Below are 72,089 nucleotides of genomic sequence, written 5' to 3'. Positions count from 1 at the left end.
AGTTCTGCTCCCAGCTTATAAATTTGCACAACAGCCATGCTGGCAATGCTGTTCACCAAGACGGCTTGAATCCAGTGGCATCACAACTTCATAAATATCACACAGTGTCTACAACATAGACGTCTGTAGCTGAATCCAGAATGATTGCACGGGTAGGCAGACAGATAGCCAGACATAAGCAGCTCAAGAACAGAGTTCCAATAATGGAACCTTTGAGCTCCTTCAGAGTTCTTATCATACAAAAAGCTGTGAACAGCTAAATTTTCACTCACATCTCAGAAGTCTGGATATACTTCATACAAAGAGCCATATACAATAATCCACTGAATATTTTATATGCAAAAGAATGGACATAAGCAAAATCTGATATTGCCCTTCAGGGTTCAACTATTACTGTTACATATAAATTAACGGACTTTATATGTTAGAATATAATGTTCTTATTCCGCAACAAACCATACATCAAAAATACATCCTCTTCACATTTACTAAAAGAAACAGACCTCTTTCTCCAGTTAATACTATGCACGTATATNAAGTTATTTGTTTATTTGTTTCCTCATTTAGTGTGAATTGTAAATTTTTGTTTTGTTCATTGAATTGTTTGAGTATGTGTTGTGGTGTTATTTTAGTTTGATTATAAATCATAATTATGTCATCTACGTATCTATTGTAGTAGACGATGTTTTTGTCTTCAAGTAGGTGTTTTATTTTACATTGTTCGAAGTGTTGTAGGAAGATTTCTGCCATTATGCCTGATAAAGGCGAACCCATGGCTATGCCTGATCTTGGCTTGTAGAATTTATCGTTATATTGGAAATAATTCTGGTCTAATATCGTTTTAAGTATAAGTATGATTTCATTTTTAGTGTTTCTTTCTGTGTGGTTTAGTATGAGTAGGTTTTTGGCTATGTTGAGTGTTTCATTTGTTGGAATGTTGACATATAGGTCTTTAATGTCTTCATTCATGTCTTCTTNTTACAGGACACCGTCACCTCAAAGGACACCTTTTCAAACTGGGACTAAGTAACAGTCCAACTTGTGAGAGGTGTCCAGAAGAAAATGAAACAGCCACACACATCCTGTGCAAATGTGAGGCCTTCGCTTATTTAAGATTACGTCACTTGGGTCAATATTTTATGGAACCCAGTGACTATTTCGATATCCCCATGTACAAAATCCTACACTTCATTCAAGGTGCTGGATTGCTGAGGGGATAACCAGAAGAGGAGGCACAACAGACCACTGTGGTCATGGTGCAAGGGCCAAGAAGACCCACCCCTTATACATTCGTTCATTCATGATACGAGCCAAGGTCACTGCTAGCACAAAAAGATGGTGACATACAGGAAAGCTCGGCTGCTTGTGGAAATAAGATCTAAAAGTTTGTGATGGTGGTATATTAACACAATTATTGAGTTTCTGGATGGAATCCATCGTCTCATTTTTATTTAAAACGTTTCAGTGTCCACACTTTACCCTCAGACAAAAAGCCTATTCAATTGTCACAAATTACAGAGCTGGTCCAGTGATGTGGACAAACTATTCTGATTAGGCCCAACTGAGCATGGGCTTTTTACCTGAGGACAGTGGTAATTGTCTTAAATAAAAACAGGCTGAAGACTAACATCCAAAATCAACAGCTGCTTCTGCAAAGGTATATAAAATACGGTATAGCCATAGAAGTGAATGACTATACCCATTATCACTTCTGTAAGATGAGGAAGATCACACAGATTATTAGATCAAGAAAGCATTTGGCAATCACAGTGGCAGTCACAGTCACAGTCACAGTCACAATTCAGAGACTATACTGTAAGCCAAAAACTGCAATCAAGATATATAAAGTTAGGTTATCAGCCATTATACACCTACAATAAGAATGTGTGTATGGTGAAGGAATAATACTTAACACATCAGATGTTATACCTACTCACAGGACTATATGATGGGTTTGGGGGAGGAGTTGTGTTGAAAAGGAAGTCATAAAATATTCACAAGACAATTGCTTTACTTGGTTACTTTATGATACTGTATCAACTACTAGAGCTATGTAGCATCAAATGTAATTGAAAATAACATTACAAACTGGATACAAGTAGTTTTAACCTACTTTATTGGACTGAGGAAAACCACAAACAATCTCAACCAGGAGGAAGAGAAGATGTTGTAATATGGGAAGGCTGCTGTGACTTAAACTGAGAAAACAGACCCACTTCAAATAACTTACAAGAAGGCAGTGAGTGCTCTTTCTACAGTGCTATCATCTGATCATAGCAAGATGGAAAGAACAAAGACATTCTCCAGTTTAAAGTACACATTTTCAAATTGTGGTCTTTCAGATACTGAACGACTTTCTGGTCTTGATGTACACCTTTTGCAGATATATGTCTATTATCAGATAAAATCTACTACTGGTAATATAATTACACTGCACACACTACACAGCACAGAGCCATACATTACCTTTTCTTTATTTTATTAAATATAAACCACATTAAAAATTAGTTCACCCTGAGGATGGACACTACAATGCATGTCAAAGTGTTTTAACAGCTTAATATATGACATGGCTTAACCCCAAGAGCCTAAGTTATAAAGAATGAAAAATGTTCGGTGAGTTCAGTATTTTATAATATGACCAAACTTTTGCATGATGTGTAATTTTTGTGAATATATCCTTTTGTGATGCCATATGGATAGTACCAGACTGATGTGGGCCAAAACTAAATATGATCACTATTACTGTATATTCACACTAAAAATATCCATCAAAAAAGTGTTCAGAAATTTCAAAGATAGCACATGCAGGTTATCAGATTCGGTCTCTCATTATGTACGAGTACTTTACGCAAAGATGAAAAGAAGAATTATCATCCTGCGATTGGTAGTTCAGATGTCTCAGTATATGCCCGGACATTAACAGATTGTACATTTACCTCAAGATCTAAAAACATGTTTTCTGGTACTCTAAGGTTCTATCAGATAGTTGTGTTTGAAACTAGATACCTGTTCGTTTCACTGACGAGGGCTAACTCGTGTATTTAACACAGAAATGTTCACAGCACCACATGGCTGCTTCAGACTTGCTCAATTAGTGTGGTTCCAGCCTTAGAGTATACACTGTTAAAGTTTACTGTGGCTCAGAGTTGGATGTACTGTTGTCACTTGGTATAAATCCCTAGGAGTATACATGACAATCCATACTTTGTCCATCACATAATAAGCTGCACCTGCCTGACATGGGAATAAACACTTTCAGTGTTTTCACATGACATGCAGTATTATCAAGGTTGATAATTATCTGTGTTAGGCTTTGAATCTAGAGTACATGTTTCCAAAAAAGCTGTCTTTCCATGGCTTCTGATCCCTATCTGTAGCCATGTTATTGTCTTAACCTCTCTCATCTACAGATTACACGGATGGGAAATGTACTCTTCTGTGAAACTGGAATTACCAAGACTTCCAAACAACACTGATATGTTAACCCAATATAAGATATGAGAAGTTATGCCTGAATATATGCTCTGATTCCTTTGAAACAGACTGAAGGAGTGTCAATCTGGATTAATGGGATTAAGGCCTAGTGCAGATTTTATACTCACTCTGCTCTTTCAAAATCACCATAATTCTGCTGTTCCTCTATACTGGGTTCATCTGCTGTCTCATCTTTATCTTCTTCAATATCCTGATGGGAAAATAAAAGGTAGTTAAGTTATGAAGAAGACAAATTTTATAATTTTCAATGTATGAAACTATTTATTTATATGAGTCATACATCAATCATTCAGGACAAGAATCAGAGAGAAACCACAGAAAATGCAGTGCAATAAAGCTTTTAATCACATGACTGATATTATGGTTGTGTTACTACTCCTGAATCACATGGGCCATTCCATGTCAAAACAACACAGCAGTTGACATGACCACTTCGATTTCAATGAAATTCTGTATGCCTACAGAGTCTGATGAATAAGTGAAAAATGTCAGGTTCTTCCTTCCTTCCCATGTCAGTTATTTTCAAAGTTACTGAATTTTGAAGTTTTAAAGTTCTCCTTAATTCTTCCCACAATCTGATCCAAATTAAGATCTCAAACTCATTCTTGAGCCATCTGAAAGCTCCTAGGTGGGGCTTTCACCTGATATGCCATATAATTTCAGGGTACATTAATATACTGACCATGACCTTTGACCTTAATTTATGAAAAATGTATTGATAGGCTCTCATAAATTTTTTTCCTCATGTTTTGTGCATTCCACACATTCTCTTTGAGGTTTAACCTTGTTTCTGGTGGCAGGAATACATTCTAGGCAACATCATTCTGAGTCTTGTGTTACTTGGAGTGACTAATACATAACCACTACTACACTGAGTACTCCCTCATATAATTTCAGACATCCTGTGGTACTTCAGTCTGGCTGTGGCATCTAATCTTAAGATCCACCACTCCCATGCTGGCATTGCAATCGCAAACAACCACAGGTTTCATTTCTTCTTCGTTTGCTTTACTTGCAGCCATACGCATTTTATCTGTTTGGTACATAAATATCACTGTCACTCTCTTCTTGTCTTGGTGCACAAGAACTGCCACATCTCACTGCAGGTGAAACATTGTTCCTGTTAGCATATAATTTCCAACATACTCTGTTGTTTTGCACTTCATGAACTCTGGTGAACTATAAAAATTGTCCATTCACGCAGTGTGTCCATGAGCAAGATGGTGTTATAACAGCTTTAATATAACTGCTGCAGTGTTGTTTGTTTCTGCAGTCACAGAGTTATTCATTAGTTCCATGCCTCATCCAGTGTAAATAAGAGAAGGCCAAACACAGCCAGAGCTATACTCACAGAATTCATATGCTTCAATGCCAAATTTGGCACCCCTGAGGGATATCTATCGTCCGAAAGACCAATGATATTTTTCAGAGTCAAGACTCCTCTATTGCTATGCTGTTCAGAAGATCCAGATATTATAACTTTTTATTTAGATGCTTAATGAATGGACAATTTCTGAAAATTCTGGAAAATCCATGAAATTCATTTTGCTTACTGTTATCAGAAAATGAATAAATCTGATTACTTATTACCTCTAGTCTTTCCAGACGTCTCAGGAAATAAGAGTGAGTAGTAGCTGGTTCTTTGAGCAGTATGATCTAAGTGCAGGCTTCTGTAAAATGCCCGTCAACATAAACACAGCCAAAACCATATACATTTTGTCCACAGAAACATCTTCCAGCTTCCTAATCCTACAGTGAAACGTGAAAGGGTTGACACTTTTCAGATTCTCACTGAGCATACCAGCTGGTTTCATCTACGAGTTGCATAAATGTATATCAAAAATGTTTTCAAATGCACTCACAACATACAGTTCAGCAGTGTTGAATGAGGGACCATACAAACCACAAACTGCATTTTGCCATACAAACTTATCTGACATCCCTCCCAATCCTTTGTTGATGTTTTCATGTTGTTCATCACTACCACTATTACACTATCACTATCAGTAATTACATGGGTTCCCTGAGTCACCAATTGTGTATCATCACACTCATAATAAATGCAGTCACCTCCAAAATTAAAAACTCGCCAATATTTTCATCACCTAAAAGTTCAGTCAAAACTTGTACTTGAAGAATGCCATCTTTTGGGATGTGGCACTGTGTAGATCTTGCATGAGCTGATGTTTCAGAGGAACATATTACGTCCATCTTCAGGGTAGAAGAATCCATCTAACCTGAAGATGGAGGTGATACGTTCTTCTGAAATGTCGCTTCACACAAAATCTACATGGCACCACATTCCAGAAAACGGCATTCTTCATAGTCAAAGCCAAGAAAACCTCAACTCTTACAAAACTTATACTTGTTCAAGCTCCCAGAGCGCACAACTCCTTGTTGCCATGACCACTATGAGGTTGAATGTTTATATTTAGAATGACATGCTCAGCTGCAGAAAATATAAAGTTATTGATTCATGAACAGAGAGTTTACTCATTTCACAACAGGATACTGCAAACCTCACCATACTTAAATTTTTTGTTCCTTATTTACAGACCACAGAAATTAAGCCCATAGCTGATCACAGGATATACCTTTAATTGCAGAAATAGTAATTAAATGTCACATGCAACATACACTGAACCACACAAGGAATAAGAAACTCTATTTTCACTTTGTTAAAACAGGCGCTGGAAATTGCCTCCATGTTCAAGGACACACAAATTAGCTCTGGGCAAAAAAGGAACTTGCAAGCATTTGAAGATGCTGGGCATATTCTTTATTTCGCTTGCAAACTGTGGAATTCAGTGCCATAATTCCTCTCTGGTATCAACTGCATTGGGACAGAACTTGGTCTTCAAACAACCCAAGAGGGGAAAAAAATGTGAGGATTCAAGTCAGGTGAGCATGCAGGCCAGGAAACTGCAGCTTCACATATGCGACCAATCCAGTATCTAGGATAATGATGCACTTCATGACTGTAATGCAATGGAGCACCATCATGTTGAAACCGCCTGTGAAGATGTGTACTGCAGGACATGCTTTCCAACAATCCATTTAATTCTGTTTTTGTAAAATGTAATGGCTTATCAGGCAGTTACCTAAAACTCCAGCCCATAGGTTCTCAGAAAACCATCACTGATGATGGTGAGATTTAACCACATGATTTTTATCTGACCACACACATATTTATTGCAGATGTTGTGATTCCAGTGCTAGTGTGGTACAATTTGTCTGTGAATAAAACCAGCAAAGGTTTTATTCATGGGCGGATTGTGTTTCAAAACTAGATTATCTCATAAACGAGTAGCTGCATGATACCTGGTACTGATGGTAGGCCATCTTTCAACAACTTCTAGGATCTGTGGTCTTCCATCTGTACATTATGTATGGAATGTAGACAGCCAACATCCCATCGCATTCCATAAAATTCTCTCTCTTGGAGCCGGAGGTCAACAGAACGGAAATTATTTGGCACTCTTTAATTAGGATATTTTTCTCTGCATTGTTTAACATCATATGTAGCATTTCCACAATATTCTTTAACACAAGATGCATGTGTGCTAATTTAATATATGAACAGGTGCTTTAAATGTTGGATTGGAATGCAATGAGCTTTGCCAAGCTTAGAATGCTTCAGACTGACTTGGAATGTACTATGTATTACTATCTGCCTACATTACAATGCTAAGCATTCAAAGTAAGACAAGTTTGGCATTAAATGGATCACTAAAAGAACAATGTAATATAAAAAAATGCCCACAGAAAGTCTGCTTTTGAGAAAGCAACAGCAGGAGCTGACATTTTCTAATAGTTGTAACTCTTTAAGGAAGGCCCTCATTGTACACATTCATACAAACTCTTTTTACTTATTCTGATGTCCAGAAAACATCCTGCAAGATATGATATGAAATACTGACACACCTTAACTAGTACAATAAATTTTGTTCTTCAAAACTGGATTAGGTGAAAAACGAGTAGTTTAACTCACCTTAATTTCACATTTCACTTCAGGGAAAACATATGAAACTTCTGACTCTTCATTGTCTGTACCAGGGGCCTCATCAGCCTGAGGGGACGAGGCATCTGACTCACTGCCTGATGTAGGCTCCATTTTAATGTCCATACTGTCCTGTTACATAAATGAAAAGCTTAAAAGTTTCCTCGTTATTTTAATTCAGCAAAATTTCATTGACTTCCCTATTCTACGATTGTGCAGAACTCACAATGAAGAAGTTGCTGGATGGTTCATAGTTTATTTAGGGAACTTTACTAATTGTGGAGGCTAATTGCTATCAAATGACTGGAGAGTGAGATTAGAAACAGCAAACAGTAAACAAATATACAAAAAGCAGTGGCCAAATTTAAGACACTATAACAGCCATTTGCCAAGAAAAGGACAAATGAAACCATGAAAAACTTCGGTGTGGACAGCTGGTGTTGCAACTGAAACTTTAAATACCCCCTCAACATGTTACAATTTGAGCTAATCTGCTCAGTATGAAGAAAGGTGACATCTACTTTTATCAAAACAAATTACATTTCAGTTCATTTTCAACTTCCATTAATTATAGCTAACAGACATTTCATATCTCTTATTAATTTAGATAATTTATCAATACCTTGCTGATTACTAGAAGCAGTCCATGTATGTAAGAACACCCAAAACAAGGTAGCTCAGCTGGTAATGTTTCTGACTTGTATTTCATGGAGTGTCTGGTCCAAATTTTGGTTACACACATATTATGCTGTAAGTTTTCATGGCTTTATTCAGTTCATCCAGGCAAATGGCAGGATAGAACCCTACAACAGGCTATGCCCACTTCCTTGTATTTTCTATCCAATTCAGTGTTCATTAATCATTCTACCATTTAACACCATATAATGACCCAGTGATAGTGCTCTTACACAAACCATAAATACAAGAACTTCTGAACTTCTGGTAAAAGTAAAAAGTAAAGTTATCCCTGTAACAGGCCGTGAATGCCCATAGGGTTGTGAGGCATTGAAGGTCCCACATTCCCTAGACAATTGGCTCAAAGATGGCGGTAAGGTTGTCAGCCTTATGTGCCGGCCGCGTTTTACTCCACAGGAAAATTATTTAATTAATTCCTGGTACTCATTTCTGTTAGAGGCTGAGTCGGCCCCAGGGCCATAGTGCAGCTGCAAGGATTAGGTCAACTAAAAAAAAGTCCAATGACCTCATTGGGACTTGAACCCACGACCTTCCAGCTTGTAGCATAGCTCCTCAACCAACTACAGATCTTAAAATTCCTTTTATAAAAACCACATTGTTTCTTTCAGGCACAGCATGTTAATTAAAAATGTTTTGTGTGTGTATGTATATAAATATACATAAAGGTCATTTTTATGTCTCAGATTCGAGACTCCCCCAACCTAGAAGACCAGGTCCTCATACTTATATCCCTCAGGAACAGGGAGGCCAAGTTATACCTCTAGGCACTGGGTTCCTACGACTCTCAGGGCTATGGTGGAGGTAATCAGCCCCACCTTCACATAGACAGTATTCTCTGAATGCTGCTTGTGTTGAACGTCTACATAATACATGAGATCCTACCAAGGAGAGAACACTAAGTGTAACACCCAAAAGAATACTGTTCTCTCCTAGACATCCATGTGTTTCAGAAATGACGTCTCCTCTTCGATGACAGGAGGGTTTGGCCTTGTGGAAGTAGGGCTGAATACCTCCATCATAGCCCTGTGTGTAACATGAGGTGACAAAAGGAGAACCCAGTGCCTGGGGGTATAACTGGGCCATGCTGTTCCTGGGGGATATAAATTTGGGGACCTGGCCCTCCAGATTGGGGAGAATCTGAAAAAATACAATGTGGTCATGACTCCCACAGGATTCAGACCTGAAAATTACTGGTCATAAGTCTCAAGAGGCTTGATGCCAGGACAAACTGACTGGCGGTAAACCACCAATCACAAAGTGACTCTGACTCTGACTTGCTTCATCTGCCACTGGAACAACTGCTTATTAATGAATGGCATATTTTACAGCAGTCCTAGAATTTCAATGAAGGAAGTGAACAGAGGCATTCCGAGGATCACAATACTCAGGATACAGAACTAGTCACTGTACAACAACATTTGAAAAATACCTAGAACACTACATGCCTACTACATATTTACACTACACATGAAGTAAATAAATAAATACTACAAACAATATAAACAAAAGATCTTAATATTATATACATACAATCTATACTTAAACACATTACGGATTAATAAAGAAACAATTAAAATAAACGTTACGTAAATATACAGGCCCACGATTAAACCTACAAATCTCGCAAATTATCAACGTTGAACAAGCTTCTTGCTACCTACTGTCACACCCAACAGAATATTGGTCGTCCATTTTGGTGAACAGCCAATGAAGTAAATGTCCCAGTATTTATTTAGACCAATTAAACACGAGTATCAACTTAAATATAAATGTTAAAATACTCCATATATATTACACACAGCCTAGAAGGATTTAGCAACTAACATTTACCTTCAAAATCACCCTAAAACCAAATTAACTATAAAGAACATTTCCTTTGGGCAAAAAAAAAAAAAAATTCTTACCTTACGTACGCAGGATCAACCGCTTACACATAAATGAAAACATCCATACTTATAGACTCATAAGGCTTCTTTAATCAATACAAAGAAAATGTATTTTTAAAATAACGAAACAAAGGGTTTTCCAAGAAATCCAACAATCCTCCTCAGGTCATTCAGGCACCATAATACACCTATCCATCTACTTGTGCCCTATGTCTACCACGGATTACTTAATAGTGCATTACACTCAACGAGGACAGCGTGCGTATAAATGTGGTACTAAATTCTGACAACGTAGCTGCCATCTATTCATGCTACTGAAACTATTACAAAATGGATACAGCCTCGACGGCCTCGACAATGTTTTCTATTGTTAAGAAAGATAATTAGTATTCTGCTAATGAAACCACTCACCCCTCGATTCGTAGCACGGCAGTGAATAGTAGTGAATAGTTTTTAGAAATATGTGTAAGTGAATTAATTTAATCAACATTGCGTCACTCACGTCCATTGGGTGTTAAGTTTTTCAGTAAAAAAGTAAAAAAAGTAAAGGTATCCCTGTAACAGGCTGTGGAGGCCCATAGGGTTATGAGATGTTGAGGTTCCCACATTTTCTAGACAATCGGCTCATAAATTTTTCAGTAGTTACTGTAAATAAATACAAACATTTCAACCATATAAATCCACCATCCCCGTTCTAATTGAAACTGACTGTTCCACATGATATCACACAGAGAGCCAAAATATTCATTAAATCAACTGAAGCTGTGTAATGAAAATATGTCTGTCATAACTTTGTTCACAATTTACACTTCGAAGTTACATAAAACATAGTTTTTCAGTTACTTTAATGTATTATAAATTATGTGCAGCAAGCAATAATACTCAGGTTTCCAGATAATATTTACATACATTCTAGGGCGGAAGTGATGTTAAAGAACCGGGTAGATGATCCAGGCTAGTAGAAAATCATGTGGGAATGATTAACACACTAAAAAGAAATAATTGCAGTATAGCCCTGTCAATTCATTTACACATGTGTTGATTTTGGGAACTATCTGTGCTGATCTTCATTTCCAGTCGTACATAGTTATCAAAATAAAAATGATAATTCTAATAAGCCAGAGAATTTTAATTCCTCAGACAAGAATACCAATGTCTCAGAGTAATCTGAGTAATCTGAAGTGGGTTGTCATTGAAGTAACGACACAGACAAAAACCCGACACATGAAATAATCACAACTGGAGTTCACGGAATCCACATCTAACCCATGAAGCCCCACTCTTTCCAGTGAAAGTTGGTGTTTAGTGTGCTTTATGTGCAAGAAGGATCGTTGGACCTGTGTTTTTTAATAAAAAAATTAATTTGTTCCTAAATATAAATATTTATAGTTATAATACAAGAATAAACAAGGATTTTCATGTTCAATTCTGCAGAACTACATTATTTAAAAAAAAAAAATTGGTAAATATGGGGATAGACTTGTATAGTAAGGTGACAAACAAAATAAAAAACTTGGTGGGTTTTTCAGCTTTTAAAAAAGACTTAAAATCCTTTTTATATGATAAAAGAATTTGTTAGTTTTAATAAAAAAGTGGATGGTGCAAGTATTTATGTTTGGATGTCATAGCCATTCATGAGCTGTATATATTAGTTTGTGTATTTTTTTAAATGTAGTATTTATATACTGTTTATGATTGTAACAAATGTTGGTAGTGTGCTTGTAACTTTGTAGATTTGTTTTGTTAACTTGTATTGCCGCACTACTTGTCCAAGTGTTACTATGTAGCAAAACGGATGAAAATATAATACAATACAACGAGTTTGTGGAAATTCTGACACAGGTATCCCTTTCTGCTCTCTCTCTGCTATTGTTTTCCACAGGGAATATTTTTACTTAGTTGATGAGTTCATGGCTATGCGTTTCACAGTAACTGGTACACTGCCGGCTGAGAGGCGCATGCGAATTTTGCCAATGAATCAGTATGCCTGATAATATTCAGAATGAAAGGAAGTTCCCACTTTTGTTTACAGATCACAGGAGGTGTTGAAAATGCTGTCCCTCTACATGTAGACATTACTCACACCAGTGGAAGAGGTTCTGATTTACTTTTTGAAGGTGTTGTACAGAAATATTTGCAATCTCCCTATCAATATTTTCTTTTAGTTCTTCTTCTGTTCGGGAGTTACTGTTGTACATTTTGTCCTTCAAAAACTACAGAAGAAAAAAACACAAAGGGTAAGATAAGGTGAATGTGCTGGCCAAATACCACTGCTGACAATTCTGTTCCCCGAGACATCGGACAAAGCCTGTATAGACATACATGCAGTAGCTGAGTCTTACTGAAACCAGCCATAGAGTCTTTCTTCTTCTGTTAATTCTGAGAAGAACTGTCTTAGAATGACCTGTATATATCTTTTGCAATTAATTTTTTCAATAAAAAACGCAGGTCCAACAACCCTTCTTGCACATAGGGCACACCAAACACCAACTTTCACTGGAAAGAGTGGGGCTTCATGGGTTAGGGTTAGATGTGGATTCTGTGAACTCCAGTAGTGATTATTTTGTGTATTTATGTATCCCTGCAAGGGAAACCACTCTTCATCAGTAAAGAATGTCAATTGCGGATCAATCTCAGATGACAGACTGCAGAAACCAACTTCAAAAGTTAACCCTTCTAACTAAATTGCGTGGCTGCAAGGCGTGGATTACTGTTGTTTTATAGGGTCTAATCTTGAACAACTGCGTTGCCACTCTTGCACTAGACACTGACATTCCGTTTTCTTGAGCTAGACGTTTCAGTGATTTTCTAGGAGTATGTTCAAGTATGCCTCTCATCTCATAGAACTTCTCAGTAAGCACCCAGTGCTCATGTTTTTTTCTTCTTGCATGTCAAGAGTCCCGTTGGTCTAAGTTTATTCACTAAATTATGACTTGTTTGTCTGCTGGGAACTCTTTCATCATGAAATTTATGTAGAAAATTTCGCCGACACTTTCCAGCAGATCCGTATTTCACACAGGTGTCATACAGAAATGCTCATTGCTCTAAAGTATATGGCACCATGACACACCGCACCGCTCACTAACTGCAACTGAGAACAAGAGGCTAATGGAGTCAATAACTGCTGACAACTTGTAGACAAACTCCCAAATATGAGCCGCGCTGCTCGTTGTGAAACATAATGCCATGAAGCGGTCTACAAGTTAATTACTTCCCTTCATTCCAAATGTTGCCTGATTCATCAACAAAATTCATATGCTCCTCACAGCAGGTGGTTCACCAGCCGCCGTGAGTATATATATATATATATATAGTATGTACATATATTTCTCAATTCATAGTTCAAATAATATTATTTTTAGTATAGAGGTTATATCAGTTGATAAGAAGTGACAGATGATGATGAATCTGGAAATTGGAAGGATTTGGTAGAAAGAAGCTGTGGTCTATGTTATGGTAAAAAGATATGTAGTTTCTTTATTGAATATATTCTGACATTCATATTAATATATCTGTTTAATTAAAATAAGCTGTACACATAAGAGAGAAATGAATTGTATTGTTTTCTGTGTATAAACTGTACATAACAGGAAGAGAATGTTTCCTTGGAAGTACTAGATACTATTAATGTGTACACACACAGTCACAGATCCATCTCTCGCATACCCCTCTGTTGCGCTACAACTGTTTTTCCTGTTTGATGAATACATAATTCCCAGTACAGGCCATAACTTTTGCTATTGTTCACAATGTACCATTAATACACAAATAAAGATAGCAAAGATGGGTAAATTAAGTAGTCAGCCCTGTCTTCTGCATCTAATTCACACCAATCTGTTCCTTATCACCTCATATAATGATTTCTGTTTAAGTGATGTTATTGTTGGATTCAGCTAGTGTATTAGCAGCTTCCTCCTCATCATCTGCAGACTGCTGGCTTGTCTCAGTTGCCTCGCCCATCAGTGCCCGATACTTCTTGGCAATGGAGTCCCAATCAGTAACATTCTCAATACGAGTCAAACTGTTGCTAAAACTAAGCTGAGAGCCTAATGGACTCAGGTGGACCACACTAAGTCCTGTAGAATCTGCAAACAGATACATTCAGACTTAATACCAACATTTCAAATAATACTTTTATAATATACTATAATGAAAATAATATTTTAAATGTAACAAAATTTCTTACATGATTGTAACAAACGTTGGTAGTATGCTTGTAATTTTGTAGATTTATTTTGTTAATTTGTATTACTGAATTATGTGTCCAAATGTTACTATGTAGCAAAACGGATGAAATAAAATAAAATACAATACAATACATGTTCAGTCACAAATATGGCAAACAAGGCTGGAACAGAACACAGTAGAGTTGAATATGAGAAAAATATAATTATTACAAATGGTATACAGAAGTGATTATGAATACTGACGTTATACAAGTGGAGATCTTCACTAAAATCCAATGGGGAATGATTTGTTTCATATCTTCACCCTTCATCCTTTTTGCTTTTCTTTAACACTTCCATAACTTTCTTTATTGAAGCAGTGAATTAAGTTCTGAGTCCAGAGAATGAATTAACATACACACATGATCATATAATGTTGATATGTAGTCATAAATAGTCTCCTAATATAAACTGCATATATACTGTATATGATAGATATTGTAGTATTGTAGTCCATTCAGGGTGCTAATACTAGTTAGCAAGGTTCTGGCAAGAGGGAAGAAAAATAATGATTCTGTTCCAGAGATTCTAAATCTCAACATCAATAATGTCATAAGTTTGAGTAAAATATAATAGGCATTCTGCATGGAACTTGGTAATTCATGTGGTCAATATTATAAATTCCTTCTCTATGTGCATATAACTCTGCACAGATGCAGGTTTATGGTTGGTTGTGTAATATGAGAAATGCAATATTTATATTTATTCCAGTAAAGTAGAATAAATATCATAGTGTTTTGAAATGGAGAATCTGTGGAACCGGGACTACATATTTTCCACATTATTAATTAACAATTAACAATAATTAATTGTTGCATGTATGTTAAGCATGGCATTTCATTTTACCATATTCTATATCAGGACTGACACATTACAGCACCAGATGCTGTGGTCAAGTGATCAGCACTCTTACTTCCAAGTTCCAGTTCCAATCTTGAACCAGAGACCAACTATTCTGAGTGGGCTATTCTGTGGTTTATCTCAGTCCCTCCGGCCAAATTTCAGGGTAATATCTCAAAATTACGTCAAGACCATTTCCTTCCACATCATTTCCAATTCACTAATCAGTCTGCCTTTCAAAATTATATGAGTACAATCTCAGCAATTTCCAGCATTTTTAAATAAATTAGTAATAAGGTAAATAAACAATAAACATTATGGAACACAGATGGTGATTATCACACTGAAAGAGTTGGACCTAAAATTTAACAGCAGCCATCCATTTTTGAAAATACAGTCACTCAAATGTAACAACTGACTGAAAGGTTTTAATTTCATAACATTTCTCATCATATGGCAATCCTTGCTACTGCATTATTAAGAGAAAATAACAGCATTTTGTGCAGTTACCAGAAAACTATATACTGTTTAGTGTTTAACACTGCCTGTCTGAATTCTTAATAAGGATAATTATTCATAGCCAAATGCATTCATCTTGTGAGAACTGAGATTCTCAGAGCATTGACCAAGAAGATTATGGTATTCTGGAATGTGAACCACACAGTCTAGTAGAGAGTAACCAGTGTTCTGGAGGAACCTAGTACCTCCATCCTCTACCCTTAAGATGGACACAGCAGATTCCTGTAAACCATTTATAATTATCTCACAGACTACATAATATCATACACCAGAGCACAGTAATCTTCATGTGCACAATCTGATGGCATCTTCACTCAAGAATGGTGCACTTTCATATTAGATTGCTTCTATTATAACCTAATCAATTTATAAGACACTGTATCATGGTGTAACAATAGTAATTAAATATTAATATATGATGCATCAGAGGGATACCGATAAAATGCAATCAGAGAATAATTAGTGCAAATGTGAGAATGTGAACCTCAGAAGTACACAATATAAGAGGAACATTCTCCATATCTATTATCTCTTACCATTTTTCAAGGAAGGCTCTGGCCGATGAGGCTAGTTATGTAAAATAATTACTCAAATAATTCCCTATACAAAGTGTTATTAATGGTAAGTACAGTAATTTCTTTGAAGGTGATAATTATTTCAGCATTAAACCAAAATAAAATATGACTACCATTTACACGCTCTAAGTTTTCCAATACATTTCAGACACAATCCAACCATCTTACTGCGAAGCTCAGTCAATAGCAGTTAGCCATTACAAGCATTAACAGATATAGTTCCAAATTGAAAGACACTTCTAAATTCTAGGTGGTACAAGAGACAATAATATTTTAATTTCATCCTTTTATTTCATTAGTTAAGAAATGTGAGACAGTATAAAATTTGGAGATAGTACGGCAATATGGCATTCAGTACATAAGAGATCCTCATTTGATTTTTTGTGGGGGAACACAAAAAACATGTAACTACCTTAAAATATATGAAATAGATCTGTAACAGGAAAATTATTAATACGTTAGAGAGAAGATGACAAAAGCTGTAGAGTAGTGAGAATATTTTCTACATTATCACCTATGAATATGGTATATCTTCTATGTTTCGAAGTTTACATATCAGATATACACTTCACAAAGAAACTATATATATAGATACATACACAGACATATACTGTATATGTGTGTTTCTTGTTTTATAAAGTTAATGACAATTACATAGTTGACCACCTACAACTACAGGTATGACAGTCAATATAAAATGTGAATTTTACACATTTTTGTGTCCACTGCTGATGCCTTATTAACTTCTTACTGAAATAGACAAATTGCGGTTAACCTATACCAGAGTAAAGGAAAACTGGACATTTTTTGAATTCCATGTGACATTTGAAGAGTTGCAGACAATTCTCTAGCAAGACCAGGAAGCATGAAAGTTGTAGATGCTAGAATATAAAATGCAGCAAAGATTAGAAGAAATAAGAAGATAAAGTTATTGAAAAGAATAACAATGGAGAGAGAACGATTTTGCCAAAGACAGAATTAGCAGTGAAAGAAGAAAAAGAAATTGAAGACAAAGGTGAAGAAGAATATTGTGCTTCTGAAGAAGACAAAGGATTAGAAGTAGTAGAGCAGAAATAAGAATATTCAGCTGCTGCCACAATTAGGTCAGAGTCAAGAAGTAGTGAGATATTGAGAAGGGGAACCTGAGGCATTACCCCACCATTATTTAAGTGTGTCTGCAGAAAATCACTAGAAACCTCAGTCAGAGTCTCCCCTCAGTGTTCGATACTTCTTTGAAGTGGCCTCCCAGTCGGCCACATTCTCAATGCGAGTTGCATTGTTGCTGAAACTGAGTTGCGAGCCTAGAGGACTCAGACGAACCACACTAAGAGTCATAGGGTCTGTGGAGAGAAATATTTTACATTATTTCCTTCTTTCACTCCCCATAACTTCAATGTTTTGGCCAACATACTTCTGAAATGCATACACTCATTCCAGCATTCTCTCTATACTAACATCAATGCTATTGACATTTTCCAGTCAGGCATAAGAAAAATGGAAGTGATCATGTAAATTAATTTTGGTCCAAACAATTTTATGAAAGTCTTTTAGCCAATACAAATTTTATTAACTTGCAAAATCCTTCAGCAATTCCCCTTTCACCATAGTATGGCATGTCCTTAGGTTGCAGATGGGGATAGATGCCTCCAGGTATGGAGTTGCAGTTGTCAATGTACTGGATAAGCTTTTGCAGTCATGACCCTCCACCTTAGAGGTTGGAAAATTAATTAACAAACCTTTGCTATAAAATAAATGTTATGAAACAACCGAAAGAAGCTTGGACACTTATGGGGCAGGATTTAACAGCAGACTTTAGTGAACACAGTAACAGACCTTTAGATCTCATAAAAGTACAGAAATTTGACTATCTGAATAACTATCAACTGTTCAAGGAAGACCCTGCTTATGAAGTTAGAACTTGAAGAAACTGAAGCACCAAACTTAAGGGCCCCATACAAGCTGATATATAAGATGGCACCATGCATCACAATATGTTTCAGTGCAGCACACACATATGTTGATACATGTTTCATATTACAGACAAATATTTGTTGTTAAGATTCTGTCATGTCTACTAAGCTTGTCACACTTGACCTGAATTAGGACTTTATTCTGTGTAATCCTGTTACTTATGATCAAAAATTCTGAAAATTGGTATGTATTTAGCTGCAATAATTAAACTCTTGTATGAAATTGCAACAAAATATGGGTAATTGAAAATTAATTTGTGCCTAAAGTAATATGATGAAATTTAATTATAATGATAAAAGAAGCAAGTATATTAAAACTCCTGATGCTCTTGATTACATAAAAGGATAAGGTAATGTTATCCCTACATATCATTCATATAAGACCTGGGAAATAAATGGAAGTGAGTGGTCAGTTTCACTCTCGAGGATCTTTAACTCACGGGGGCGGGGTGTTCAAATTTGTTTGCTGGATGAGATGGAAAATGTTACATATATTTCAATATTTGTACTAGGCCATAGTCAGTAAATATTCAAGTATTTATAAAATGTATGTCAGGACTTTGGTTCTTAGCCTTGACTGGTAAGGATTAATGACATTGAAGTTAGAAGTTTTAAGGAGGAATGACAGAGAGCCTTTAAACACATATTTATTACTTTCAGAGAATTGAAATTGAACGCTAATTTCGCCTTAGTCAGTGTGTAGACTTTAGTGTTAGTCCCTATACTGAAGTCATACCTCTTTCATGGGAAAACCTAAAAAACTGGAAACATTAGGAATTCCATTCTATATTTCATTACAATTCATTACAATAATGCACATTGTCTTGTGGCTACAATATAAAATAAAAATCTTAATATGTCCTGTTTAGAGAAGTCAAATTTGTGAGGTGCTGTCTATTATTCCTCCTCCAACAAAGAAGATTAAGAGTAAAAATGTTGAATGTGAGAAAGACTGAGAGGTTAGAACTCCATGTCCCAGCAAAAAGTGTATCAAACAAAATAAGAAAGGGCTTATAAGAACATGGTGATAAACTACAACAGAAAGAAGTTGAAGATATTCCGGCATATATACCTGTTGCTAGGCAACGATCATGAAATAAGCAACTATAAGATAGCCGTTGCTAAGTAACGGCTTCTCAAACCGGCATGTTTCCACGACAACAATTGCACCGTAACAGAGGAACAGTGTTTTTTATGCTATCTGTGCCGAGATGTTATAAGCAGGGCCAGTTAGCTACTGAAGTTATCCCCACATGGAGGCGGGTACGAACACCTCCACTGTAGTCCTGCGAGTCATAGGAGGCAACAAAAAGTAAACCCAATGCCTAGGGGTATAACTGGGGAAACCTGTTCCTGGGGGATATAAATATGGAGACCTGGCACTCCAGGTTAGGGGAGTCTCCAATCTAAGACAGTAAATTATGGTCAAAAGACCTGTGGGACTCAGACTCAAGGATGACTGTGCTGGTGCAGGCCAGCGGCAACCGTAAATAACAGACCCATCCTCTCATCAGAGAGGGTGTCCAACATCTACAAACCCACAACTGTCTGACAGTAATAACAACCTGGTCTCGGACTCCAGACTGGGGCTTGATACCAAGACAGACTGGTTGACTGACCATCTGTCATAACATAACTTTGACTTTGACTTGCTGCAGTCAGTCAGGTAGTACTTAGTTAGAGGACTGCTGCGGTTCAGCTGTCATGAGCTATTGCTGTTAGATGCTAGTAAATGAAACTGGGAAGATTTCAAGAACACAGAGGAAGGGGAATGTCCACCATTGGAAGCTGCTACCAAGCAATGGCAATAAAAAAGGTTGACTGTGGACACTGGAGTGTGTAACAGTGTACTATAAAGTGTAGACACATGCTGTATCCAAGAGTCCAGTTAATCCAATCATCAATCCGAAAGCTGTCACTCTAACATGTGACAATATTAAAGCAAAGTTTGAAAAGAAATAAATAGAAGAGGAAGAAGAAAAAGAGATCATTTTGAAAGTGTAGTCTTTGGAATTAAAACTTATCAGCAAACCATGACATTGATGTAGTATATTATTTCATGTGTAAAATTTTTCACTCTGAAAAACTACTGGAGCAAGCATATCCTGAAATATAAAAACCTTCTATTAAAACATAGATTTTAATATCTAAACGCAACTGTTGTTCAGAGTTGTTATTCTGTGGTTACATTAACTTATAATTATTTTAAAGCTAGAGTGTAAGATAAGATCCACTAATAAAGAGATATTTAAATTATACTTTAAACGATTTATAATTACTTATCATTATGAAATTAATATTTTTTAACATAATGTCATCTACTTTTATAAATATTTAAGAACAAATTTAATATTTAATTTATTTTATATTTTACTTTGATGTTTTTTTATTTAATATAATGTAATAAACTGAAACATTGCAGGTACTAGAGAATAATTACATCTGAGTTCCAACATATTTTCTTGAAAGAAACTATAGCTATAGTGAGTTTTCTAGACAGTGCCTCCATGAAGTATACTTATGCATCATGGGATGGCCCGACTTCATGGGAGGAGTGTCTGACTCTTCTACCTGAGTGTGTCTCACATAAGAATCACTGTGTAATGCAAATTTATTTAAAATAGTTTGTGATTAAATTTCCTCACCTGATTCTGGCGGTTTCCTGTACTTTTCCGCTCTCTCCCCAACTGTGATGAAAGATTACAGCATTTGATAATGTGTCAGTAAGTTGAGAGTTTTACAAATAACAATGCAAATATTTTAAATGATGTAAATTTACAATTTTCAAATGCATGTCAATGGAACTATAGTATACATACAATTCCACTTCTATATAGCCTCTTACTCATTCATACCAAAACCTGCTTTATTTACACCCAGACACCAAACTTAAAAGAAACTGGCTCAGTGTCATATCCCACGGTCAGCTTTCATGTATTCTCCATGACATGTTTAAAATAAACATTTTAGAATATTACATACTGGTAACAAGAAAACAAATGTTCACATACTTATTCTGTAATTAAAGCCATTTCTTATCAAGATCTCAGAGCTGTGGCCTATTGTAGATCAAAAGCCTTCAGCCACTCTAGAGGTTAAGGTCAATCATACTGTCATATCTTTAGTTGTGATATTTAGCAGTCAGATTAATTTCATACCAAGACCGCAAAACTGTGGCTCAGTGTGAGTACATAGGCCAGCATTATGTCAAGAGGTTAGTGTGAACCATTCATTCATTCATTCATTCATTCATTTATTGTATATTCCATAAATCCATATACGTACATAGATAAGAATCATTCTGATATGCTGCCTCTGCGCAGTTGTGATATTCTGTATTTAGACCTGTTTCATAACAAACCCTCAGGACCGTGGCCTAGTTTGGATACATACCCCGGTTTTCGCCCAAAGGTCTGTAAAGTGGGACGAATGGCTACTGACATGCAAGACAGAACATGCTACATGCAGTGCTATTATTTGTAGTTGGAACTGTTTACTGAAATTATCCATACAATGATATGAAGATGCATCATGAATATANGACATAAATAATAAAGAACTGAATTGAATTATTAGCAACTCAGATTTGTGTTAATGAAATTATTATTATTATTATAATTATTGTTATTACTTTGTTTGTTTGTTTGCTTACTTCTTGGCATTAATGTGTTTTTCTTCCAGTGCTTACCTTTAATTAGTCTTTGATTTTATGTTGTGTTTGTCCATAATGTAATTACTTGTATCTACACTGTGCTGTGTCTGTAATTGGACTTGCAGCTGTTGACTCGGCACATAAATAATAAAGAACTGAAGTGAGGAAAATATTTATTGTTATTGTTATATTATTATTATTATTATTATTATTATGTACAAGAATGTTACTTACTATCTTCATCATTTAGTGATTTTTATAATTGTGTTTATTGCTGCTATTATTTCTGTTGCTCTTTTACTTTTATCAAATAAATGAGGTTTACAAATAACATAACCACATAACCATCTTGATCTAGAGATATTTCAGTTAACAGTACAGTCTCATTTGTATAGGAATGTTACTAAAAACTCATTTACATAAATTATAATGATTTTGAAACATGAAACAATTCTTTTAAGTAGTTGTTATCCATGTCCATGGAGTTAGTGAGACAATAACAGATTATTCATTGAGTGTAGGCCGCACCATAGCTCAAGCAGTTAGTCGCTGGCTTCCCACCGTGGCGGCCCGGGTTCGATCCCGGGTCTGGTGAAGTGGGATTTGTGGTGGACAAAGTGGCCCTGGGGCAGGTTTTCTCCGAGTACTTCGGTTTCCCCTGCCAATCTTCATTCCTCCAATTGCTCCACAATCACCCTCACCTATCATCTGGGGCTGGTACAATAGGCCAGAAGTGGCCGCAGTACAAGGGACTTTGTCCCACCCCACTAGCATTAAAAAAATTCACTGAGGGTTGTGAGACGTTGAGGCTCCAACATTTTCTCTAGACAACCTGCGAACACATGGCAGTAAGGTTGTCAGCCTTACTCCCCGGCCGCCCTTTACCACCAGGAAGATTCCTGGCACTCATTTCTGTAGAGGCTGAGTCGACCCCAGGACCATAGTGCGGCTGGAGGGATTGGGTAAATTGAGGTTTGAGTTATGCTACATATAAAATTATTTTTTTTTTTCACTGAAGGCTAATATCTGCTTGTCAAACTGTGACTAACTTGGAATAGAAATTAATTGACAAATATCATGTTACATTAACATTATAGCTGCCACAGTAGGACGAGAACGCAAAATAATAAAATAAAGAATAAAACAAGAAGAGTCAATTCCAGAAAACTAAGATTATCACCCTAACTGCATTTAGAAACTGTTTCCAGACATTTTTGAACAATCATTTCAAAGCGTGAACAAATTATTAATTACAGCCTTAGTAACCACAAGTTTAGCACATGAACAAAATGCAAGCACACTTGAAATAGGTCTCTCTGCTCATAGTCTCATTTGAAGAAATGTAAAAACATATTTTTGTTTGTAAAATCTATTGCAGACATTATCGCTTCCACTGAAACTGAACCTCCCAACATTACTTCCAGTAGAGTGAAACATATTCAAAACTATTTGTTGTTCACAGCTTAGAAGTACTTGTCCATCTGTATGATTTATGAAATCAGTGTCAGCAATGCACACTTTGCAGCATCATGATAGAGCAGAAGGCACAAAAGTATTACAAACTTTTTGGAATATATTAGTCTGAGCACATGAGAAGATGGGGTCATAAAGGGAGGCTGTTACATGGGATTGAACAAGGCAAAGATAATCTATATAAGAAAGGTGTCTACTAGGAAGCATAATTAAGAACATTTTTTTTCCAAATGAATAAATTATGAATTACTTTCACTATTATAAGTACAATGAATACTGATATCAGAGACTTTGTATGGTAAGTGGTGTTCCAAATAGAAGTCCATAAGACAACAAGCTTTGTTCTTGACAGTTGATATACTACAGAAATCCAGTCTCATTATTATAGTGTCATATCAAAGAGGTAATTTTCTGATAAATGCATTCATTGTCACAGTTTGCATTGAAATAGCTATCAGTGTTGATACATTATACACTGTTTAAAATAAAATTTTGAGAATACTAAATTATAACTAACCTTTGGGTGCTACTTGCCCTTTCTTAACCTTTTGAAGCCATTTGGCTCCCATCTTGGTTCTTGCACTCATTCGCTGTCTCTGCAGGCCCATCATTTGCACAAGACTTGGTCTCTTCCTCTGAGCCACTGCAATCACAATAATGAAAGCATTACTGTCACATTTAACAAAATAATAACAGCAATAGCAAAAAATAATGAATGTAGCAAAAGCAGCGGTAATAATAATTTAATTAAATTCAATACTAATAATAATAATAATAGTAATAATAATAATAATAATAATAATAATAATTCAATTCAATTCGTGTTTATTTACGTGCAAACTTAACAGCACAGAGGCCAATAACAAAGTTTTCGAGAGTACATGGAAATACAGATATAACTAAAAGACAAAATACAAATAAGACAGTCTATATAATGGCATTAAATTACTATTAATTCCAAGAATAATTAAAGTTAGCATTAACAGGTGAGAAAATAAAATAAGTACATTTCAAATGGTTCTTCCATTATGTGGTGAGAAAGGACAATACACACACATACACACATAGAAGTTAATTACAATAATAATAATGACAATGATGATGATGATGATGATGATATATCGCTTATTTATCAATGTCACACTTGAATTTGTTACTGTCTAAAATGATCCTTTTACAATTATTGATGTGTCTAGATGTGGAACTGCAATTTCTCTCTCTGACAAAGAAAAATTTTGACAAATGCCTCTTCGAACTTCTTATCATCATAAAGGAGGATGAATGAGTTTTAAATTTTTCCTAAATAACACAAATTATGTTTTTATAATACTTACTTTTACATAGAAGTAATATGGAAAACACCTTGAAAGCTTTTAAAATAATTAGTTGTTTTAATGCAAATGTGTGAAAAGAAAAATCAGGAGCCAGTCATCTATGTCTATGAAAACTACGTGAATACTTGCAAGTTGTCAGTTGTAGCTGCAACTGTGAGCCTGTATACATACAAACGTTCACTCAGGCACCATTTCTGTACTATCACATTTTAGAAGGTTACTGTAAGAAATATTGTACAGGGCAGTTTCCGACTTCTTCGACATATGTAACAGTTAAAGCTACACCACATATGCTACAACACATCATTATTGATCAGTAATTTAGTATTTTACCAGTATTACTTACTTAAGTTTTGTCCTACAACTGATCAAGTTCCAAGTATCTACTTTAACTAAACTGTAAAAATAGAACTAAAATTGCCATATAAAATATGGTTTCGTGGGACACAAATTTATGTAACAATTTTTTAATTTTAAATAATGCTAGATACTTCTGCCACATGTTCAGAAGTTCAGTGAGTGCTTTTGTTTCTTCCTGAGGAACAGCTGATTGGAATTTTTGAGCTTATCACTATATAGTTCTCTGCAATCTTGCTACTGTTTTGCAATACGTCTCTATGTAAGTTATGTAAATGATATATTTTTGAGATATGACCTCTAGATCAACTAAATATTTGTTGAGATATGTGCATTTCATAAACATACTATACTTTGGTAACAGTAAGAAAGAAGTATGATGGGGAAGATAGCAAACATTGTAATTTTTATGATGCTATTGTCTGAAAGAGTTTCCCTGTAGTATCTTAACTGCATGAAAGACAATATTGCATAACATGGAAATATTAACATTTTATTCTGACTTCAAATAACTTGAATTATGTTTAAAAATCAATGAAAATTTAAAAATAAATGACTTTATATTTGTTTAATTAGGTTCTGACACTGGTGGCTGAGATGTGGTGGTGTGTAGTCTAGTAGAAGTTCATTGATATTCCTCTGAAATGTCAGTGAACTACCAAACTGCATGTCATCGCATTCCAGAACATAATACTCTATGTACTTGAAAATGTTCTGGCCAACATTAAGAAAAGTTCCTTGTGACCAAAAATAAAAAAAGACAAATCAATAATGTCATCTGTATTGAAGATTGTGAATTTTCTACACTATAAACTGCTGTGCTTGAACTGTGTAACATGTGTAACATGCTATGTTCATGAAGCAAAGTATTCGTTCCAAGCGTCAAATACCAGGATACTACAAGGAGTGAACACATTGCTATAGTGCAAAGAATATACCAAAATAAATAATTCCAGTACTTCTTTTTTATTCAGCCATCATGTATGACAGCAAGCTTGTCTACAGTCATACCTCACACATCTGCCACCACACTGCATGTTTCAAGCTGGTGCCTAAAATCAAGTGTGAAGGTACTGGCAAACACGATGTTAGGAGAAAGGCACTGACAATATGAAATAAGATATTTTTTACAGTTGACAGTTATTTAATTGATCAAGAATCCTCTGTTATTATAGGCCCTGGATGTTAATCACTAGTATAAACAGTCCTAACAATGGTTCTGTTCTAAGTCCGTTCAATGCTGGTCATATATTCACAACTACCATTTTAACATTACTTTCCCATCTGCATTTATGTCTCAGACATCACTTTTTCCTTCCAGATTTTCCAACTAAAATTCTGTATGCACTTCTTAGTGACACACATGAGCTAAGTGCTCAGCCTATAATAACCTTGATTTTATTAATTTGATGATGCCTGGTTAACTGAATAAACAATAAAGTTCCTCATTATGTAATACAACATATTCCTAAACTTACAGTTCTTTAATTACAAATGTATATATTTTTCCTCCTCTCTCATTCTCTTTCAACTCCTCTCTTCCTCCCATACTCATATCAATTTGCTCTATCCTAGGTTTAACTATAATACTTGGTACAACAGCTGTCTATCCATATAGGTCTTCTTGACCTGCAGGAATTGCTGTGCTGTGTGTTTGATCTCGGATGGTCAATGAAAACAGATATCAGAGCTTCTCTTGACTAACTAACTTTCTTTCCTCCCATCTTCTTCTCAGACTTTCAGATAGACATATTCTAAATGAGTCTTCCCACAAAATTTTGAATATGTTCCTTTTCTCTCCCATCCTAGCCACATGCCCAGTCCACAAAAGCCTCCTAGATTTCATTATCCTAACAATACTAGTTGATCTATACAGATGCAAAATTTTCTAGTTATGTAATATCTTAATCTGTTGCTTATTACATATTTCTTATATCCAAACAGGGGGCATGCGGTAATGTAGTTGGTTGAGGCATTATGCAACAAGCTGAAAGGTCATGAGTTTGAATCCTGATGAAGTAACTGGATTTTTCAATTGATATAAACCTTCCAGCCGCACTATGGCCCTGGAGTCGACTCAGCCTCTAACAGAAATGAGTGCCAGGAATCTTCCTGTGGGGTAAAGGGCAGTCGGCACGCAGGCTGACAAACTCACCACCATCTGTGAAACAATTGTCTAGAAAATATGGAAGACTCGATGTCTCACAACCTTATGGGCCTACATGGCCTGTTACAGGGATGGGCTTACCTTTTACTTTTTTTGTTCGAACACATTTCAGTACATTATTATTAACTTTTTTGGGCATACTGGAACAGTTTGTGAAGCTATACAGGAGCTATACTGAGGAGCAATACAGAAGACTGTTGCATTTAACAAGCAGGGCAATGAAAATATATAAAAAGATGAAGTACAGTGAAATCGTCATAGTTCCTAATTATGCACTATGTTACAAAGACCATAAGGTGGTGGAGGTATAGCTCCATGCATTCTTATCCTGACCATTAAATGGTGGTCGAATTGCTCCCAAGGAAATAGCCCCCAGAACACACTGGATAGGGGGCTGGGTGGGACCTAGACCCTCTGGATGCTCCGGCAAAGAGAAAAATAATTTGCCCCATCAGGAATTGAACCCTGATTCCTTGGTATTCCACTCTGTAGCCCGTTGGCTATACTGGCCTATCTATTCCAGCACTAGAAACATTGAATATGTACAGATTAAAAGCTGTATAAAATGGGAAAATGCTGGAAGAAGTTGACAGCATAAGGTGAGAAAATAGAGGCAGAAAATTTGATTTTATACGAGTGATGCTACAGGAAGTTAAAGTCTGTAAGAAGTAGAGTCCTTTTTATGTCAGATAGACCATAGTAATAGACAGCATCCAACAATCCTCTAAAATATCCTCCTTGTGGTCTACCATGAAGTTTGATGAGGAGTTTCTCATTTTGAATTAAACCAAACTCTGAAAAGATTCAAATTTTGAAAAGGAAAAAGGAAAAAAAAAAAAAAAAGCAGACAAGTATGGCATGCCCATAAGTCTTTCTTAATTATTTCACTTCATATAAAGAAGCCAAAATTTTGGGCAGCTTGTCATAGCAGAATAATGCATTAGTCTTAAAAACAGCTGGAATTATCGCATGAAACTCACCCTTCTGTTTGCAGAGCTGTAGCAGGTACATGAACCAAGAAGTCATGAGATTGAGGGGAGAAGGGGTAGTGGTGGTGCGATGCATGTTGCGGATCAGTTTGGCCAGACCATACTTCCATTCGATATCTGACTGTGCCTGGATTCGCTGGTAAGTATCGCTCATCATGGCAATCAGTAGATTAATAAGGACAACCACTGACACTGACATGTATACCATAAACATGATTTTGAAAAGGTATTCTGTCCACTGCGGTCTTGAGCCTGATTTCTGCACATCTTTCACACTTGACATACCAAACACAGCAAAGAACAGGTGTTCAAATGCCTCCAATGGTGTGTAAAGTACTGTAACATTTTTAAAAAGAGAAACTGCATTACAACATGTACAAAACCAAACTAATTCTTGAACTTAGGCTTTTAGAGCTGACGTCTGCTGCATCAAACTGGTTTTAGGGCAAGAGCCTGCCATTTTCACCCACTTGTTGGTAACTGCATTTTATTATGCAAAATGTTAGATACTGTTGCTATATTTTCTAGAACCTACTTACAGGTATAATGTATAATGTGTGGTAGAATGCCTCATTAAGTTCTGGAGAAGTTAATTACTCATATCTTCAGATTTCTTTCTAAAGTCAAAAAATTCATTAAAAAGTAAAACTGCAATAGAACTAGAAAATGAAATTATAATGTAAGCACATTTATAGCAGTTACAGTAATTAAATATAAAGTGGGTTCAATTAATAGAGTAGGTATGAAGTGTGAAGAAGTTAATGATGTGTGAGCAGTGATATTCAGCATCTGGTACTACATTTTACAACTAATTTGTAGTTATCTGTTGAGTTTGTGCCCTGCTTGCAAGACGTTCAGAGAGGATCAATAGATTACAGTGACAGCAACTCACTGCTTTCTATTGATCCAATCAGAGGCAAAATAAGAAATTTATTAATGTGAAATGGAAATGTATAAGAAAGAGTTACAAAGTTGACATTCATAGATTCCTTCCAGCCAGTTCCCTGATTAAATATGAGGTTTCATGTTTTGCCAGTGATTAGTGACATATATAATATAACTCAAACCTTTAAGCAAGTACCAAATATAAGACAGAATTGGGGCTCCTTCCTAATAGGTACATTTCAGAAATTGCATAAATATACTTTTGATTTTACCTCAAATTGTGACACATGTTAACATATTTGTATCAGTCTGCCCCGCTTAAATGGCTTGCTCCATAAGTTTTTCAGGTGGAAGAGCCTTGCCCACATGTTACACAACTGCTGGCATAAGGCAGTGTGATCTCTAGCAGGTAAATACATATTCTGAAATATTAATCTCTCTTAAGAGTGACTATATCTTTTTCATACAAAACTATTCCCTTAGTGTTTTGTATTCAAATGCCTCTTAGCATTGTTCCACATTCATTTCAATTAAATTACAATGAAGCAAAGTTATAATTGATTTATCTTTTTGTACATATTCTAAAAAAATGGAGCAGCAGTACTAGACCCCTATTACATCAGAGATTTAACAGTATTTAAAAGAAAAGGAAAGAACAGTATACTACACGATACCTTTCCTTTCTCTTCTTGTGATAGTTATCACAAATATGTAAGCATAGGTCAGACCTCTCAAATCTAGCATTCCATGGTGTGGCATGCGTTAGCTTGATGGACAACTTCAAGAAGTGCAAGAATTCTACTATATTCATTGTACCAGTACCTTAAAATTGTGTAACAAAGCTAACATATTATATTATGATGGCTTATTTGGGTGTTTTGATACTGAAATGTATTGACTACTTGTGGTCTGGAAAATTCTCTGGTCCAGGTATAGTCTTATATCAAGAGTGCCAGATTTGAGATGTCCAACCTGTACTCTACTATTTATAATGGGCTGCAGTTTACCTACAACATGGGCAATCCATAATCCATAATAATCTGTCAGCATAGAATATTTTTAAAAACTGAAAGCGGAAAGAGACTGAAATGTAATATAGGAACACACTGTGACACACACCATGGCTGGAAAACACATGCACACTTATGTCAAACCATGCAATCTGCGACCTAATCAGCAGCATTAAGCTAAGCTTTTCACTCCTACGGACATATGATTATTGTCTTTCTATTCTATGGAGCCAGGATAGCTCAGTCAGTGTAGCAACTCAGGTACTGGCTGGACAACCAAGCAATCAGGGCTCAATTTCCAGCAGGAGTAAAGATTTTTTCCTCCATAGCAACCAGAGACCGCCTCTGTGGTATAGTGGTTAGAGTTCCTGGCTACAGAGAGGTCTTGGGTTAGATTCCCAGTGCTAGCAGATTTTCTGAGAAGTAGTGGGTCTGGAACGGGATCCACTCAGTATCATGGTGATAACTGCAGAGCTATTTAAAAGAAATAGCGGCTCTGGGGATCCGTTGCCCTGACCACGCGACACCTTCTATCTGCAAAAGGTGGCACTAACTTCGCCGATAAGAGGCAGTCGCTCAGTTGGTATATTTCGCTTGCGGACTACAGGCTACAGAGTTTGTTTGTTTGTTCATAGCAACCCGACTCACTCTAGGGCCTACCCAGCCTCATACCCAATGGGTACTGGGGTTTTGGATGAAGCAGCAGGGATTTGAATCTGACCACTCACCTCCATCAAGTACTGAGTTTAAAAATGATGGAGCTATATTTCAACCTCCCCACATATCTTCATGGAGTGATGCTTAATATTTAAGCAGAGGAACAACTTTACTTTTACCTGTTACTTTATGGTAGCCTCTGGCTTGCATAAGAGAAGAGTGAAGGCAAGGACAGTTGGTGAAAGCAACACAGTGAGCTCTGATATTGGGAACAGGTGGAAAGGAACTGTTGGAAATAATAATATTATGCAGCTCATTGTTACTGTGTTTGATTGCAAACAGTTTTGCTTGTAGTTTACCTAATATGTGTCATCTTCAAATTGAATGGTTTTAACCTGCTGCACTAGAACACCTAGTCTGGCTCATGAAGCAAGATGGCGTCTGTTTTGAGCAGCATGACAGTAACTTCATGATTATTTTCAAATAACTCGTTCTTTATATTTCACGCTGTCTCTAATAGAGGGAACAAAAGTGTTAGTCTCAACTTTTAAACATCTAGGTTTTGGACCTCATATCTTAAGTTTTGGTAAACAAATATAAACAAACATGAATATGAACAAACGCCAGAGAAATATCATGACTGCAAATATAAACAGCTGGTGCAGATAAAGCAGCATGCAGTTTAAATACTCATACAAGAGGATAAGCTGATTATTATCACCATGCTAAAATCTTAACATTCGATCATTCTCACACACATTTCTTATCAAACTGATCCCCATATATTTGATCAGACAAGATAGTGAGAGCTAAAATTCAGCAGATTCCATACAATAATACTGGAGGAATGTAGCATCAAATAGAGAAGAATGGCGAGCAATCCTGAGGAAGGCCAGGGCTCACAAAGGGCTGTCATGCCAGTGATGGTGATGACACAATAATAGGAGAATAAAAAGAGATGAAACAACTCAAGTAAGCAAACACTGCTGTAAGTCTTATACACCATTAGCATACTTCATGACATTGTGAATAAAAGACTTGATTCTAAGTGGTTCATTTACAAAACTAAATTTCTGTAAAAGGAAAAGTGTTAATATAGCAGCTAATAACTCTTCTCTCATACAGTCTAGCTCCTGAATGCCTTCAGGGAAGTTCTCTATAGTACCAATGTCTCAATAACATTAAAAATAACAATATTTTTATGAAATAATTGGGTAAAATCGTGGGCTACACTTTGTAAGAATAGGGCCAGAGGTGGTTAAATGGAAAATCTCACGTGCCGTAACATTAAAACGTTTGTGTCGAATCTCTGAGATAAGGCACTGCATCCCTGTTACAAAGATCAACTGGTTAACGTTTAGGAGAGCTCTCACCGTTTGCTATTAGAACATAAAACCCATGAACATATACGGAGTTTGAAATAGTAAAGCATTTACCTCTAAACTTCACACTTCAAAGCAATAGCATAGATAGGCACACACCAATTTACTATCAGAGTATTCAGATCCATGTGTGATGTATATTTGTGTAATTGAAATCCAACCAGTGCTCACTCTGGTGACACAAGTCACAGATGCAGACACACATGTGGCATAGGACTACCTTCACTGAAGAGCCCTGAATACGAATAATTAAATTCTTGTGTTATAACTGGACCAGAATCATCTGAAATAATAGTTCCTGGAGGTCTTCCAGGAAATGGACTCCTTTTATCCCGTCTTATATAAGGAAGAGGATGGATAGGCACAGTGTTCTTTATTTCAAATTCAACGGTGGTGGTTTCAGTGCTGTTCTCTTCATCAAGATAAGCCAGTAGAGTATTGTAGATGACCATATCTGATTCAGTTGCAACTGGGAAATACCATTCAAAGAAATCAAACAGATATTCAAATTTGCAATAGATACGGGTGATATCTGTAAGAAATAATACTTCAGATATTAAGATATGCTAAATATTTGCTGCCATGGTAACACAAATTATACTTAATTTAATTTGACATGTAAAGAGCCTTTCCATATCCTCTACTATCCTTCACACTGCTGTAGTTGTATTTTTCACAGTAGCATGGTTTCAACTGAGGTGCCTTGGGGCAAAAATGGTGTGGTTCTAAAAGAGTAAAATCAATCATTTACAACACTTGTAAATGCAGCTTTAATACTATTCTAGTTTCACTTGCTTCCTGAAACTTTATAAACTGGAGCTACATCTTCTTTTGTACCATGCACTGCAATTCATTCAAGAATATTAGATTTTTACTTCAAATTGGACAATGAACAAGTTGATCTAGAAGTAATGTTCTTAACCTTGTATTCAGGATATGTGTGGTTCATGTCTTGGCTGAGACACCCATTTTCCTGACTGAGGATTTTTCTAGTTATCCTCAGTCCTACCAGGCCAATGCCAGGTTAGTACCTGGCCATGACCACTTCCTTCCGAATCATTTTCAATTAACCACTTATCTCTAATTCAGTGCTGTGCCTAATCCTGATCCTGAAAACATCTTTAAACAACCCACATCTTTGAAAATGGGATTCAAGAGTCAACATCATGAAAATTTAATTAGGTTATTACAATTCACTATTATTCTTGTGATTAAGTGAGGTATATTTATTATTTTGATTTCCACCAACAGCAGCCATATATAAATGTACCATACATTAAAGATTATACGTTTCAGTCTTTTGACCACAATGAGGTATTGTACATGTACCTTTAACTTATCTCCTCTTTCTCTACATTGGACAGTGCTTACATATGTGTATAATATTTACATATTATTGCAATGCCTTTGTACTCATCTTAATTACAACACTAAAGCACTAAAATGTCAAATATATGGTTATAATGTTTCTTATTAGTTAAAATGCCTTCACTATAATAGACAAATACAAAATTGTTGAATTGGTTGTGATGTCCTTTTTTGCATCACATTGTAGTGCAGGCAGTTGACATGATGCCATGATGTAACATTTCTAAGCGAGTTATACGCATTTCTGCACTATTATAAGGACAAACTTCCCAGGAAAAAGAAGGCAGGCAGAAAGACTGTGAAGCACATCTCCATATGCATGGTAACATTTTCTTCTTATATAGTTCCAGCAACAATATGGTATAAAGGTGTGTAAAATTCCTGCTGATCCATGACCCTATATTATTTCTTGTTCCTAAATATAAACAACTATATCTTCATTATACACTGATGTAAGAGATCTATGCATCTTTGGTTGCACTGTGGTTTAAAGGTTTAAGCCATTAGAATTACTGTCTCCAGAACCAATCATAAATCATTTTTCTGTATCAGTTATATTTTCTGAACCCTTTCACAGTTCTGGATGGAACAGTTATAACATGCAGGAAAGCTTTATGAATGGAACTATTACACAAGCTTTACATGGCATTGGAAGATAAAATTTAATTTTAGAGAAATTTTATGGTACAAAAAGGAGCCAATAACAGCAAATTCGACATTTCAAATATGTGAAATTAATATTTATGTATTCAGCAGGGAAATAGCACGGGCATGGTAAAATACTGACTGTCTGGTGAACAGTGGCTACTGCACAATTCAATGATGTTATTCATATTTATTCAAATATGACTAACTCAAAAACATCTTAATGCTCTTCATACTATGAATAAGATATCTCAGATATACTGATCCGCTGCTCTAAAGAATTTTAATATTTAATAATACGTACCAAAAACATTTCTTTTATCATTAGCTATATTTTTTCCTGTTCCACAACTGAAAATATGCCTAAGTTATTGTGAAAATATCCAGACAATAGAAGGTAATTCAGATAAATTAAATTTAGTGTGCAAAGGTGGAACAAATCATTATGAAAGCAATTTTTATTTTCTGTTGAAGAACTCTTAGTGACAAGTATATGTCAGTGTTAGAGAGATAGACTGATTATTATTTTCACAGAACTTACCTTCACTGAAGGTTGCTGAGACCCTTGACTTGTCTACTTTTGGTCCAACTTTTGAGGGTGGTTGAAATGGCTGATTCAGTGAGACCATGTTCATGGAGAAGCCAAACACAAAGATGGCAAGGACAGCCAAAAATCGTGCCAGGTCCTTTAGAATAAAAGTAAGAAATTTCAAATTTACTATCAGCTTAAAAGAACACAGTGTTGATAGAAATATCAAGTGAGGACAAGTTCTGTATCCACCTTGTGGATGTCTGGAATACTGAATAAATACTAATACTAATTAAGGCAAACATCCTGCGCCCCTTATATTGCAGTCCTATTTTGAATGTTTCATTTATTTCTTTACTTCTTTCATTTATTGTTGCTATTTCAACTGCAGATGTTATCTGATGCCAGATGAGATGAGAAGATGGCCATGAAGGGTGAGTAGGAACAGATTAAGAAAATGATGGTCATGACCTCTTTTAAGGCACTATCCATTCATTGTCTGGAAGACTGATGAATATTACAAAAAGACTTCAAATGATAATCAGGCCTAGAATCAAATGAAGTACTTCCAAAACATGAGTCTAGAGTGTTGTCACTACAGCAATCTGCAAAATTGTTTCTGATGTGAATTCCTTGATTTGGTCCTATAATATTTTATTATCACACTATTTATTCTGTTCTTCTTTATTTTACCATGAAAATGATGATGATACAGTGTGAACCATCAATTGTGTTCCCTTGGCTTTCCTTGTTCAAATGTACAGTTGATGAATAACAAATCTTAGCTTTAGAGCTGCTTTGGTGTCGCTCTTGATCTTCCTCCTTTCATCCTGCTACTCTCTCTCTTTCTCAGCTATGGTACCAGATCATGTGACATCACTATTCCAATAATTTTGCAAAGGGACTAGATCAGCTGCCCTAACCATATATGGTCAAGCCCATGTATAGTATATACTTGTGTGTGTCTCTAACAACAGATTTTCATTAATCTACCCAAGTATCAAACTACTTGACAACTATCTTATTAGCGATGTACTCATTGACACCGTTCCTGCTAACAGTCTCAAATTGAAGGACATTTAACTTATATTTATGTAATTTGTATTCTTATTAATTTTTTGATTAGATTGTTATTGTGCAGAATCACTGTATTTGACTTGTTCCATATCCTATGGTGTCTACCTGTATCTGGATTTTACGGAATGTAAATAAATTGAATTGAATCCTACTATCAAAAGAACAAATATGGTGGACATGACATCTTCAAAGGTAGAATGAGAGTAGGAGAGTGAAATTATATACTTAGAAGGATAATAAATATGCCTAAAATATTGTATGACACATTTGTTGCACAGGTACACATAAAATCTGTTATTTTACTGCAATGCTGCTCATGAACAGAAAGGCACAGTAATGAAAACTATACCATCTGAGGAGGTTATATATTCAAGTTTATAATCCATGTTACTTGAGTTCAAATAGTTCCACCTAAAGCACTACACCCTCAGTTGCAAAGTGACATCTGAAATAGAAAGAGCTAAATGTGTATTGTGGTTTCACAAGTCTAGATCTGTGGTTACAGTTCAAAGGAGATTTTGTATGGTGTTCAGAAGGGACATACCAACAAAAAGGTTGATTTATAAACGGTATATTGTTTGGCCAGACCAGTCACTGATGTTCAGATGACTGAAGTTTTAGAAGTTTTTGTCCACAGTAAAAAAATTAATCAACCAAACAATTAAGCATGCCACAGACAACAGTGCACAAAATTATGTAATTTTTTTTTTAATTTAAAAGTTATAGGTATCAAATTTTTCAACATGCAACTGCCAAAGACAAAGAACTTTGCTACACTTTCTTTCAAGGCTTGAAGATGATAAATTTTTACAGCCAAAATTATCTCCAGTGATGAAGCCACACTCCATTTACTGGGGAATATTACCCAACATAACCTGAGAAGGTGTGAGGGGGCAACAGTTCTCATGAAGTAACTGAACATGTGAGAGAGTTCAAAGTTGATGTGTTTTGTGCGTTGTCCAAACAAAAAGTGTTTGAGCCCTTTCTTGTCTTTCCTGTAGATACTGTAACATACTGTTTCTAGACATACTGGAGAAATTCCTCATGCCTATTTTGGAAGAGGTATGTCCCAATGACATTATGTTCCAACAAGACAGGTGCCTCTGTATTTCCATGTGAAAGTTATGGACTTCTTAGATCCCAAGTTTCCAGGGAGATTCAATAGTAGGAGCACATCCATCACTTGATCACCTGGTTTGCATGACATTATTCCCCCACTCCTTTTTTTGAGTGAATATTAAAGATGCTGCAAATGTGCCATCATTGACTAACATTTTGGAGGACCTTGCTGGGAGGATAAGGGTTGCAGTGGCCACAGCTGCCCTCAACTAACTTAACATGTGAACTGAAACTAAATAGGCCTACAGATATGATACCTACGGGGCCACATTAATGGTAGTGTTGTGATAATACTGCATGTTTGTCATGGGAACATCTACAGATCTTTAGGCCATTCTACATTTTCCTTATTATGTTCTGTGTTGTCATGGAAGATAAAATCTTCTGGCAGAAAAAGTTTAATTTTTATATTAACAAAGAACAATGTCATGAATATTAAATCTCAGTAATTGTGGATATCAATACATTCAAAAATAAGAATAAAAGGAGAAATATCATCACAGAAGCGGAAATAAAGTGTAGAGAAATGGATCACTCAAATGGATTCAACTGGCACTGAATAGATTTCAGTGGCAGTCTGTTGTGTTGCGGTCACTAGTTTTTTCTAGAACTTCTTCTTTACAGTATGTACCCAGACTTATGATAAATTTACACATGAATGAATACAACACAAAATATTCATACCTTCATCAGGTTGCCAATGATGATGGCCCATGGACCAAACAAATGATGAAATGAGAGAAAGTCAAGGATCTGCACACAGGCAAATAGGAACGACATGGAAAACATTTGGTTGCGCACATACATCACTGTAGGCCAATATTTTTTTTCCAGAATACCAGTCATTGCAAAGCTATGGATACCAACTCCAAACACCCCAAAGAGAAGTACACACAGTTTGATCCAGCCAAGACCTGTCTTGTCACTAGGATTTGTCAGTTCAAACAGTAGCAAGCCTGACAACCATATGAGGAGCACATATTCATACCTGTAAACGAAATATCTGAAATGTATAACAATATTCTTTCTGATCAACTCAAGGCTGAGATGGATGGGACCTGAGCACATGTAAAAAAGTATGTAATTTACATAAACTTAATGACCTGGTGTTTCAAGGAAAGAAGTCATGTGCGAAATATTGTCGCTAATGTGAAAGTAATATTAAAACATATTTCTAGAGAATAAGATCTAAAAGTGGGAACTGGACTGGCTCAGGACAGGGTCCAATGTCAGACTTTTGTGAACAGAGTTTTAGAAAATTTTAGATTCCTTGAACACAGAAAGGTAGAGTCAAGGGCTCAGGAAAGCTCTGTATCATGAAGTTAGATCCAAATGTTCACTGTCAGGCTGACTAATTTCAGGCACAGGATCATCTTGATTTAGTAATATTTATTTATCTGATCAAGAAGCAAACACAAAGTAGCTGATTTTGATGGGGCTAGAAGCCAGAATAATGAGAAGTAATGTTATAGAGTTTGAATGATCATCACCTTCTTTACAAAATCGTGTTCTTGGACCCTGTCTTTGGATAGTCAAAACCAAAATATGTATGGGGTTTATTTTTAACATAAATATTCCTATGATATTTCAGAAACTAATTTGGACCACAAAAATTGTACACCATTGGCATCATACTCAATTTTGTCTATTCAAAATACATACATAAAATTAATTCAGAGGTTTAAAAATATGGCCAATTTCTGAATATTGTTACGAAAAATTCCATACAAAATAAACTATATCTGCTGCCCTGCAAGTACTATTGGTATTATGATTATCATTTGGTCATGTTTTACAGCTAGAAAAGTAACTTCAATCATGAGAATCAGCAAACATCATACAGCAGTCAAAGTACATATATACTAGGATTACATAAACATTCTAAAGAAAAATTTGCAAAGCGAGTTGTTACATACCAGTAAGGCAGCAGCTTTGGCCGTACGGTGGGGTAGACAGGAGTGACACCAGTGAGCATGAGGAACACCATGAGGTATATGTGTGAAGTGAGGTATGACATAAACTTTATGATGGGAACCTTGTAGTACTTGTGACCAAGTGGAAGCGTAAATGTCACCCACACTGGGGGACAGAAGATGAATGCAAAGAAGAGAAGCATTGTCCGCCACGCAGCCCAATTCAAGTTACCTTGCCAAAGTTCCTAGTTAGCAAACAGAAAAACTTGTCACAAAGAAAATTCTTTACTAACTCTTAAAGACAATATTATGGCAGTAGGAGGGACTTCAAAACAAGTTAAACCAGCCAATTTGATTAGGTTAACTGGTTGAAAGACTATTCGATGCATAGATCCTTCATTATCTACCAGCATATTAAAGAGTAATTAACCTTTATTGTCTATGTAGTGTACAACTGCATTGGTGCACATGAGGGTGCAGCAGGCTCTAGCAGACCTATAAATGTCATTACCACCAAACAAAATCTAGCCACAAGCAGCATAGCAGTTGATATCTAAATTCGCTATTCCTGAATGATAAAGTATAAAAACTCCATTTAGAACAAAAATGGAAATATATATGTTTACTTTGATGTTTATTTATTGCATAAACAAATCTAATATTACAAAGCCAATACATTACAAACTTCACACTGCAGACAGTAATAAATTAAATTTTTTGCACTTCATTTAAAATAATTAAACATTAAAAATGACAATCTTAATGCACCCATATTAAGCAAATCACTTTTAATGTGGGTCTTCATTCTAAACTCCATCAGATTTTGTCAAAGGCTTAAAGTAAAAGAAGAAAGTCATCAACCAACACACACATAAAGAATTTGTTTTTTACACATACCCAAAAACATACAATTAAACTGCAATACAATACTACTAATACACCCCTGACACTGACTGATCAAAGAATTAATTGGCAACTGACCAATTTCAAGAATGTAACACAAAGTATCTGCAAGTTCATATTCAAGAGCAACAGAACTGCAGTCTATCATTAAAAGTTAACACTATTATTGCATATCGCCAATGGAGAGTATTTATTGGCATAATTCTCAAAACAAATGTTATTTTCTTAAACCATAATAAGCAGTTGGTCTTTGTAATGAATATACAGTGAGTGTTATCTGCAATGCAGGAGCTGAGTATTCAATTTTTTTAACTCAAGCTTCAAGCGGGGCAACTAATGAAACAAGTATTTCAATCTACTACAATAAGAAATACTTCAATTATGAAATTTATATATTTATTTATGTTATTAATTTTTAGCTTGGTCTGAATGTGCCAGTTCCTGGTTAAGTTGTAAAGATAGCATATCCTGTTTTGAAAATATTATAGAATCACATAGAATACCAGTAAGTATTAGCAATAAATATTTAAATAATTGAAGTAATCAAAATTATCCAGATTTCATATCATTAGAATAAGTTACACTTAATACATGGAAAATCCATTTCTTTCTCTTGTCTTGCATTTGGTTAACACAGATTTGGCATTATTTCATCCAAAATGTCTTTGTTCCTTCTGCAGTCTTCCTCAGCAAATTCTGAGTCCATCTCATGAATTTTATCATAGTATGTGCTTCTGGATTCATCTGTGACCTTCGTTGCCAAGGATTCAATAGCACAGGAATTTGGAAGAGCTAGTTTATATATTTCTGACCTTCTTATGATATAAGCATGTTGTAGCTCTGTACTTTTAGAAATCTGGTGGGTTTCTTTTTTAATCTATGTCACTTTCTTTTTCATAAGACGATGAGCATGCAAAATAACTGAAAGGATTGATTTGTTTTATTATTTTGTTTTGTATCATGATTTTACTTCTGATCAAACCTTGTCTTTGAGTGACAGTTTTTTGTCTGTCTTTTGAAACCGCTCTCTCTCATATTAATTAATATAGGCTAGAGTGGGCCAACAAATGGCCCACGTTCTTCCAGCTTAACAATGATGGTACATATCATTTGAAATTCTATGCAGGTTCACAGTGGAATGCTCTTCCTTCATCTTCTCTGTTGATAAATCACATCATCTTATTCATGATGGGTGTTTCTGCTGCCTTAATTTGCCCTTAAGTTTTGCAAATAACTCCTTGAAGAAGGAGTCTTCTGATATTTTAGTCACCCCTGATGTTTGTTCCTGCAATGGCAACCAAACTGTTGGCACTCCTTTTTCGAAAACATATTACCACTCATGAAAGATTAAGCTTATCGACTGTTGGTGTTTGTGACAGAAAGTAATCCACAAACTTCAGAACAGGCTACAACAAGAATTTTAATTATGAATGGTTTGATTACTCAAAGGAACATCATCACAGAACAGAGGTGGCTGAATTGTAATGGAAGAACAATCCAGAGATCAAATTTTTTTCAGATTAAACCATTATGTGAATTCATCTCTTAATCAGCATGTTACATAGTGAAATAATAAATAGTTCTACAAGGTTTAACTACATNTTCTTCATAGTCACCGCCGTGAAAGCCTCAAATCTTACAAGGTTTAAATACAAATCTTCTCTAAAAGTACACTTGGTTAATCATGAAATTCAGATCATGATGTTGAAGGCCACATGAATGATATATGTTTCTTGATTCTTTACCATGACATTTAACTTCACTGCATCCTGGTACTTCTGATGCGCCTGGTCATAGCCATTATAACGTTCAGGCATGTGAAATATTATGCATGTATCTTTTATATTACCCATTTTCTTCCTTCACATTCAACTTGTTGAGGTAGTGCATTTGTTTGTTGTAATACCTAACATTTCAGCTGTCCATAGAATCATAAGCTATTGGTATCTATTAACAAATAAATTACATACAAGCTTTCAAATCTAGTACGGCAAAATAATCCTAGTGTGAAAGCAACATGAAACTGCCTTCCTACCTTTTAAGCGTTCAGCAACAAATATTACTTACCTGTAAGTATCTCTGCACCACAGTGTGTGCAATGACCTCCTTCTGCTCATTCTCAATGAGAATGTCCAAGAATTCTACATTTCTACGATCTGTGGCCGTGAGGATTCGCCCTGCTGAGTCAGCACCTGCTGCTAGAGCCAGCAATTCTGTTGCCATTGTCTCACATTGCTTCCCTGCAGCTATGAGATCTTTGGCTCGTTCCTTCTCCTGAACTCATGAAATGGAGAAAATCAGAGTTAATTATCTCTATCAGGCCTCTGGAAAATAGAACGGCTAGTTACTTTACAGCTATGAAAAATTTAAAACGTAGTCAAATGTGAAAGTAAATGGTAAATATGTTCTGGTACTTATGCAGCATGCTATGGAGACATATGGGTTAGTTAAGGGAAAATTCATGCAACTTTAACTTTATGATTAGATCAAGATGACCGAAGTCTTACCATATTACCCAAAGTACTCACTGGAGAACAGGACACATGGGCCTCAAAACCAGCTGGAACATCATAATGAAGAGAAAAAATCGCTGCTTCTACCAAGAATTAAATTCTTATTATGCAGCCTGTAGTCAGTCACTTTTTTTGACTGAGCTACACTGGCTCATAAATTTTAAGCAAAAGTTGTCAGCCTCCTTTCCAGTATATGCTACAGAAAATGTGTTCATAACATTTTCATTCCCATCAATAAACAAGTATGGTGTATCATATGAGAAAACGCCACACTGAGAATCAGATAATGGAATTTGATTGTGAAAGAGCTCATTCATTTTCTAGGCAGGTCAGACAGCCTATAACTTTGAACAATTCATTTTTGATATCTTAACTGTCAGAAAGATGAAGAAAATCATACAACAAGGAACCTTATAACCTGTAATCTTCAACAGATGTTACTGTTGTTAGTCAAGGAGTATGATGGATATGTAGGTGTATATGTAGGGGAGAGATGATAAGTACTCGTATGTTAACAGATTTTAGCTGCAAAATGTGAAAGGAAAAAAAAAAAATCAACTGGGAGAGCTTATGAGAAAATGGCACTAAACTGGATAAGAAATGGGGTTTAAGAGAGTAGTTTGCATTCTACTGGCTTAGTCAATGTTTCAGTACTGGCCTACTAGAAATACTGAAATGAACCTTCGGTTTCCACAGAAAATGGAGAGTTTCTTGGCCATGGAAGTGACTGCCAGCTACTCAAAGATCCATGGAGTTGGTGAAGTATAACTTACTTTTGTTGAGAGGACCATATATATGTTGGACAGCTTTGCTGCAGTATCCACAGGTGCAGGAGAAACAAGAATGAAGTCCTCAATTGGCCTGTTATTGTGTGCCTTGCTGACCACCATCAGGTTGTAAACAAACTGCACAAAAATGGTGTAAGAGTAACCGAGTGGCACCCCCAGACGAAAAAAAATGACAGAATGAGAAGCATGCTACTTAGCATTCCAATGATAGATATGGATATGCAGACAAGTATAATTTAAAACTCTTTGTGACTAAATGTGTGTTCACTTCTGATCAAATTGAAGATTCAAATACGAATAAAGGCACCTATTTCTATGTATGCATATCATGTTTCTCAGCAAAATGGCTCTTTAAACTATAATCTTTATTGTATTATCAACTGAAGTTACTGCACTGTAAGATATGAATCTAATGTTCCAATTCATAAAGCCACCAGAAACTGTTCACCACCAGTGATGACAGTTTACTCTCAAGCAGGCACACTGTCCACTGCTTCACAATTCAATCACTGAAATATTTAGTCTTTTCTCCAGAAAAAAAAAACCTCTTCATACATTGCAGTAAAAGAGTCAATGAATCAATCTTTTATTTTGTGGTTATATATTGTGACATGTCAAACCGTTGCTGGGCAACAGGATGCTAAACTATGTTTTTATTGCAATTTCTGGAGGTATATGTGGCCTTTCAAAAAGTGCTAGTGTCTAGCTGGTCAAAGCATGATTTATGAAAGACAGACTGATCGAAATGAAGAATATGAAGTAGAAAAATGGTCTGAAATGAAATCAGAAATACAGAATAAACAATAAAATGTAATAAACCTTGTTTTACAATGAATAATAAAGTAAAGTAATATATGTAACTCAAAATGAATAAACTTTGTATGTACATTTCTTCATTTGATTATATTAAAAACTAAAGTGGAGTACACATCCATAATACCATTTTTAATAAAAAAAGGCAAATCTGATTTTTCCTAAATTAAAATTTAGTTTTACTTGTATACAGCCTGCATAACAAAAAGTGGTACAATGCAAAAGGGGCGAAAAATGGAAAGCTCTGATTTAGAGTCGTACCCTCTTGTCTTCCATAAGGCTATAGGTATCATGCTCCTTTCCCATGAGGTACTTGAGTACTTCATTATGGCCCTCAGAAGCAGCAAACCAAATTGGGGCACTGCCAAAGTTGGTTTCTGCTTTAGGAGATGCTCCAGATTCCACCAATAACTTCACCACATCTAAAAAACCTGCTCTTGCAGCACAATGCAGTGATGTCCAACCATTCTGTAACACCAGCAGCTCGATACAACACTTGTGGCTCCAGGAACTTGGACTTTCAGTAATTGACCATGCATCCTTGTTCCAGTTAGCTATTTTGATAGATGTGTTTAATATTACAATAAATTCCATAAGCATTTCCACAAGGATTATGTATTTTGGTTCCAATGAGCTATCTTTAGAACATTTTCTATTACACATCTTAACTGCAATAAGCAGTCAACAGCAATAACAATGAAAAATAGTAACGTAAGTACTCAAGAAATCTTTGAAGATAAGTCAAGCCACATGTCCTTTATTTATAGACAAGTTTATTATGTAGTTACTATAGGATTCTGACGATGGTGTATAACACACAGAGATATTGGGTTTTTGGACTTTATCCATCCTGGTTTTAAGATAAATAAGTGATTGGGGCTAGCTATTTCTAAGGGACCCAACAGAATAGGTTTCTTTCCTTCACCTGAGGACGGAAACAGATCCATTTTCCAAAACATCATGATGTTCTTAGTTATCTTAAAACCAGGACAATGGATAAAGTCCGAAAACTCAATATATCTGAAGTTTATTATGGAATATGGTTAAATGAAGATGATGTGAACTCCTTTTAAACAAAGAAGCACTTTTCAGTAGTTATAGTACCTCTCTGATTAAGAATTATAACATACACTTGGTCATCGACTTACAACCAACTTCCATTCTGATTGATCGATTTGGTCATATGTTGGCCATATATTTATTTACAGTATTTTTTAACCTTTTCAATCTGTTTATCATCTTTATAGTTTATTTTTAAAAACTTTTACATTTTAATCATCTTTTATTTTTCATTTTTTTTGTGGTCGTAAGTACATAGGTCGACGACTAAGGGTATTCTAAAGATATTAATATGTAATTATGAAGTGTACATGATGCCTATGTGAGAAATTTGTATAATATAAGGGAAAACGCTTTGAAGGTGGCTCAACAGTTCCAAAGCAAATTAACAATGTGATTAAAGTTTTGACACAATTTAATGGAATATTATATACAGGCAACAGATGGCAAAGAAGTTTTACTATTTTAGACAGTGACAACACTTGATCAGGAAACTGCTGATTACAACACATATACCACTTTAAGTTTCTATATAATATTTATTACAAATTATGAAATAATAATTTTAATCATTATATTCCACTTACATATAACATCTGCATTTCACGCAATAATCACAAAAGTCTAAATATTCAGTTCAATGAAAAAACAAATGAAAAGTGGGTTGGGAATGTGTTTCCTGTTAACAGTTGTAGGATACAGAATTGTGGGTCATAAATGAAATTGAGGCATTAGTGAAGTAGGATTAACAGATATCAACGTAAGAATAAACATAAAAAGTATATCAAATCAAACAAGACATCTGGAAACTGTAAAACTACATCCAAACACCGCTATATCAATATAAACTGAAAGGCAGAGATGCTTGGAGCATCCTAAAATAACATTGAAGGAAGAAATTTAATATTTTAATTGGAAGTTGCCAGGAACTTAACTTCTAATGTTGTCTTCATTATTTACACCTTCAGTATGTTTTCCATATACAGTGAGAAACAAAATTGTATATCCATGTAAAATAAGATGTTAAATTACTCTTTCAGAGATTTTCATCTTTCAACTTCTAAGTTTTGTGAAAGGGAACAAGGAGATAAAGGATTCTGAATTAAATGGAAACAAATGTTTCTCCAATTTAATTTCATTAAGAGTGTTGGTTAGTTACTGCTGAGTCAAAGAGTTACTCTACCATTCACCAAAACAACTTCCATGGACTAATATATTCCAGAAAATTCACACACGATCTGAGACTGCTCCCAGCTGAGGACACAATTTTGAATACCTCTAAAACTCACCTTGTCAGTCGCATTTATCTCTGCACCCTGACCTAATAGCACCTCACACATCTGGTAGCGGCCATGTTGAGCAGCTATGTGAAGTCCAGTCTTGCCATGCTTGTCTCCACTCTGAAGCAGTTCTGCAGATCGACTCAGAAGTAGACCAACAACAGTTATGTGGCCACCAAAGCATGCTAAATGTAGAGGGTTGTAACCCTAGCAAACACATTAAATCATGTAAGATTTGAGGCTTTCACGGCGGTGACTATGAAGAAAGCAGTCTTCTGGGATTTGGCACCATGTGGTTAACACCACATATACACGGTGCCAAATCCCAGAAGACTGCTTTCTTCACATTAAATCATGTCTCTATAATTGTATGCATTTAAATTTAATTTTATGGTTTCCTGCAAAATCAAATAAAATTTGAGGCTTTCACGGCGGTGACTATGAAGAAAGCAGTCTTCTGGGATTTGATTTCAAATCAAATAAAGTTATACAATGAGACCTCCACAAATAAATTTGCCTACTCACCAGGAGAGAGACTATTTTGAGTTACTTGAGTGTTTTTAAATTATCCACACTCATCTCTCCAGAAAACTGTAGTGCAGAGATTGGAGATCCTCCTTCATATTTTGGAAGTCTTGTGTTCAAATTTCAGCCCAGGGAATGATTATTCTGAGATGTTTCTTGATTATAGTCAGTCACTCAAGTCAAATGTCGATATAGTGACAAAAAAGGTCACTCAAGTCAAATGTCGATATAGTGACAAAAAAGGTCACTCAAGTCAAATGTCGATATAGTGACAAAAAAGGTCACTCAAGTCAAATGTCGATATAGTGACAAAAAAGGTCACTCAAGTCAAATGTCGATATAGTGACAAAAAAGGTCACTCAAGTCAAATGTCGATATAGTGACAAAAAAGGTCACTCAAGTCAAATGTCGATATAGTGACAAAAAAGGTCACTCAAGTCAAATGTCGATATAGTGACAAAAAAGGTCACTCAAGTCAAATGTCGATATAGTGACAAAAAAGGTCACTCAAGTCAAATGTCGATATAGTGACAAAAAAGGTCACTCAAGTCAAATGTCGATATAGTGACAAAAAAGGTCACTCAAGTCAAATGTCGATATAGTGACAAAAAAGGTCACTCAAGTCAAATGTCGATATAGTGACAAAAAAGGTCACTCAAGTCAAATGTCGATATAGTGACAAAAAAGGTCACTCAAGTCAAATGTCGATATAGTGACAAAAAAGGATGACATGGCCACTTCAAAATCCTTTTCAGTTCAACATTCTGTTACTTTATTGTTTGATGCTATATGAATTTTGAAGCTGATAAAGTGTCACTTAACCAAGTTGCCCACTATATTATTTTGTGTAATCAAAATATCTGAATAGAGGTAATACAAGAATCTAATTAAATGCCTGGAAATTATTTCATAATTTTTATAGAGGCATATGTTTTTTTATCTAAAATGTAAAATCTTTTTACTTGTATCTAGTGATATTCCAGAGCATCAAGATGCTAACATCAACACAATTTGAATAATAAATGAAGAATTACTCAGCTGATTACTCCATGAGCCTGAATATTTGACAGCATACTGCATATCTACGAAATTACTAAATTTATATAATATGTAAATCACTGTGTGTACATTTTCAGTGGTGGCTGCTTCCACTTGAACACCAGCAGAATTTAGCAGCAAACGGACAACATTTTCATTGCCTGAATAGGAAGCCAGGTGAAGAGGTGTCATGCCTGATTCATTTCCAAGCTCTCCCACTAAACTGGTTCCAGATGGGGGATCAGACTTCACAGTGGCAGGGACATATTGAAGCAACTCTCGTACAGTATCTGCAACAAAATTTACACATTCACTGCTGCAATTGAAAACATGTTAGTAATCAGAGTCTTGTAGTTTATTTTCTTATTCCAGTGCATCTGAATTTTTTTACATGGTAATGGAATAAAATATAATTTAATATGTTACTAAAACATGGCCAACATAAAGATGAAATATCTAAGTAAGAAGAAAAATAAGATTTCACTGCACATAAAATCATGTATTATAAAGTTTTAACTGAGATTTTGAGGTAAAGTGGCTGTAATGTGTCTTCAACTGACTGATCTTTATCTAGTACTGAGTTTAAGAATGTATGGAGATTTGCCTCCATACTTTATCCTTCTATGGTGATGTGTGGTCATAGAGCTAAACTTACTTATCTCATATTAATACTCATGAAATGGTTAATTATCCAGCACAATGACTAAGTACCAGTAACTAAACACAGTATGGGTCCAACTGTGAATACCTGTAAGTTATTTGATTAAGAAAGTCTCTGTTTTTATGCAACCAAAGTTCATCACTACGCTCACAAAAGCACAGGATTGGATCCTATCCAAAGCCACTTCTATCCAGTTCACACCCTAGTTCTCCAGGATTCATTATAATGTTGTCTTCCTATCCAGGGATTTCTTTTGTATCATCTGCATGATCTGGTGAATTAACATTTTTTATACAAAATATAGAAATAATAAAAAAAAATTACACATTTAGTACTAGACTGAGGCAACAGTAGGAGGTGAAATAAAGATAAACTTTATAAATTAACTTAGGTTTATTTTGTCAAAGAATGTAAACAGTATTACTCGTCTTGCTCTCATAGCTCTGTGCCAGAGCCACTCTATCTAAGCAGGTCACTGTTCCTCATTATGCTTAAGTCTCTGAAGTGTTTCCTCATTGAATGTTACATAACCTCCTATTCAATTATTCTTGATGTAGTATATGTTCCTAATTATTACAAAATGTACACACCAGCTTGTCCAAAATAGGCAGCAACATGGAGAGCTGTAACACCAAGCTTCTTGCTGGAGATGCGCAGTGACTGTGTAGATCGCATCACCTCTAGAACTTGACCATGGCCATTTTGTGCAGCCAGATGTAGTGCTGTGAATCCTGCCTAAAGAAAGAATGTTGGTAATAAAAGGAATGACCGGAGGATAAAACATCATAGTCACCTTAGCAGGAGCTGTGAATGACATAAATAATAGATTCGGATATTGAGTTTCAATAATTTTTTGCACAAAGAGCATAAGATTAAAAACAGGGAAGCGACTGTCCTTACAAATGTTTGTGCTTTGAATTACTTGATGGATATAAATGAAATCTGGTATTGGTCCTAGGTGAATCTGATTGTCGAGGGTTCAAGTCCCGCTGAAGTCACTGGATTTTTTTAATTGACCTAATCCTTCCAGCCGCACTATGGCCCTGGAGTGGACTCAGCCTCTAACAGAAATGAGTACCAGAAATTAATTAAGTAATTTCCTGGGGAGTAAAGCGCGGCTGGCACGTAAGGCTGATGACCTTACCACCATTCTTGAGCTGATTGTCTAGATAATGTGGGACCCTCAACGTTTCACAACCCTATGGGCCTTCACGGCCTGTTACAGGGATAGCTTTATTTTACTTACCTTTTTAGGTGAATCTGATTATGATTCATATCAGTCTAATGTAATGTCTAATTTACATAAAGCCCAAATTGGACTTGGCAGATTTATTCATAAATGATTCTTCATACAAAAACTGGTATGTAATGAAAGTACACAACTTTNGGGAGAAAAAACAACAACAACAACAACAACAACAACAACAACAACAACAACAACAACAACAACAGTATGAACAGTAAGGCATGAAAAACAGCAAGGAAGGTTTCTGAAAATTATATATATTCCATTGAAGTACATTTCCTATTTAGCTTTGCATATAACCAGAAACCTTCACTCTGTTATGTATGTTTATTATAATTTATTCTAATACATTACAAATTGAAATAAAGATGTGAGATTCTTACATGACAGTGATATGTGTAATGCATGTTTTGTATCTTCAGTCTTTCTGTGTCATATATATCACAGTATGGATTACAATAACATATTGACATATTTGTAAATAAAATCTGTGATTAAGATGAACTATGTGGAACACAGGTATACCGGAAAATTGCAAAATGTGGAAGAAGCAGTAAAGTTCTGACAAACGTATGCACATTGAACATATGGGAAGATTATGTCATCTTACTCTGCACAAAGATCATCCTCAAATCATACTGCATTTTGATAGAGACTGAATGGTAACTTGATGGTGCTGCTCTTGCTTAGGAAGAATACATTTTATTTACACCACAGTTCATCAGTACTAAAATATATACTAGTTAAGTAAAGAAAATACCTTAAAATTCGTTATCTTGTTGCTTGGTACCTTGCAGTCCACAATTAACACTGCAAATGATGGTTTGCCAATCAAAGTCAATTCAGATTATGATACAACCTGTATTTACCTTATTTTCATCTGTACATGAAGCACCAGCACGGACAAGAGCCTTCACCACATCAGCATGACCACCCTCAGCAGCCAGTTGAAGAGGAGTGGCCTCCGTTATGCGGTTCCGAGCTGATATCACACCTTGTCTGTCAAATTTCATGAGTTCCTCAATCACACGTATAGAACCCTGCATTGCTGCAATATGTGCACACGAGTTTCCATCCTGAAACAAATACTCAAATGTCAATCTTCATGACTGAATATCCAAAATGAAGCTGTTCCCTTGATAAAGTAACTGACACATAAATCATGAATACACTAATTTTCAGCCTACTGAGCCTTGTTCTTCTTGATAACTACATCATACTCACGCTACATTCATTAGGACTTAATTCTACAGCCAGCTGTATCATAAAAATACTTGTTAATTTTTCTTTCCACATTTGATAGAATTTCAGGAAAACTGATTACTTCTTAAATTATTTAAGAACAATCATTAATCTTCAATTCTATACAGAACCGAAAAAATAAGGTAGTTGCCCGTGAAAGCAGGTAATTGTTTGGAAAGAAGTGATGGTGGCTCATTTCAATACACTCTCCGTAATCACATGAAAAGCGCAAGGAAAACCACAAAAATCTCAATCTAAATAGCTTCACTATCCAAGTAACCAATTAAATGGTATGCAGTGGTTGACTTTCGTGAACACATTATAAAACATTCAACAAAACGAGGGAATTTCCTAAACAGCTGAATAACTAGACAGAAACACAAGAAAGGCACTTCACCACTGACTGATTCTTACATTATTTAACTCTGTTTTCTCTTTGGGTAGGTTATGATAATTCTGAGTGATATGGCAGAGTAGATGTGCAAGGTGGTTCTGGCACATTTTAAAGTACAATCCAGCATTTTTCTGATGGATTGAGGGAAACCACAAAAAACGAAATCCCAGCTAGGATATCTGGTCTCTAGTCTGACTGGAGATGCTCACCTTGGTGCAAGCCATGACAAGGGAGGGATGTTGCTGGAGAAATAGTTGAGCAACTTCAGCATAGTTATTCATGGCTGCAGCATGAATGGGTTTCTGACCACTGTCATCTGTGGCATCAATATCTGCACCCAGCTCCAACAGCAACCGGCATACTTCCAACTGCCCTGCTCCAGACGCTAGATGTAGTGGTGTCTGTTTCTTCAGAGTCAGCACATCTATCGCTGCATTGTGGTCTTGGACTAGGAACCTGTGTCACACACAGATGGTGTAATTCTTTCTTCTGTAAGATACTTGTCTTATGAGGAACTGTAGGAAGGAAGTAACTACCTTCTTGAATGCCACACAATGTTGATTGGTAAAAATATTACTGATGTTTGAGACAAATAAACTGGCTCCAGATTCAGGGACAAAGAGTAGGCCAAGTAAGCATATAGTATTTGGTGTTAGCTGCTTGTGGTGAACTTCACATTTCAGCAAATCTTAGAATGTGGTCCTTCTCTTCATGGTCACCACCATAAATACCTCAAAACTCACAAGATATGAAATTGATTTCAGGTTGGAGATCTTCATGGATGACATCAGACAGGGATAGGAGAAACTGAAGGATTTCGTACAAATTGGATATAGCCTCAGTTTTGTAAACATGTGACAAACAAAAACCAAATATCTTATGCAACTCTGTTCCAACACTATGTTTGACAACAGATATCAACTGTGTAATTAAACTGAGGAGGATGAAATGAATGGGAATACAGCATATATGAGCATAGAAGAAATACACATGAAATAGTGGCAAATACAACTGAGAGGAAGAGATCCTCAGGAGTCCTAGATACACTGTTAAGAAGAGCAGGTTATGGAGATGTGAGGACAACGACTTTAAACTAGTGGAGATATAGATCCACCATTTTTAGTCTGAGTACTAGATGGAGGTGAGTGGTCAAGCTTTGCACACATTTCGCTATACCCATGAAAAAACAGCTGCCCAGTACCCATTATATAAAAGACTGGATGGGCCCCAGACCTGATCTGGACATTATGGACAAGAGAAAAAGTTCTTACTCCTGCTGGGAAACAAACCCTGATTACCAGGGCCCAGATTTTGATGACATGTCATCTTTTTTTTTTTCTTGTATCCTATGCGATGCTCTTAAATATATAAATCTTGGATATGAGCTGCTGGTTACAGAAATGTAAATTTTATAGGTAATTTTTTGGTAAATTTTTGGACTTTTAAGGGTATTTCTTGTCATTTTTGGCCATTTTAGGGAATTTTTCTTCATGTGTTTTTCTAAATGTGAATAACTTGGAAGCGAAGTGTTCTTTATTTTCTCCTTTAGGTCATATTTCTGGATTTTTCGGTCATTTTTTAAATATTTTCAGGCCATCAAAATCCGAGCCCTGCTGATTACTCACTTGTACAGCCTGTAGTCTAATTGCTGAGCTATAGTGGATTAAATTGGCTCAGGAGAGCGTTCAATGGTTGATTTTTGTGGAGATGGTGATAAATTTTCAAGTATCATCATACAAAGTTTTAAACTTAACCAAGTAACAATCACTGTCCAAGGAAGGGCCTGAACTAGGAAGTAAGCATTTAATTTGTTAGTCAGTTGAAATAGACAATTAACTTGGTAGTCAGTTATAGAAAATTCTATCATCTGGTATATAACACCATGTAGTCCATTGAAAATTAGCCAGCATTTCAGAGGAACACACTACATCCATCTTTAGGGTCAAAGAATAAGACAAGAAAGAAACCAACATGAAACAAGTAGCAGTTAGTTAGAGGAGTGTTAATTATGTCTTACGTACCTGACCAAGTGGGCATAGCCATTGAGAGCTGCAAGATGAAGTGCTGTGCGTCCAACTCTAGACTTACTGTTGATGAATGCCTTGTGAGTAAGCAGGGCATCACACACCTGAAGGTACCCTCTATCAGCAGCAAGATGGAGGGCTGATCGGCCCTCATGGTCAAACACATCAACTCTTGCATGGTTATTAAGTAAAGTGTTCACCATCTCCATGTGCCCAGAGTGACAGGCAATTAACAAGGGTGTCCAACCCACTGAATTTTGCCTGTTCAGGGCCTTCTGGACATCAGTCTGGCTCAGATGGGACAGCATCTCCAACAGCACATCATTATTGCCTGCAAGGGCTACATAGTGGAAGGGTGTCTCCTGTGTCTGTAGGGATAATGTGACACTTTAGATTTGTAACTACCAAATGTTTTCACATAATTCATACATAGTTTTTTCCCCTGTAATTTTATCATAAAGAACTTTGGTGTGAGGTTTACATGGAGATCCATGAAAATAATCCACATGGAAAATAATGATAATTAATTTATCCATTAAAGTGAAACAATTATTCCCCAGAAATCTCTGCAGAGGTTTATTTGTATCAAATGACAGACAGCTGATTCTTCTCTGTTCTACCAAATTTAATTTTGTTACATTTCTTAATACATTTTCATCAGACACTACACATCATTCTCAATGAAATAAACCTTCAAATCCAATCACTATCTCAAAGTTATATTTGAAATTTTATTAGCATAGTAAAAGGAAGAAATATATTCTGATACTTTGCAGTGCAATTAAACATTGCAGTAAAATATCTATACCTACAAAAAATGAACACTGAGGCCAATGAAATAGCAAGGTAATAAGTAATACAATTGTAAAATCTGTGCACTTCATTGGGGTATACTTTGCAGTCATGTTTCTCCCTATACACATTTTGTTTTGAAGTGAAATTGCAGGATGATCAAGGGTTAGCCTATTGCAGCAGCAGTCTCACCTGCTTAGTTGCCTGATTCACATCGGCCCCTTCATCTAGCAGAAGCTTCATCACTCCCTTGTCACTCAAGGGCTCTTCCACTTCATCCTTAGTGATCTGAGCTGCATAATGGAGTGCCCCTGCCCCCTCATCATTCACAGCATTCACATAGTTCTTTGCTACCTCAGGACCTTTCTTCTCACGGACGAATGTGATCAGATGAGAAACAACATCTGGACGGCAACTACGACATGCTAGATGCAATGGGGTTTCTCCAGTCTGTAAATTATTTCCTTTATTAAACACCCATAAAGAAGAAGAATTATAATTATGTAAAGGTTTATGAAAATGGCTGATTCATTGCATTATTATTACACTGGATTCTGTCCACAGCCTGAAGTATACTCAATGTACAAAATATTTTGTGAGTTGGCTCTATGCCTCAATTGAGGTGACTGATTATAATTGTTTGTTTGAGAATAGGGTGTTGAGGAGAATATTTGGACCAAAGAAACATGAAGTGACAGGAGACTGGAGAAAACTGCATAATGAAGAGCTTCATAACTTGTACTCTTCTCCAAGTATAATTAGAATGATGAAGTCAAGGAGGATGAGGTGGGCAGTGCATGTAGCACAAATGGGAGAGAAGGGGAATGCATATAGGATATTGGTGGGAAAGCCAGAAGGAAAGAGACCACTGGGAAGACCAAGATGTACGTGGGTGGACCATATTATAATGGATCTTAGAGGGGCAGGATGGGATGGTATGGATTGGATTGATCTGGCTCAGGATAGGGACTGGTGGAGGGCTCTTATGAACATGGTAATGAACCTTCGGGTTCCATAAAATGCTGGGAAATTCTTGAGTAGCTGCAGATTTGGCTTCTCCTCAAAAGGGCTCAGCTCCATAAGTAAGTAAGTAAGTAAGTAAGTAAGTAAGTATGTATGTATGTATGTATGTATGTATGTATGTATGTAAGTAAGTAAGTAAGTAAGTAAGTAAGCAAGCAATATTATAATTGTTATTGGAATGATCCACTCAAGGAGGATAACATGGACAGGATATGTAGTATGAATGGTGATGAGAAATGAGTTCAGAGTTTTAGTGAGGACTTGGTGACTTAGGCGTGAATGGGAAGATAATATTGAGATGGAGCTTAAAAGAATATGAGAGAATGTGGAATGGATCTGTCTGGTTCTGACTGGACCAAGAAAGATTCCTGTGAATATGGTACCAGACTTATCTGCTCCATAAAATTGGAGATAGGATTTACCTACCATCTAAGTGATGACTAGCTTCTCAAGAAGGTCTTTGCTCCATGGAGTCAGTTGGGTTGTAATTACACAAACAGACTTTCCTTAACTGTATCTCCAAGATTAATGGAAATGATTGGAATTAAATCCAGAACCCCTCAAAATATAAATTTTAAGGCTAAAATTCTTTGTTTTGAATATGACCATTTCCACTAATCAAAATAAAAATCAGAAAAATAATACTAATAATGTGATAATGGAAAGAGAACCAACTAAAGAAACCTGACAGATAGGAAACATACCTTAGACCAGGCCAATACAAAATGTAGTCTACAAACATAATATTACCTGTCACAAATATATTTACAGATGATAATTATTTAAGTTGAGAAAAAATACTGTACTCCAACAAATCTTGTTATACTTATTTGAGTGATATTGTGATGCAGGTTAACATTAATGGATAGACACATATATGACTGCAAGAGGATGTAGATAACTAAGCTGAAAAGAGGGATTGGAAGTGGACACAAGAATTAAGTTGATCAATCCGTGAAGACAAAAGAATATAACTATTATTACCTTTGATTTGCAAAGTGGGTCTCCACCATCATCCATGAGGAGCATCAGGGTTGTTAAATTTCCATGCTTTGCAGCAACATGGACAGGTGTCTGACCATCATCTGTCTTAATATTGGGTCCCGCACCAGATTTAAGAAGCATGAGGGCACACCGGTCCCCATTTTTCACACGTGCAGCAATATGCAGTGGTGTTTCCAGCAGTTTTCCTCCTGATTGCATAATATAGACAAATCTTAGCATCCAGATCTGTACATAATAATAGGATAATGAATTATGTACATATTCAGTGTTTGATAAATATGAACACCCATTCGCCTAAAATGAGTTTATTTTTAAGCTGATAAGCACAAATTCAGAACAGGTATTTACACTAATTTACACTAATGTTTAGCAGCCTCCGTAGTCTAGGGGTAATGTTCCCACCTCATGACTCAAGGTACGCAGGTTCAAACCCGGCGGAGGTAGTGGAATTTTTAAGGGTGGAAAAATTCAGGGAACAAGTCCTCCGGGAGGGACTTTAAGCCGTGTGTCTCATGTTGTAGATTTACGGCACGTAATAGATCCTCATGTCTCTAGGAGACCTCTGAGCAAAATTCGGCAACAATTTCTCGCCCAAGTAGTTTCCAGTGCCTCTGATAGATGGGGGAAATATCAGGTACCAATGGCCGACCTCGTTTGCTGAACAGGGCTGATAGAACGCACCAGTACCAGTAGGGTATGGTGACAGTAGAAATTAAAGGGGGATGCACAATGGACCAATAACTGGTCCAAGTGCATGGGGAAACCCACCCCCTCTAATAATAATAATAATAATAATACACTAATGTTTTATGGAACAACAGATAAAACTTGGGGTTACAGTTTGTCTCAATACCATAAATAATTAATCAATGACTTTGTTGAAATAACAGCATTTATACAAAGGTTATAATCACTGAAGTGCCAGGCAACTGACTAAAGGACCTTATCTCCTAAAATGTGTTAGCAACCACGAATATACTCTCAGATGTAGACTGTAATACTCACCTTTTACATGAACATCAGCTCCATACCCTAGCAGAGTCTCTACCACAGTTGGCTTGGCTGACTCAACTGCAATGTGGAGTGCTGTGTAGTTGTCCTACAATTTGGAATGTGCAGTAACATTAAATACCTACTCTTAAGAGATCGGAATGTAGAGGGGCAGTTGGAAAGTCTCCCCCATTTCCAACATTTGCCAGTGTATACACCAGATGTTCAATTTATAAACATCAAATGAATTAATTTTTGAGTATATACATATTTTTGAAAAAATCAATATCCCTTTTTCAACACATGCAATGAATCTTCACTAAAATGAAAATAATATGCCAATTTGTTTCCAACCCTGTCTGGTCTTGTATGTCTACCAATGAGTGCATCACTGCCTGATGCTTTTGGGCAGTACAGCTTAATATTTTATCTGATTGTTCCTTTTGTCCTTACAGGGTACTAATCACTTGCAAATAATTATACTTCATTATGATTAATAAATATATATACATGTGCATGTGCATGCATGCGTGTTTGTGACCTGCTGACTTTTCTTCACAATTATTAAAATACCCACCTTTAGCCCTCATTTGCTATTTTGAAACTAAAAGTTCTGGGAAAACTAACTGCCTACTTTCCTTTGATATGGCACAGACTGTGTAGAAAACACTGTGCTCAGCATCGTGATCTCATAAGCCTACTATTAAGTAAGCTACTTAATACCAAATAGCAGGCTTATGACATCTGCTTGCTGTCTGTGTCTGTACATGTATCCCCTGCCTAACGCTGCTAGGCAATGGTTCAGTAAAAATGTTCTGGCAACAAAAAATACACACACAACTGAAAAACTGTTGGACACATCACTTTCTATGCAATGTATGTTGTATCAATGGGAAGAAAGTGATTGGTTCTTGCTGGAACTTCTTGTCACTCTATCTTAACTTCTTCAAAGTCATTGACACTGTCATCATTGTCGTAATCATCTTTATCACATTCATCATCATGTAGCACTCACAGAGAGGGGCTACTTATTAGCCTGTTCCAACCTAATTCATTCAGTAATCTTTTCGTACCCTTTCAGTGCCTTGACCAATGTGGTTTATAATTTTTAACAGTTTCAAATTCTGTTTCTTTGCATTCTATTGATATGTTAAATCTAGTTGGCTTAATATTTCAAATTTTCTTCCAATATAGCTTCTTGTTTTTACATTTTTTATTACCTCTTCTTTTCTTTCATGATCCACCCAATTATATTTTGCCATGTGTCTCATAAATTTAATTGCAGTGCCTCTCTTTCTACCCTCGCTTTTAATCCTTACTGACTGCTCTTAATTATGGGAAATTTGTGTTTAACAAATGAAGAAGTCTCAAGGAAAGAATCCCTTTATAAAAGAGAATATGTTATTACACAAGATACAGAAACTTGTGTGTTGTAAAGAATAAAATATACAATATTTTAATAAAACTTCATAATTTATAGTCTTCAGAAAATGTTATTTGGGTGATAAAATCAAGGATGGACAGAGAGACTTAAGCCTAAATGGGAAGATAATAGTAAGATGGATCATATGCCAAAAGGATTGTAGTGTGCAGATTGTATTTCTGTGGCTCATAAGAGGATCCAGTGGCAGGCTGTTGTGAACATGGTAACAGCCTTCGAAGTTCCATATTATATCAATAACTTTTTTACTAGCTGAGTGACCATTGACTTATTAAGGAGGAGTCTGTTCCATGGAGTCAGTCAGTCAGGATATGGAAATTCTTTGCTATAATTTGTCCAAATACATTCAAGAATTCTTTATTTTGACAAGATTACTGATAATTCTGTATCAGTTAAATGGGTAATTTAGTATAAACAGATATGAGTTGACTACATATGCTTAATTGCGAAGGATGATCACAGCTTATTCAAAATTTTGTCTGGAAAATCTAATGAACACCGTAAAAGAAACCTGGTGTAACTCTCATTACCACTGACCCAATCTGCTGGCTGCAGGTTGGCTTAACTTATTAAGTTTGGCTCAGTCATAGAGTACTTGCCTTGCATGCAAGAATTACTTAATTTGAATATAAACAGGTGACCAACAATCTTGACTGAGGTTTTCCTTGGTGTTTACCAATTCCTTCAGAGTATGTCCAGAATATGCCATGTCTACTTCCTTTCACTCTGTCCTAATACACCTACCATGATTGCTGTCATCATAATCCACCGATATTGTCACCATTGTGGGTCATGTTTTACAAAGCCACTCTTCTGCTCACTTCTGTGTTCATTCTTCCTCTATTTTAAGATCTTGCACCTTGTTTCAGATCTTTCTTTTTTTGTGCACACTGTAAACTTCTTATCTGCTACTTTTAATCTACTCTGTTAGTCCTTGTCCAAGTTTATACTGCCATATGTCAAGACAGAAAAGAAGCCCATTTCACATTTGTCAAATTAAACATATCCCTATTCTAATTAAGCACCATGCTATGGAGATGAACGGGGAAAAGGAACTATCACTCCACACATTCTAAACCTTGGCACTACACGACTACACAAAGACGAGCGATCAGCTTCAAGCTCTGTCAACTTCATGTCTGGGGAAAGGGCATCCTCATACCCAACACACAGGAGACAGGGTAGGCACCACAGCTGATCTGGACATTATGTAATGCTGCAAAATAAGTGCATTCTAACTTACATGTGTTCCCACCAGAGTGCAAAATGTTGCATGCTGTGTCCACTATCAATAGCTTGTGGGATGGTAGTGCAGTCATAATCTCTGGAAGGCTGACTGTGCAGAAACTATCTGCAGAAGCATTATATGGTTAAACAATAGTGCAAAGTGCAAAAACATGAACTAAACAATGTCTCACACTTCAATGCTGACATGTTAAATATGTGTTATGTTATGGCCACATAGCAATATACATGTGGCAGTTAAAAAAGAAAAAGGACATCAGATACATGCATATCTATCTTTATGTGTGGAAAATGCTGACAGACCTATGTCATTCAAAATTCAATTTCATTCACAAATTTAAATACAGCTTAATGTAAGAAATTTTATTAGACTGGAAGAAAGATTTAAGAGTTACTCGTACAACATTTGGTAAGATTCCATTTTAAAATTCGTCTTCTGGCAACAGTGATGGACTGCTCTTGTAGTATAGAATATACTCATAATGTTCTTCATATACATTATGTTGAATTTCATCAGAATCAAATGGTGAACTCTGTGGTTTTAGTCCACAAGCGAACATTACCGACCGAGGTGAAGTTAGTGCCAACTTCAGTGGATGGAGTGTGTCATGTGGTCAGCACAACAAATCCCCATGGCCGTTAATTTCGGTTTTCTAGACCGGAGAATCAAATGATACAGGTTTAAAAAGGGATTACAGCAAATTCTTTATTCTTGTTAGCAATAATTTTTGTGTATTTCTATGTACTTGTGCTATCTTTGTAATTGGCCTCTGTGCTGTTAAGTTTGCATGTAAATAAACATGAATTAAACTGAAATGAACAATGATGAACCCAAGGACTGAAAATAAAATTTACTCAGCATGTTTGCCGGTGCAGGTGAATGTTACAATTTTGGTTTCGAATTACAGCAGTTTTCATCTGCCAGACAGACTCCTATTGGAAATTCAATTCATAATTATCAGGTTAGCAGCCTCTGGTGCTTGAAAACCAGAACATATGGATTTACAACATTCCAAATTTTCTTATAAAAATGTAAAAAATTCTTAATCTAGGTTGGAAAGATAACATAATACACTGAACTAATAAATTTGGAGATTTATAGTATGGTATATTACTTATTAGGATGTTTTCATATTCATGAGGCAGCTGTAAATCAAGTTCCAGATACAGTTATACAAAATACATAATTCTCAAATGTTTGGAAGCAGAGACTGCCTCCTTTTCCTGGCAAAATTAGCAAGCTAGAATAGTCAAGTTTCTGTTTGAACTTCCACTTTGGGCATGAGTCAGGCTTGTTATTAGTTCAAAATAAATTTCATACCAATTTAAATAAAATAGCATCTTTGAAGATTAAATAAAATTCAGATAATATTAGGGGTGATAACTTCTGGTCACCCCAAGCACTCAGACTGAGATAAAGGGTTACATAATTTTGCCCTGTATTCTGATGACAGCACAAAACTTATAGGTGCACCTAGTACTTGTGTGTACATGCAGAAAATTTTACTTGCTGTAATAAAATCCTGACCTGTTTCTCAGTTTCTTTCTATACTTCATTCAACAAATTATCATCCACTGAATAGCAGCATACACTACCATATGATAAATTCTGGTCAGGCATGTTTTAATTTTTCCTTTTAATCATGCAAGAGATGTGGTAAAACCTGTCTAAAATAGGACCTAGAGTTACTAGAAATCTCATTTAATGATAAAATATTTTCTTATATTCACTGAATAAATGAAAACCAATGTAAAAGTACCTCTAATAAGAATACATTGTTCAAAAAAATACAGAAGGAAAAATTAATAACGTGATTGGAAGCATTCTATTTTAACTCTTATTGCATTCTAGTCATAATATGTTGTTCTGTACTGTGTCTTCTGACATGTGCACGTGGAAGAACAGTGCTGTCTCAAATGGGGAAAAATTGGGCCAAATTATTGATAAAATTGGTGTAGGATCCTTTACTTGCCTACTGGAAGAAATCTTAAGAGCGGAGAAAAGTTAGAGGAGGGGGAGTGAATATTTTTACTACTTCGTAACAATGTACGAGTAATGTACTGCGCAACATATTCTTTTTGTCATGAAGTAGGCACTTGAATTATATGCAAATTTGTCTCTAACGATGAATTGTTCAGGACCATTGGAATTCAATTACACGTGGATTTTACTATATACTGCGTCTATTTCATCACATACTGAGCAGACAAATGGAAATCTGAAGAGAAATAAAACGCAACTAAAAATTATGCGTTAAAATTTCCCACTCACATTGGTAGTGACGTCAACCTTCTCCCCTTTCTGAAGAAGCGTGTTGATGATACCAACATGACCATACCGTGCAGCCGTATGGATGCTTCGCGCACCTCCCTGGAACAGTGTTACAGTTAAGAACGCACAACTTATTCACTATATGTTTATTCCTCCGATCACTGAAACAAAGCAGTTACCTTATTTTTCCGTTACCTTATTCGGCATGTGTAAATAGACTCCTTTCTTGAACAACATCATCGCACATTCAGCATGCCCGTTGAGGGATGCGATATGCATGAGTGTGCTGCCATCTTTTGTACGTTCAAAGATTGATGCCTTGTACTTGTCAGCCAGAAGTTCAATTATCGTAGCATGTCCATACTCTGCTGCCAAATGCATAGGAGTTCGATCTGTGGACACATAGCGCAGTATTTAAACTTTATCCTCTGTTCCCAAGGATTATGGTCTCTGATTTGTTCCGGTTCATAAATTATAATGACGCGGGGAATTTTATGGACATTTGTTAAGACTACTTCGACAGACGATATACAATCGCAAGAAAAAAATACCGAGAAACTCAGACAAACGCCTAGATCAAGTTCCTGAGCGAGATATGAAGCCGCTATCACAGTGTTCGAGCGGGCCTCATTAAGGGGCCCATACACGTACAAGTCCGGCTCGGCGAGCTTGACTCGGGAGCCGGGCTCGTATTAATTTCGTCACAAACGCATAAGCTAACTCCCAATTTTGTGACCCCCACACGGACGAGTTTGGTTCATTGGAACCCGAGCCGAGTCGGACTCGCGAGCCAGACTCGTACGAGTATGGACCCCTTTGCACTGCACGGCCATAGCAATTGGCATGTAACCTTGCCTGTAACATCGTTTGGGATTCGTCACCGTCAGACTGTGACGCAATCGTTGCGTCATTCTAAGAAATCTTATGGATCTGACTTTGGAAACACGATGGCTACCAAAAGCGCCATACCAGAGATTTCATTCAACAAACAAAACTTTCTCCTAAGATTGCCTTGTCAGGGTATGACCTTTGTGGAAGAATAAAAGCATACATCGTAGCAAGCATAGCAAGCACATATCTGTACGGTGATAAGCCCTGTACAAATCGCGACGGATTTATCCTATGCAAGTAGCGTGCTTTTCTGCCTTTGTCTTTAGAAGACCAAACATACGGAAACATACATCGAAACGTCGTCATTCTGATCTGCGTTGATAAGAATAAAGGTAGAATCCGGGCCAGTCCGAATACATTGAAGTTTTCCAGAAAGTTTAATCGCATTTTTAACTCTCTCTCTCTCTCACCCCCTCCCCCCACATACGCACGCGTACTTACACAGATTTAGAATGGGTTAGAACTATGGTCGTTTCTGGTAATGAAATTATTTGCAAAGGCGATACTGACAAAGAAGTCCTGTGCTTAATTAAGCAGAATGCCGTGATGAAAACTGGGAGAGTGATGAATAGCTTCAAGTATTCTAGACACTAACTAGATGGAGGTGAGTGATTAGTTTCAAGCCCCCATCGCTTTAGCACTGGAAGAGTCTACAGTACACACTGTATAGGAGGGGCCCAAAACCAAGAATGACTGTGCTGGCGAAGACCAGCGGCAATTTACTGCTATGGACTCCACGCCAGTTCTGGGAACAACACACCTTCCAAAGTTATTAGAACAGGGTCATAGTTACGAATGTACCTTGAGGCTGTTTGGTTTAGATGAAAAGGGGTTGGGCATGTGAACTCATTTGATCTGACTCAGGATATTTTTTTGTGGCAGACTTTGGTGTTGCCAGTTGCACAAAGAACAAACATGTGGATCCGTTACTGAGTTATTTCTCAGTTCGCTTCTCCACACTATTTTTTTTACTGCTAGTGGGGCGGGACTAAGTCCCTTGTACTGCGGCCACTTTTGGCCTATTGTACCAGCCCCAGATGATAGGTGAGGGTGATTGTGGAGCGATTTGTGGAATGAAGATTGGTAGTGGAAACCGAAGTACTCGGAGAAAACCTGCCCCAGCGCCACTTTGTTCACCAAAAATCCCACTTGACCAGAACCGCGATTGAACCCGGGCCGCCGGGGTGGGAAGCCAGCGACTAACCGCTTGAGCTACGGTGCGGCCCTTCTCCACACTATAGTACCTATACACGGATTGTTCACAAGGGTTAATATCATCTGTTATTTTACTTACCCTGATTGTCCACAATGGAAGCGTTCGCTCGAACTCCATAGAAATACTTCACTAACGTTTCGTCTCCTTCGGCTGAAGCTATATGCAGCGCCGTCTGGCCCTCTCCCTGCAGATAAAGATAGTTTTATTTTTCACAAATCCCATCTCTACAAACACATATACAGGATATAATCAGCAAGTCTATAATCAGTTTGCTTGTACCGGTTCTCACGGTCTCTTGGCTTGCGGATTTTCTTATTTTTCCTTTTACCCTGAGGATGGAGGCGATACGTTCCTCAGAAACGTCGGTTAACACATCTACACGGTGCCACATTCCCAGAAGACTGCTTTCTTCAAAAATTTATGATGATGACGTAATGATTCACGTCATTATCTGATGATGACGCGCTCTTAGTGATGTATATAAATATAAATAGGCACTATGTGTTCCAAAGCTAATTAGCACTACAGATATCACACATATGAATATTCAAATTCTTCTACTGGTAATACTAACCAATAACGCAGATGTTATGCTTCGTAGATGAAGAAATATTTTTCTTCTGATCTATTGTATACTAAACATTCTGAGAAATATTTCTAATACACCCTCCACGGAGTCTCTATCATATATTAAATTCGACGAGTCTTTATATAGAAATATCACGAAGTTCACATACTGGGCTGATATGATTTCATTGAAATTCGTCCTACAATCATCGGTGTAGATTCAAAAAGAAATTTTAAAATATTCCGCAGAATCGTCACGGAGATGCAACATGTGGGAGGAAAGGGGAAATGAACATAACCTGTCTATTAGGTCTCTATATCAACTTCATACACTTTATGCAAAAACACTGACATATAACACCGAAGATATTGTCACGTGTTAGGTATGTCACGCGACAAATGACTTCACTATTGAAGACAAAATTATAGTTTTGTATATTCTAATTTTTTGCTGTTGATTATATGGGTTTAAAAGTAAAATAACTCGATGACGCCCAGTGTCACGCTAATTATACAGAATTTCGTACTAATTGACGTACATAATATTCTGTTTCCGAAATCAGACAATTTTGGTCTAGGAGTTATTAGAATTGTGAATTTTAGAGATATTGCTCATACAATATGGTCTTAAATGTATATTATAATAATTTTCGCGAGATACCATTGTAACAAGACGTGCATACAGAAATATGCCAGTTCCTGAAGACACCAAAACGAAACCGATTAAAAGTAAAAATTCTCATCACATTACGTTTCACACATAGACCTATAAGGGTGTAGATGCCTTTCACATCCAGCTCGGATGGAGATCACATGATTTTGGTTTGGTAAAGTGACTACTTTGGAGAAAGGAAGATAAATGTGTTACCTTGTGATGGTGCTTAGGAAGGTAGCTTGTAAAAATAGGTTGTAGACGGACGGAAGGACGGGATTTGGTGTTAGCTGCTATATGGCCAGTGGTTAGAGGCTTTGAACTGAGATTTAATTTACCGGAATATCAGTTTGTATGTTGCAGCAGTAAACAAAAATGTCTACTTTGTTACATGGAACAGTGGACACCTGAATTCTAGTTCTAAAATTGAAGAGTAAATAAATATCACACAAAATCTTCCGACTGCTATCTTGAATGCAAAGAATATGTCACTTATGTTTATTTAAGTTATTTATTTTTATTTATTTGATTATTTTTATATTTATTTTAAGTTATTTAAGTTGTTCAACTCTTACAGTACTAACACTTAATGCTGGATTAACTCTTCAAATCACAATACGTACTATACGTAATATACGATTTAAAATGTAACAAGTTAGGAAATGTAAACATAGTAGCTAACAATTCTGGCACGTTGTTATTTTTTCTACATATTATATTAGTGAACGCTAGTTCCGTTGCTCCATTGTGCTAATTAATAGAGTAAATTTGGCGCTTCACAGCAAAACACTGAAAAGGGCATATTCTGGAACACTGTTATGTAAGAGGTCAAGATCGCCTCCTTCCAGAACATAATCGAATCCCATTCTGTACCAATTTCTTGCCTCATTCGATACTAATGCAGCCTAGCTTCTATAGTCGAAATATATTTGATAAGTAACTTAAAAATAAAACCCGAAAATAGAACAGAAAAATAAGTACCAGTTTTATTTCTTTAGATATTTCATAGTGCAAAATTAGACTCTATTGCGTTTACTAAGGAAATTAGTGTAAACTGACCTGAAACATAATGAAGATGGGAGTGCTAGAAGAATCTATTTGTTCTTCTATAGATTAATTGAGCCCAGAAACACTACCAAATTACAATATTTGACAGAAATTTAAGTTTGTATACAAAGGCTAGAATAATTATCTTCACGAACTTCTTGAGAAACGAAGTAGATTTGCTAGTCCTAAAAAACCCCATCTTTTACGAAGTCCGAAAATTCATTACCGTGTTCGCAGAAAACTTTCTCTGGATCCTATCCAAAGTGACGTGAATCCAATCCACATCTCACCACTATGCTCCTTTAAGATACATTTATATACTAACCTCTCACTTACGCCAAGATAACCCTAGGGGTTTCCCGCTTAAATTTTATGTATATTCTCATGTTTCTCTAGCGTGTTATATATGTGCCACCCTTCTTAACCTACTCAATTTTGTCAGTACAATAACATTTGATGAAAGAACCGAATATTCACCAAACTTTATTAGGATGATCAAATTATAGGATATTCCACAATTTACAATAGAACATAAAATGTACTTCACAAATTCTCAAAGCCTCCACGTTAAGGTTAAGGTCTAAACCTTTCTGAAATTTGTTTATATTCCAAAGTCATCGAGAAGAATCATCAAGTCGAACCTTCTGAAGACAAAAGCCCCATTCTTAAGTAATCATGAGCCCTGACTTTCAAAATTACACTCTCCAAATTTAATCAAAACCTATGTAACCTAATGTTGCGGGTAAGGTCGAGACCACGATATTATTCTAATTACAAACGACACAAATATTTTATATAACTCATTGTATCACAGCGTACGACGTGACAGAATTCTAGCTCTGTGTGATCCCTTCAACTTTTGGCCAGCAACTGAATCCCCTGAAGCGTTTTAGCTCTTCATTTACATCCACTCTGCAGAAGGCAACAAGAGATAAAGTCTATGTTTATTTTTAGTGAAGTAAAAGGTGCCGCAAAAAGTTATGCCATCTCAGTGTAAGAATGACGTATATGATACTGAAATGTCAGATGGTCATGGCGTGCAACCAATGAGAATACTGGTAAGAAATATATATGTAAGATGACTGAGGTGAATTATTTTCTGAAAACAGTCTCTTCTTAAATTATGTTGGTTATAATTCCTCCCTCTTGTTGGATATAAAATTGGAGGGTACAGATGGAATTCGACCCCTGCTCTTGGCGCAGTGACTCTGCATGCAGTGTGTAGTAAGACAGGATACGTAAGTCCACTAGTAAATGTAATTACTCCGACAATATATAATTAATACAACTTCATACGATTTATAAATTTTATAGGGAGCATTTTCCAATCAGGGTTTACGTACATAAAGTTAAGAGCAGATTCAGTTCAGCAAAAGCAAGCCACCACTGAGTTCAGAATATATTTCCTCCTTTCTTTTACCTACATTTCAAAGATAAAAATATATAAATCTAAAATTTTACCTTCTCTTTTGTATTGGTATGAAACTTGTTCTTACGCACTAATAGAAGACTATAGATTGAAGGTGTCTGAGGGAAGTATTAGGATTTAAGAGCGAGAAAATAAGGAGGAGGACTGGGGAAAAGTACATAGTGAGGAGCTTTATATTCTGAAATTATCACTAAAGATTATCAAGGAGATTATGTCATGAAGGATAAAAGCGGTGAGGTATGTAAAGCATACGAGTTAACTAAGAAAGGCATACACAGTTTTAACCCGACAATCTGAAGGAAAGAAATACTAGGAAAGATAATATTAAAATAGTCCTTATAGAATAGGGTGTGAGGATGTGGAATATATCCATCTGGTTTAGGATAGCGTCACGCAGGTTCAGCAAAAGCTGATTATTTCTATCAGCTCCCCCCTCCAAAAAAAAAAAAAAGCTCAAAATAATGGTATCATGTCATACTGTAAAAACAGTGGAAACAAGCACACTTACTCCAGTTTGAAGAATATATATTTTCCAAAAGCGTTTTTTTCTTCAAAATATGCAGCTCCAGTCCGTTTTGAGGTTACTTATTATTATTATTAGGGGTGTGACTATAAACTGGGTATTGACTGGTCAATGGATCTATTGACCACTCATACACACCGCTCGGAACTGCTAGTTGTTACAGCGCTATCGAAAATCTCCACACTTTACGAATCACCACAGCACTCGCTAAACATTTTTCAGCCTGCTGTGTCTTCATCAGCCGTTCCCTGGCAACGGCTTCTAAAAGTGGAGATTCTTCAGCTTCATGCGCTCAGATTCTATCTTCACAATCTCCCGTGCAGAACTCAACTCTCAGCTCTTTCAGCTGACAACCGGCTACAGCGCCATCTCTGTTATTTCCCTTGCAGAACCCAACTTGCATTCCTAGACGTGGACCGAGTAGACAACACCCTGTTTCCCACGTGGCATGCATAACCGTTACCGCGAGAACATTTTTACAGAGCCGTTTCCCAGAAACGGGTCTGATATAACTGCCCATTTCACATTCGTTGCATAGCTCTGTTGTTGCAGAGGAAAATTTACTGCTTCGTCCCACAACAACGGCCACTGTCCGTTGTTTGCTTCGAGGTTACTGCCCAGCAACGGGTCTGTACGCCACATTACGCAGGCTTGAAGTACATCATATCAGAGCGAGTGTCACATACAAATTGCAGAATTTTATGTGATATAACTTTTATGATGGTATAGTTATTATTTCGGAATTAAAAATGTTTTTAATGTTCCGTTTTACATGCAACACTTTCTAAAAATTTGTTCAAAATTTACTACATATACATAATGAGTCTTTTAAACATATTTAAAAACCACTGTCCATTACATGTTTCGACCATCATTGGTCATCATCAGGTAATTAAAACTGTTTTGTGGAGACTGCTGCGCTTGCGCTTTTCTTCTAATGTAGGATGCGCAGCCCCATTATACATTTGTGCTTTTCATGGTGCTGCATGCATCCTTTTGCCGCGTTGTGTGTTTAGACCGCGAGTGTCCTACATTAGATGAAAAAATGCAACAACAGCAATATCCACAGAACAGTTTTATTCATCTGATGACGACCAATGACCATCGAAACATGTAGTGGACAATTTGGTTTTTAGATAAATTTAAATATAGTAACTTTTAAACAAATTTAAAAAACATTGCATGTAGAACGGAACACTATAGATATTTGTTAATTATTATGTGCAACAGGATGCTACATTATAATCTTTTTTTCAGAAATCCTGAATTCAAATATATTTCCATACACCTTCCATCTTGTCTTGCGGTTTCCTTCAGTTTGACAAAGCAGATGTTGGGATAGTAAATAAATAGGCCACGCTTCCTCCCATAACCGTTTCCCTTCCACGATTCGCACTCGACCAAACAGTCGAACACTTATTGCCTATGAAACTGATAAAGCGTCTTTAAATAAAGCAGCGATCACAAAGAATCTAATTGTGCTCTCCACGCTTTACTTGCCGACATACGCGAACTTATAAAATAGACATATGTCGCTCTTTCTCGGAAGTGTTCATTTCAACACACGCTGTTAGCTATCGTGGCTTATTATAATAATACTATCACATTACGTGTGGCTCTTTAATGCAAGGTGAGCACTTATTTCCATACTCGTGATATATGGGCATTCCTATCATTTATGCCCTTGTCTACGATTTTTTGTCACAGGGTATGAATTTATAACACCACTGTTGGGGCTGACAGACATATGAATAAATTGCAGACTTGTCAGAATATAGAGGTGATATATATATGTAGAGTCAGATATGATTACAAAGCATATACTCAATGTGACTTCCCCCTTTCAAACTATACTCTATCACCGTATAAACGTTACTGGGCTGACTGATTAGACAAGTTTATGTAGCTGAACATATCGGCAAACAACAAAGCAGATATACTTCATTTGTATGGTGTGAAAATTCAGTGTTTACAGTAACGTTTCATTGCGAAAATTTATATTACGATAAGAAAACAATTATTTCGTTCCATGAGCTGCACATGTTAGTCATTTAAACTCTTACGCGGAAATTTTCGTTTCGTTTTCCCCGGTATACTTCAGTATTGAGAGCTATTCCTGTAGAACACTGATCCGTTCTCGTAAAGGGGCGAGCCTGGCCACTATATATGGCATGGTACCGTTTNCATAGCTTCTCATCATTTTATGGAACCCGAAGGTTCATTAACGTGCTCTCAAGAGCCCTCTACTGGTCCCTATCCTGAGCCACATCGATACAGTCCATACCATCCGACCCCATCTAAGTTCCATTTTAATATTGTCCACCCACCTACTTCTTGGTCTTCCTAGTGACCTCTTTCCATTTGTCTTTCCCACCAATATCACACATGCATTTTTTTCGGGCTAATTCGTGCTACATACCCTGCTCATGTTATCCTCCTTGCCTTGATTATTTATTTATAATGGGCGAAGAGTAAAATTTATTAAGCTGCACCTAAAATGTCACGATTTTAAAAATGAAAGCCTGAAAAAAAATCATTCTTTTTGAACACATGAATTTATTCAGGGAGGCGCAATGAAATAGTTTATAAAATAAGGGGACACTATTATCTAACGTTTTATCTTAAATAAACCTGTTGTTTAAGGTGTGCAGTAGACCCGTAACTTTACAAAACTGAGGTTTCGAGTGACATAAAAAGAAGTTGCAATAAATTAGTAAACATATATTCATTCAAAATTCCTGATATAGAGAAGTTTTCGAGATTAGTTGTATGGTTAGATAGCACAGGGAAGTTTATTGTGTATTTAAATACAGTAAATGAATTCCGAGGATTTCCCTTCGTGTTATCTGCTGTCTGCATCATCTCTCTTCATTACCATATCCAGCTGACGTCATAATGGGTTCTACAGCCATAAAGCAAACATATTATTCCAACAAAAAACCTGCAGTATTTTAGCAACTTAATTTCACGGATTCAACAAGTAATTTGTTAAGGTAATATGACTTCGCCGGTCACGGTAGCCGAGCGGTCTAAGGCATGTACTGTCTTCGCTCGCTTGGAAACCGGGATCTTGGGTTCGAATCCCACTCAGGGCATAGATGTTTACTTTGTGTGTGTGTGTTTTTCTGTGTTTGTATACAGGTAGAGGCCTTGCGACGAGCTGATCACCCGCCCAAGGAGTCCTACCGAATGTGTAAGACCTAGAAAAACCGAAGTGAACGGAGAAGTTCATGGAGGTAGGCCTAGGCCAACTGGGGCTGTAGTGCCAAGGATAAAAAGTCCCTGTGAACCTACCGTAAACGATGAGTATATTAAGAGAATCCCTTAAAATTACTGCAAATAAATTTCTCATATTTAAGCTACAATAAATTTTGTAAATGGCCCACATATGCTTGTTAACACGGATCAACGGTTCGTATCTTGCTCGTAGGCACGCGACAGTTTAGTCGGAGGGATGTTCTTGATGAAGAGAGTGTGAGGACTATTTTTGTGAACTGTGTAATTAATTTTTCACCGCGTATAATAATCGGGGGTAAAAAATCAGGTGCCGGTCACGGTAGCCGAGCGGTCTAAGGTATGCACTGTCTTCGCTCGCTCGGAAGCCGGGATCGTGGGTTCGAATCCCACTCAGGGCGTGGAGGTTTGTTTGCGTTTTTCTGTGTTTGTCTACAGGTAGAGGCCTTGCGACGAGCTGATCACTCGCCCAAGGAGTCCTACCGTATGTGTAAGATCTAGTAAACCGA

General features: G+C 36.3%; 2 protein-coding genes across 2 annotated transcripts in view; both read right to left on the bottom strand.

Moving 5' to 3' along the window:
* LOC111862083 (zinc finger protein 726) overlaps window positions 1-9,936 on the bottom strand; it is a 15,918-nt gene extending 5,982 nt beyond the window's left edge. Inside the window, exons 1-3 of the mRNA XM_023847175.2 lie at window positions 9,856-9,936; window positions 7,490-7,630; window positions 3,606-3,688 (exon numbers count right to left, since the gene is read on the bottom strand). Of these exons, the coding sequence (XP_023702943.1) occupies window positions 3,606-3,688; window positions 7,490-7,624 (218 nt within the window). The 5' untranslated portion in view covers window positions 7,625-7,630; window positions 9,856-9,936. The remainder of the gene's footprint in view (window positions 1-3,605; window positions 3,689-7,489; window positions 7,631-9,855) is intronic.
* A 3,543-nt stretch (window positions 9,937-13,479) lies between these two features.
* LOC111862069 (ankyrin-3) lies at window positions 13,480-64,312 on the bottom strand (the record flags this gene model as incomplete). Its single annotated transcript, XM_023847143.2, has 22 exons — window positions 13,480-14,165; window positions 20,856-20,897; window positions 23,853-23,978; window positions 28,174-28,518; window positions 34,671-34,815; window positions 37,539-37,842; window positions 38,771-39,012; window positions 41,738-41,944; window positions 42,957-43,088; window positions 44,046-44,252; window positions 46,133-46,330; window positions 47,777-47,976; window positions 48,938-49,082; window positions 50,463-50,669; window positions 51,439-51,685; window positions 53,251-53,621; window positions 54,238-54,495; window positions 56,053-56,261; window positions 57,079-57,172; window positions 62,022-62,120; window positions 62,217-62,413; window positions 64,207-64,312. Coding segments are annotated over 22 exons (4,299 nt in total), but the record flags the coding sequence as incomplete, so codon positions are not given.
* Between the last annotated feature and the right edge of the window lie 7,777 nt (window positions 64,313-72,089).

Source organism: Cryptotermes secundus, unplaced genomic scaffold, assembly GCF_002891405.2.
Source record: "Cryptotermes secundus unplaced genomic scaffold, Csec_1.0 scaffold400, whole genome shotgun sequence".
In the NCBI taxonomy this organism is placed as follows: Eukaryota; Metazoa; Arthropoda; class Insecta; order Blattodea; family Kalotermitidae; genus Cryptotermes; species Cryptotermes secundus.
The sequence above is the reverse complement of the archived record's forward strand: the minus strand, read 5'-3'. Positions and strand labels throughout refer to the sequence as shown.